Genomic DNA, 61,110 nt, shown 5'->3' with positions numbered 1-61,110 from the left:
CTATGAAATCCTCAGACTGTCTACAAATCCTCAAACTGAATGCCATCTCTACAAAACCTCAGACTGAATCCTCAGCGTCTGTCTCCTCCCACCTTATATTCCTTTCTCTGTCCAGCCATATCACTCCTGTCTCCACCTTCATAATGCTTGGATTAAAGCAGTGAGCCACCACCACTTAACTCTATTTCTCTTTTACACTGATTCAATCTCGTGTAGCCCAGGGTGGCCTTGAACTCACAGAGATCTATCTGCCTCTGTCTCCCAAATACTGGGATTAAAGATGGATGCCTGCACTGCCTGGCATCTATGGCTGACTAGTGTGGCTAGCTCTGCACTCTGATCTCCAGGCAAGCTTTATTTGTTAAAGTACAAGCAAAATATCCCCACAGTCACTCCCAATTTCTCCTGGTTCAAATATCAAGAAAACAAGAAGTAATTAGAAGAGGTTGGAAGGTTAGTTACTACCAAATAAGCTTGATCCAATTAAAGTTACAGCTAACCCTAAGCTCAACTCAACTCCAAGAAGATTCTAGACCAGCCAGCCTTTTACTCTAAGAGGGTTCCACATTAGCCTTTTACTCTAAAAGCCAAATAAAGAAAAATGCCTGTGCATTCCAAAACTAAAGACAATTAAATCTCGGCTGCTTTCCACAATGAATGTTATATAATGTTCAACAGTAAAACAATACAGAACAACCCAAGGCAGAAAAATGAGACTTCATAATCCAAGGGAAATGGTGCCAGCATAAATCAAGTACTTAGGAAGACACCTACTGTAATAAGCAGACAAGGACTTAAAAACTACTATCAAGACATTAAAGATTTTATAATCTAGATTGAATAATAGTGCATGAAGAAGACAATGGGACCGCCCTGCAATCCCAGCTACTCAGCAAGCTGACACACGAGGATTCCAAGTCTGAGGGCTTCTTAGGTCATTTAGCAATATCCTGACTCAAAACAGAAAGAGGGCAGTCTCTGCTCAGGACTATGGATTTAACCTCTATTTCTTAGATTAGGCTCTTTCATACATACATATGGATTAAATAAGAGAGATTTGAACTCTTTTGAATAATTTGGGCCTACTCTTGGGTAAATGACACAGAGTTAGTCTTTCTTTTATGCAGGATGGCCACACTAATTCCTACCATCCTGAATAAGATTTTCCTCATACAGATTTCATGTAACTGTCGTAAACAAAATAAGCAGCCCCAGGCTTCTGAACTTCACAGACAGCCGTGCAATCTACCCATGCTGTCTCATCTGATGGAAGTCCATGGTTCTCATGTAATTCTGCGTAATAGAATCAAAGTTTGTTTGGGGAACCTGAGTCACTTCCTGCGTGTGTTACTCCTTATTAACACGAACATTCTTTTTGTGTTTGTTTATTTACCTTTATTAGATTCCTAACCCAGTCCCTCTCCCCACTTCCCTTCTCCTCGTCTGCCCCAATCCACTCCTCCTTCTGTTTCTCTTCAGAAAACAGCAGACCTCCCACGGATATCAGCCAGTCATGGTGTATCAAGTTGCAGTGAGACAAGGCACCTCCTCTCCTATTAAAGGTGGATGAGGCAACACAGTAGGAGAGAAGGGTTCCAAAAGCAGGCAATAGAGACAGTCAGACAGACACAGTCCCTATCCCACTGATAGGAGTATTCCCTGGGTTCCATAGGGTTCCCTGAGCTCTGCCTAATGTTTGGCTGTGGGGCTCTGCATCTTTCCATTAGTTGCTGGGAGAAGCCTCTCTGATGACAATTAGGTGGGGCAATAGAATACAGCAGAATATCATTAGGAATCCTTTCATTGACTTTTTTTTTTTTTTAAACCAGTCATGTTTGGTTCTCTCCTACATCTCTGAGCTAACCCGATGCTGGGTTCTGGCACTCCAGGCATTGCCAGGGTTGAGTTTCCTCTCATGGTCAGATCTCAAGCTGGGCCAGTCACTAGTTGGCCATTCCCACAATTTCTGTGCCACCTTTATTCCATCACATCTTGTAGGCAGGACAAATTGCAGGTTCAAGGTTTTGTGGCTGGGTTAGTGTCCCCGTCCCTACACTGGAAGTCTGGCTTGGTTACAGGGGATTCAGTCCAGGCTCTGTATTTATTATTATTGCTCTGTAGCACAGCTTGAAATCGGGGATGGTGATTTCCAGGAGTTCTTTTACTGTACAGCTTTGTTGTTGTTGCTGCTGTTTTTAAGATATCCTGGGCTTTTTGTTTTTCCATTAAAGTTGAGTACTGTTCTTTTAAGGTCCATAAAGAATTGTGTTCAAATTATGATGAGAATTGCATCGAATCTGTAGATAGCTTTTTGGCAAGATGGCCATTTTTATTGTTAATCCTATTGATCCATGAACATGGGAGATCTTTCTATCTTCTGATATCATCTCTGATTTTTTCTTCAAAGACTTTAAGTTCTTGTCATACAGGTCTTTCACTTGCTTGGGTAGAGTTACCCCAAGATATTTCATATTATTTGTGGCTATTGTGAAGGGTATTGTTTCCTTGATTTCCTTCTTAGCCCATTTATCATTTGTGTAGAGAAGAGCTACTGCTCTGTTTTTGTTTTTGTCTAATTTTGTATACAGTCACTTTACTAAAGTTGTTTATCAGCTGTTGGAGTTCTTTGGTAGAATTTTTTGGGTCCTTATATATGCTATATATCATCTGCAAATAATGATACTTTGGCTTTTTCCTTTCCAATTTTCCTTTGATCTCCTTTAGTTATTTGTATTTTGCTAAAACTTCAAGTACTATATTGAATAGATATGGAGAGAATGGAAAGCCCTATCTTGTTCCTGATTTTAGTGGAATTCTTTTAAGTTTTCTTCCATTAAATTTGACGTTGTCTTTATTATGTTTAGGTATGCTCCCTGTATCCCTGAACTTGTATCCAAGTCCTGTATCCAAGACTTTTATCAAGGGCTGTTGGATTTTGTCAAAGGCTTTTTCAGAATCTAATGGGATAATCATGTGTTTTTTTTCCTTTTAGATTATTTATATGGTGAATCACATTGACATATTTTTCATATGTTAATCATCCCTGCATCTTTAGGATAAAGCCTACATCATGGTGGATGATATTCTTGATGTATTTTTTATTCGATTTGCAAGTATTTTATTGAGTATTTTTGCATCTATGTTCATGAGGGAAATTGGTCTGAAATTCTCTTTTTGTTGAGTCTTTGTGTGGTTTGGGTATCAGAACGACTGGCCTTATACAATGAAGTTGGCAGTTTCCCTTCTGTTTCTGTTTTGTGTAATAATTTGAGGGGTACTGGCATTAGTTCTTCTTTATCTGGTAGAATTCTCTGCTAAAACCATCTGGCCCTGGGCTGTGTTTTTTGTGTTTTTTTTTTTTTTTTTGGTTGGGAGACTTTTAATAATTGTCCCTATTTCCTTAGGGGGTTATATATCTATTTAAATGGTTTATCTTATTTTGATTTAACTTTGGTAAGTGATATCTATTGAGAAAAAATTGTTCACTTCTTTTAGATTTTTGAATGGAGTACAGGTTTTTTGAAATATTACCTAAGGGTTCTTTGGATTTCCTTGGTGTATGTTGAACTGCTCCCTCTCTAGAACATTCCTGTTAATGTCTTTTGGCAGCGTACCATCTGTAACTAGCAGTGGATGGAGAGGTCAGCTGAGGTGAGTACTGCCAAAGAGACTTCGAAAACGATTGTATACTGATTTTCATTTTCAATAAGAGTGTATTAAAGCTTCACTAAGTATATCCTTACTAAGAATCTAACGTTTAAAAACATTTCTATAGATTCAGTAATGCCCCTTTGAGACAGGGATTTACTATGTTGTCCAAATTGGCCTCCACCTCATGATCCTCCTGCCTCAGCCTCCCGAGTAGCTGGGATTACAGATATGTGCAAACACATGGGAGAGCCAAGCATCAATTATAAGTCACTTAATCATTTGGCCACATTGGGTAAAATGCACCAGTAAGTGATTTGTCATGCCAACAGTGGCATGTGTGCACACAAAGCTAGACAGTGTAGCACACTACACACTTAGCATGCAGTTGAATGTTATTGAATGAGCTGCACCTGTGCGTGGGGGGCAGCACAGTAAGTTTATTTATACCATCATTACTATGACCGGGTGTAACACTTGGGCTATGGTGTGGCACAAAATCACAAGTACATAGCCTTTTCAGATTGGCTTCTTTCAGCTAATAATGTACACTAAGGTTTTCTCATGCCTTGATAGCTCATTTTTAAGTATAATATTTTGATTGCATTTTAGGAATTTTATACAATGTATTTTGATTATATTCACCTCCTCTCCCAACTCCTCCCATATCCACCCTCTCTATCCTCAACCTCCTACAGACCCAACTTTGAGTTTTCATCACAAAACAAACAAACAAACAACAACAAAACCCCTCCACCCAAACTATACTGCATAATTACTCCTGGGAATGAGGCCGACCCTGGAGTATGGTTTTGAGTCACTATACTTCCTATATTGTCAGATAATTGTTCCAATTCCTAGGAGGTACCTAAAGGATTGAAAATAAGAAACCTGTGACCCTGAGCCTAATATTTCTTCTAAAGAGGGACAACTTTTGTCAGCAAGGTTTGTTGTATTAAGCCTTTGATATTCTGTGGTTTTCTGGGATAGCAGCGAGCACTATGTTAGTTTATTTTAAAGGCTGCAAACTCTTTGATAACACTTTGGGATGTAGTAACTATGTCCCCTTTCCTATGATCTGGACAGGCCTAATATCTGACTTTGCAAGCAAAGGAGAGAAGTGACACTTTTCTTGTTCTATCTATCTATCTATCTATCTATCTATCTATCTATCTATCTATCATCTATTTTGTTTTTTTGGTAGGTCAAAAAGACATGTCATTTCAGCCTTCTAGGCAGCATCCCATTTGGAGTGTGTCCTGGTTAGGTTTTGTGAACCTAACATAAACTAGAGTCATTTGGGAAGAGGAAACCTCAACTGAGAAAACACCATCAAATTGTCTGTAGACAAGTCTGTGTCTTCTTGATTAATGATTGATGTGGGTGGACCAATCCCATCGGGGAGGAAGAAGGTGGCACTGCCACCCCTAGGCAGTGTATAAAAAGCAGGCTGAGTAAGCAATGGGGAGCAGTCTAGAGAGCAGGAGTCCTCCATGGCTTCTGTCTTAGTTCCTGCTTTGAGTTCCTGCCTTGGCTTCCCTCAATGGACTATGACCTGGAATGTAAGCCAAATAAACTCTTTCCTCCCTAAGTTGCTTCTGGTCATGGTTTTAGCACAGCAATAGAAACTCCCAGTCAAAGCTCCTAAGTCTGCTATGCTCCTGCTCACTGAGATGTCCATTACCAAAAGGAGTTCTGATAGTATGCTCAGTTTTTCCAGTCGAGTTACAAGAGAAAAATCCATCTTACTGTGCGCTAGACCACATGGTTGTTTTGAACTACTCTACTTTGGAGTAATTTATTACACAGATGACCTAGAACACTGGTAAATAGTAACACTTGCCTTTTCATCCATACAACTGAATTGCTGTGATAAAACAGCACACATTTTCTTTTTTACATTAAAAAGGAATATGCTTGTAAACTATTTATCCCTGGCTTAGAAACTTTGTTATTGCTTTCTCCACCCAGGTTTCCCCTTTCCCCAGCTAAATCAGCGCTATCATGCTTTTCATAGTAGTTTATAATAAAAAAATTTTTTTTACAAACAGAATGAAGGGAACTCTTCAGACTACAGAGGGTGGACAATATGGAGCTTTGTGTGTCTCTGTTCCCTATCTGCTGATACTAATGTCATTGGCACCTCATCCCAAAGAGCAGTCTAAAGGAGGGTAAATAGCTTTATAAGGCTCCTCTCCAGCCTCTTTTAAATTCTATTTTTTAATAGAATTTCCTCTCATGGCAAAGATCCCTACTCCCACTTCGGGTGTGATTCTGAGAATTCATATATTGACCAATGTCTATTGTTCTATTTGTAATGGTCTGTCCTGTCCCTTTAAGAGACAAGCCCCTCCCACTCCCTCCCTCCACCCCTGTCCATTGCCAAGGCAGGCAGATCTTCCTCCCTGCTGGCAACCCAAGCCCTTTCCTTTCTGTCTCTCTCCCAAAAGAGGTAGCTGCTGCTGCTGCTGCTGCTGCTGCGGCTCCTCTCCTCTCTCCCCTTCCCCCACTTCTCTCTTTCTCTCTCTCCTCTTCTCCCTTCTCCCCTTCCTCCTTTTCCCCTCCATAATCCACTAAATAAATATCCAACCTCACTCTGCATGGTGTGCCTATCCATCTCAGTATCTCACCCACCATGTGGCTCCCTGCCTAGGACCCACTGGCCCTCATGGCTTGAAGGCCACTCAGGGGATCCCTGCCAGGTGGCCCGCTGTGGTCTCATGCCCGCTGCCCACTGCAACTACTTGGGGAACAGCACTGTTTTGTTTTATTTTTACCATAACATTGGTGTTTGTGTCTTGGCCAGGCTCTCCATGTTCCCTCCTGCCTGCGAGTGGGCTGGCTGAGGACACATGGAACCCTGGGCTCCAGAACCAGGCTTCTTTATAACAGCTCTGCATTCTGTCTGCCTGAATGCCAACCTCTACACACACCAGCAGCTTCAGTGGTGAGTTTTCCCCTTCCAGCTCGCAATCACTGCTTTCACAGCTACAGCTGAGCCCTTTGCTAACATTCATCTCTGGTTGCTTTCCATAGCTAAAAATGTGAGCGGATGACCCAGGGTCACTGTGCAGTGCATTCAATTTGGGGGCCCAGGGTCCCCTGGATTTTTCTTTCACCTTTCTTTTTTCAATTCCAGCCTTTTTCCTCACCATGGTTTGTGGCATGACAGCTTGGGAACAGGGTGGATCACACCTCCAGGCAGAACTCCCACAGCTCAAAAAAATTTGGCTTCTCCATACATGTGACTGCTGCCATCTTAACTGAGGTCAGGTGTCCTTACCGCCATCTTAACTGAGAGCCAGGTCAGGTGACCAAGTTCTGTCATCTTTACTGAGGTATTCCCTGCCTGGTTCCCCTGTGCTGACTCTGTTACATCTGTGTTTTGCACAGTGGAGTGCCTTTGTAGGGCCTACCAAGAACATCCACTTTGCCCAATTCCCAGTCACTGTATGTGTATGTACATACATATAACTTAAATACACCTATGTTTACCGTTAAATGTTATAATTGTCTGTTCCTTCTATCTCATTACACACTACAAAGCAATAGGTCTCATGTTTTAAATTGGTATGTACTTTTAAGTCTCTTAATCCAACCCTGCTTTACCTGTTGAGAGCCAGTATAATCAAGCTTGGACCCAGCTCTCCAGGCAGATTCTACAATTTATCTATGCCCAGTACGCAGCCCTCAACTGTTCAGAGATCTGGGGAATATGGCATCTAAATATTTAATTATTAAAAAACTTTTCATAACAAAAAGAGACGGGTTGGCTCTTGGCAGCAGCACTCTATTTCCTCCAAAGAAGACAGAAGACAAATGGGCACAGAATAATGTCCTTCCGCAATTCACTTCAACTGCCAAGTGCTGACCACTGGACAAAACTGCCTTTCATCTAAACTGAAGATCTCCAGATGTGGACAGAATCGTTGGAATCGACAGCCTAGCTGCTCAGGTCAAGGTAGGCTTGTCTTCCTATAAATTTCTTAGCCCACAAGGTCTTCTGGAGCCTAGAAGGTCCTGTGCTAAATAGCAAAAGGCAAATACGACCTTCAGCGGCCATGGAGGACCCTGAGGAGTAGCTCTAGGTGCCAACTAAGTGAGTTCTCTGTCGTTTTTTAATCAGTAACTCAAGTAAAATTTTATCATTCTCAAAGATCTCTGATGCAGTTTGACAGCTGAGAGGTTTTATTGTTTAAAAGGACAACCTCACCAAACAAATTTCAGTAAGTTACAAATACAAGTTATTAAGGTGTGTACCTGCAAGTTATAAAGGTGTGAGGACAAATACAAATAATCAAATTTCTCTCTCATGCTGCCTTCCATATCTTAAAAATACTTTTCATTATGCAAAAACATCTGTCACAGTCATTCTGATGTCTAAAACTTATGTTTTAACAAACCCAAAAAATTCTTGTAAGTTCCAGGGAGCTGAATTAAAGGATCCACCTTAAACAAATCTGATACCTCCCTCTCAATTCCCTGGTCCTAATTTTTCCCCCCTAAACTTAACTTTGTCCTCTGTTCTGCCAATACCTTAAACAGGTGTAAGAGACACCAAATATCTCCATACCACAAACACCAGACAGGGACAAAGAGACCAGCTACCCAGTATGTGACCAGCACCCAGCTTTCTCAGGTCCCCCCCCCCAAGACAACACCCACAAATAAGCAGGAAGCAATCTTGAGAATTCACTGCCTCAGTTCCTTTAACCTGTTGTGCTAACCTCCCACCTTTTTATTATAAAAAAGAGATGGGAATATATTGGTCTGTCCTGTCCCTTTAAGAGACAAGCCCAGCCCTACCCACTCCCTCAACCCTGCCAAGGCAGGCAGATCTCCCTTCCTCTTTGCAGCCCAAGCCCTCTCCTTTCCGTCTCTCCCAAAGAGGTTGCTGCTGCAATGGCTCCTCTCCTCTTCCCCTCTCTCCCTCCCTCCCTCCCTTCCTCCTTTTTCTTCCCTCTCCCCTTCCCTTCAATAAATATCCAACCACACACTGCATGGCGTGTCTGCCTCTGTCTCTCATCCATCACATGGCTCCCTGCCTGGGACCTGCTGCCCCTCATGGTCTGTAGGCCACTCGCCTTTGTGGCCCTCTGTGGTTTGGGGACCTGCTGCCCACTGCTGCTACTTGGGGACCTGCAGTGTTTTATTTTTACCATAGCACTATTAAAACTTTTTATATCAATTCTAGTCTGGTAAGTATCAGTACCCTGGCCTTGTTATTCGTGAGTACACAGAGGTTCTATTCTTTTTCTCCCATTTGCTAGTTTCTCATAATTCACCACACACTAAATAAATTGTTTGATATATGATAGTTTTGGTTCTAACTTAACAATAATTTTTTTAGGTTTCATTGAGGTGGGGCATTGAAAGATGATTTAATAAGTTATCCACATATATTAAAAGGTACAGTAGGTGCCAACTCTGCGTGTTTTATGACATCTACCGAGCATTAACTACCTGACACAGCCACATAAAGCTACAAGTCTGAGTTCTCTTGAATATAATATTAGGGTGGGGTAAAGCGGAGTGTTCTGAGGAGTTAGCATTTTCTCACCAACTCAGGGCAACTACCTCGAAAGTGCTTTTCTGGAACTCGTTTCCCGTTCCCCAGCGTGGCCACTGCGAGCAGCACTGGCCTCTGCGAACAGCACAGCCGGAAGCCCACGGTTCCTAAGGGGCAGTTTATGGAGAAAACAAAGGCGGGACTTCCCTTCCGGAAGGAGGTCGACCGGCTTGTCCGCAGGACTCTCCCTCCGAGCATGCGCAGCGATTAGCGTCACCGTGGCCCTGGCAACCGCAGCTCCCGCCCAGCGGTGTCCTGCAGAAAGCGCTCCGGGTAGAGCGCGCGGAGCGGAGGCGGTGTGGACCGCGAGTTCGGCGTGGAGCAGGTCGGCCTTCCCTCGGGTCGGGTGGCTGGGGCCGGGGGCCCCGCGGAGCTCCTACTGCGGGCAAGCGCCGCGACTCGTGCCTGTGGGGACAGATTCAATGGTTTGAGGCCTAAATGACGTTTTACCAGGCTTCCCAACTCGGGGAGCTCAATCTTGGCAGGGCCAGCTCCCGGTGAGCGCCATTATGTAATTCAGGTTTTGGAGTGGTTTGAGGTTGGCCACGGAAGGAGGAAGACAGGGGTGTGTATGCTGTTACCATCCGCCAATAAGCAGACGCGTTTCTTGTGTCTGTTTCTTGGGAATGTAAGACAAGACTTTGCATTGATAGTTCCACTTGGTTGGGTGGGAGTAGCGATGCCTGCCTAACCTTGCAGCATTTCAGGACTGCTTATGTTTGGACTCCAAATTAAAACTTGTAAGACACACTGCCTGTCATATTCTGTGGAGGAGGCTTCTAGTTATGTGTTAAAAAAAATGGAGGTATCTCGGATGTTTTAAAAAGTGGTTATTGTGCCTGTACAAATTATATGACCAATTCTTAGTACTTCACAAACAGATATTGAAAACGGTTTTGTGTGATCCTGACTTAGTTCACAATTCAAGATAGGTGAAATTTAAAGACTGTTCCCTTAGGAGGCAAATCAGCTTACTGTAATGGAAAAGCTAGCCTTTTACTTCACTTTGAGGAAAATAAAGTTAAGTATCAGCCTGCCATCTGTACCAGGCTGTGCAGAGCCCGAAAGTTGAGTAGTGAGATTCATCCTGGATGCCTTTTACAGAATGGTTTTAATTTTGTTGACAAGTATTCGAATCTATCTAAAAGTATAAAAAAAAATCATAAATAGGTAAATCGGAAAGAATTCTACTTTTGCCAGAAGGAAAGTTTTTCTGAAAGGAGCCTCTAAATGAACACATTTCTCCATATCAAATATGTGGACCCCGTAATAAGTACCCAGAAGTGTAAGACTGGTCTTTGTCTGTGTGGATTAATAAGGAACTGAATTAGAATCTGACTTTGCGCCTAAATATCAATGTTATGTGCAAGAGGAGACAAGATGAAACTGCATGAATGTGATTAATTTTGGAGACATTGGGTAGAAGGAAGAATTATAAATTAATTTTTTCAGCCTAAGTCACATAATGAATAGATCATTAAGATGCTCGTTATTTGTTGGTTTCTTGGGAATAGCTATTGTTTCCCAAGCCTTTCCAGTCCCCCACGACTCCAGCTGTGTCTCTCTTCACATATTTAGGTATGCACTCATATCCCCCATGTCCTCTTTTTCATTAATTGTCATCACACACATGCATATACATAACCTGCACAGAAAATATTAAGTGGGGAAGTTCTTACATTGTTGTATCTTTACTAGAGAGTCTGAGGGTATGTACTTTTGAAAAGTTCAGGAGGCTTAAGATCATATGTTTCACCTTATGGTATATATATATTTATATTTACAAATACAGTTGTCAGTAGCTGACTCAGCGTTAGCAGATGTATTATGGTTGACTAATTATAGTTGGAGCTGAATATATCTTGTAGAGCATGTGTATGTTAGAAGAACAGAATGGCGTGTTTTCTTCTCTCACTCCATAATCATCATGGATACTTGTGATCTCAAAAGGTGTGGGGATTTCCCCCCAGCAGTAATTCTATGGTGAATGCTAGCGGATGTCCTCAAATTCAGCCCTGACATTACTGAAGACAGTGTCAGAATCTACAGGATGACAGTTCAGTTCCCAAGACTGCTGCATCCTTATAACCACGCACAAGCTGGGCCTTCAGAATTTCCTCCCAACTAACTACAGGCTGAGATTCCTTCAACCCCTGTTTAGATGCATTTGATTTGCTCATGTGGCCCACAGATCTTAGGAAACATTAATGCTTGCATTTACTGGTTATTATAAAGGATATTTTAACAGATTGAAACATGCAGGCAGGTAGAAGTAGGGAAGGGCCCCACGCTCAGGCACTTCCTCCCAGTGCAGTTGAGGTGTTACTGCCCTATGGTGTGTGGATGAGTTCCCCTTGTGTGAGCCCCTGCATAGTCAACTGCCCAGAAGCTCCCAGAAGCCCCTGCCTTGGGTTCTTACAGAGAGTGTTTTGTAGGCTGACTTGGTAGCAGAGTGAAAGGGAACCATCAGGGTCTGTCGGTTCTTCAGCTGTCCTCCCTCCAAGGTGTAGGGCAGAACCCATTTTGAAACGGGCATTTGTTCGTCTACTATGAAAGTGGAACAGTCTAAAGTTAGACTTTCTATGACCTGCCCTGGGAAGGAGCTTTAAGCAGAACAGTGGTCAGAACCAGGGGAAGAAAAAAAGCGTGTGTGTTCATAATAGCTCATAATAATAGCCAACTGATTTTTCGCTCACACCACTGCAGCTTGTTATTTTCATTGGGGTTCACCGTGAGAGTTCTGTCACGGGTGTCAATTCAAAGCTAGAGTCTACATGTTGGAATGTTTTTCTGTATTATACAAACAGAAATTCATTATATTCTTAATATTTTTAAATCAAAATTACCATATTTGAGACAAATTGGTACTATCAAAATGGACCACCAGTGTCTAAATTTTATGTTTGAAGTGGTTTTTAATATAGCACATTTCCATTTTCTGTTGGAAGAATAGTTCGTAAGAGAAACTGAAATTGTTCTTTTTGAGTTGATTGTTTTTCAATTTTGAATTTTCAAGGATATCAATTCGGTGGGTTTTTGACTTAGTAATATCCTGTTGGTAAATGCTAACCCTAACAGCATAAATTATATCGGACAGTTTTATTTGTAACAACAGTACAATATTGACACTTTTCATGCCTTCTCCTTTTAGTTTTTACAGTGCACCTATGACACATGTTTTAGAAACAGAAGATTTTGGTTCAAAGAAAGAATGGCTCTCCATCCATCTGTATTTCCTCAAGAAAGTGAAAAAAATAATGGAAATTGTATGGAAACAAAACAATCCCAAACTGCTTCTGTAGCTTCAGAAGACCCGCTTCAAAACTTACGCTTAGCATCTCAGGAAGTGCTCCATAAGGCCCAGCGGAGTGGGAGGTCACGGTGCCTCCAGTGTGGTGGCTCTAGGATGTTCTACTGCTACACCTGCTGTGTCCCGGTGGAAAATGTGCCCACTGAGCAGATTCCACTTGTACAAGTAAGAGGCTTGTTTTAAAGTAGAAACATGCAAGTTTGAAAGATAGCTTATGTCTACTCTGATACATTGGATGAGCTTGGGAAACGTTATAGGTAGAATCAAGGTGGGAGTTTGCCTGAGGTTTTGTGACTTTCCCCATTGGATATGTAGAATGGAGCAGATGGCCACGGCCAGTTCTAAACTAAGCTAAAATGTAAAGGGCTGGGCCCTTCACGTTGGACTGTGTTGTAATTACGGTGATTTCAAACCACTTGGAAAGCTGACTTAAATCCATTGCTTTTCATGGTTTGTGGTATTTATCAAGACTTTTTGTAAGTAAAGTGTTATTAGATTATTTATATGTAATTAAAGAATTTATTATTTATGTGTTAACTTGTCTAGCATTGACCCAAATGTGAGAAGTAAGTATATAAGCATGATCAGCATGTATTACGACTTTAGAGAATTCACTTCTACACCAGCACAAATGCGACTTGTCACTAAAATTGAAGTTGAGTTCAGAAATATGTATTGTGATGTTTAATGTTTAGTTAGACTTGAACTATGAAAGACATTTTAATGCTTATTTTGTTATATGAATCATCTTGCAAGTCCATGGTGTCCTGGGGGGGTCTAAAATCACACATAAAAATGAAGGCAAAGTTTATTGGCCAAGAATGCAGTAATACATTTCCAGTTTGCTCATTTCAGAAAATAATAAAAATTTGAGATTAAGGATTTATGTTAATGTCCTCATAATAACAACGGTACACGTCAGAGTCCTGTCTTCTGTTTATGCCACAGCCACATAAAGAAAATGTTTCTTTAAAAACCTTACCTTGCCAAGTGTACTTGCAGAACTCGGGAGGCTGAGGCAGATTGGTTAGGAGACTGATGCCAGTATGGGCTATGAAGTTTGAGGCAGGCGTGGGTTACTTAGTAAGTCACTGTCTCAAAAACATTAAAGAAAAACCCTTTTTATTTTAAAGTATGTTCAAGAAAGGGTTGTGGATCAGAAAGCTAAAAGCTGTATACTCTTTTGATAGAAATTTAACAAGTTTATTTTCCAAACCAGTGGCAGTGCTCACCATTTACTAGAAGTACTTAAAAACCACGCCAATTATTTGATCAACTGTATAGTTTTCTAAAGTGTATATTTTAGTGCCCATAAAATTTGATATGTTGATATATATTAAAAGAAATAGTCCAAACAATGCTGTTTGTAAATTACACCTCAGTTTTAAAGAAACCTTCAGCATTTGCTGCCAGAGAGCCTGCTTGGGAAGCTGAACACAGGAGTAAGTCCCTCTTACCCCTCACGTTTTAGTCTGGGCAGTTGTGATTTGCAGGGAAGTGGCTCATCAGCTCATGTATTTGAATACTTGGTCCCCAACTTTTGTGAGAGTTAGGAGATAAGGTCTCATTAGAGGAGATGTGTCGCTGGGGGCCGGATCTGAGATTCAGGAGACTCGTGCAGTTCCCGGTACTCTTGGTCTCTGCATCGGGGTTGTGGGTTAAGATGTGAACCCTCAGCTACAGCTCCTGCTCTAGCACCATGTCCGCCTGCCCTCTGCTATGCTTCCTGCTAAGATGGTCATGGACTAATGCTCTGAAACTGTTATCCCCAAATAAACTATTTCTTTTATAAGTATTTTGGTCATTATGTTTTGCCATAGCAACAGAAAAGTAAGACAAGAATAAATCAAACATATCTTTATTTGGTGCAGAATTTGAAAACTATAAGAAATGAATAAAGATAAAAAAGAAGGGAGAAACCCAAAACATCCAGCTTCAGCAGCCCTGTTTGAAAAGGCTGGCTTTGGGGAAGCACTTGTCCCTTCCTGCTGGTGGCATCTTGATATATCTGAGCAGAAGGGTGTGTGCTAAGTCTCTTGTTAAGAGCATAGCCACTGGAAGACAAATGGGCATCCTGTTGCATGATCAAAGTAGACCAGCTCTTCCAGACCGCCCTCTGGTCTGGTCAATTCTGTAGTGTTTACTCTGCCATGTCAGTATTTATGTGATTCTCCTGTCAAATGGGTGAACCAGAACACGAGTATAAATTCCCATCACTTGATGCACTGATGATGGCCTAGATTGGGTCCTGAGTTTGTGAATTGTGTGAAATTGTCTTGTAATTGGAGATTTTAGTCCATAAAACTTCCTTTTCATTATACAATTAAATTAGTGTACATCATTTGCAAAACTCATTAATAACATTGGACTCTGTGTTCTTGTTTGGTTTTTATTCATTTTTAAAATCCATTCTGTGTTCTTGATGTAAAGTCGATCAGAGCTATTAATGTGAGCCTTTGGAGTTTTAAGCTTTGCTCATCAACTTGTCTGTGAGCTGCCTACTTAGATGATGCATTTCCTACAGTTAGAAATTGTTATGTTGATTTCATGCAATTGACCCCATGTCATAAATGATGCCTGGGCTGAGTGGGATGAAAGAGAATGATGATGTTGAAATCCTAGTTGGAAACTGTGTGAGGTATGTATTTGTGCCTGCATCCCTTTGAGGTATACTGTTTATAGCATCCTGTCTTCACATAATTGTTCAGAAAGAAAAAGAAAGGAAATGTGGTTTAGTTTGTAGTGTATAGCAACCACTCCTTTAAAAAATAGCCTTAGAGGCACCCGAAGGGTCCGTCTCCCCCTTTCGGACATCTGTCCTTCTCCACAAGGCAGATTCTGTCTCCTAATGCAGCTCCTCTCTGGGTTCCGAAGGTAAGGCTCTCTCCACAAGACTCCATCTTGCTGCCTTATGTGATTTCCGTCTCTGCTAATGCTGTCCCACTTCAGTCATGGCCTGTGACCTTGAGGCTGCCTCTCCACTTAAGGCTCGTCTTTAATGGGGTGGGGTGAGCCGTAGAACAAATGATGAGCGGTATCTAGGCGTTTCAAAGTCGTTATTTTGAGTTAAAGACACCAGATGTAAAGACCACATTTTATTATTCTGTCTATATAAGATCCCAGAAAAAGTGAACCGAAGTGACAGCTGGCCAGTGGGAAAGGAAGAAGAGAGGATACTAGGAAATATTTTGATGGTGGCAGATCATTTTCTTGATTGTGGCAGCTGGTTCATAGATATAATATATATTAAGATCTATTAGAATGTAGATGTAGCATTTTTGATTTTATGCTGGAACAGTTTTCTGTTTCAGAGTAAAATGACTGCTTTTCTGGGCCTGTTTGTAGAGCTCTTACCTTCTTTGAATGAAATGATGGTCTTGGAGATGGTAAATATATTTACTAAACAACAGAGTCTGAAATGAAGAAACTTAAATAATAAAAAAGAAACAAATTAGCTCAAGAAACCCAAGAGAATTATTATTTTTGAACAGAAGAATTAATATGTACTTAACTAAGGGAAACACTTGGACAAGTATTGCTGTGCAGCTTGTATTAAGTCTAACTTGAGAAGAGTTAGTCAAAACTCTCAAGGCTTATTTTGTTGCTGCTTTTCCTGTGGGCAGCTTGATTTGTGCTATGAATATGCATTGCCAAAGATCATAAAATCCTACGGTAAATATGTGATGAACAGGATTTCTATTTGAATTTTAAAATGTCCTTGGCACTGATGCTGAGACGTGAGGAACTGGACTTAATGCATTCGTGACTTAAGTAAAACAGTCCTGGATCATTGTTCTAAGAGCAGCGTACATGTGGCCTGTGCTGAAGTAGTTGCTAAGGCACATGGTCAGCCTCAAGGGAGCGATTGGGGTTGTGTTGACTTACCATCCTTAGCACTCTGGCCTAAACAGTATGGCCTCAAGCTGGAAGTGTGCTCATAGGAACTTGGTGTGAACTTGATGTGTAGCTTCAGAGGTTTATATTGACATAAAAATCAGAATTTTAATCTCATTTTGTTTGTCTTTTTACTTTAGCTTCCACTGAAGATCGATATCATTAAGCATCCAAACGAAACAGACGGCAAAAGCACCGCTGTGCACGCAAAGCTCTTAGCACCCAACTCCGTGAGCATCTACACATACCCGTGCATCCCAGAATATGAAGGAAAGGATCATGAGGTGGGCGGCTTGGCACTCGGGACCTCCTGGGAGCTCGGAGCTCCATCTCCTTTCTGAACTTACTTGAACTTATTCTTAGCAATCTAGTGTTGTGCTCATTTATTGCTAAATATGCATTTTACTTCAATGATGTTTTCACAGTATATGTCTCTATATAATTTGAATTTATTTAGAAAGTTATATCTACAAATCACATCTGAGTTTGATCTGGGAATATGTTTGTGTATTGTTCTCTGGTCAGTTAAATACCATTTATTTGATCAATTGAACACACCATTATATTCTCTCTATATTTCTAAGACAGTTTCACTGTGTAGTCCATGCTAGCCTTGAGACTCAAGATCCTGTTGTCTTAATCTTGTAGATATCAAGCCTACAAGTGTGTCTCACAGTCTCCACTATATTATACTATTGTATAGTACCATCAGTAATAGCTGTAAAAACCACACCATGTCCTCACCTGCCTTATTTATTTTCTCTTTCCTTATTATACAAGTGAAGATAGTATCTAGTCATTGAATAGTTTCCAGTGGTTGTCTTTAGAAAGTATCATGTATATTGCCTTTTTTTCTCTTTGGCTGGCCTGTAACTCTTAGGAAGCCCAGGCTGGCCCTGATTTCATGTCCCTGCATCTCTAGTGCTGGGATTATAGGAGTATAACACCATACCACAGAAATGTGTGTGTGTTTTAATTCAAGGTACTGTTAACTTGGCTTTGTCAATTAGTGAATAAATTATTTTGAATTAGCATCTCCAGGTAGTATAATATGATTATATGCTATTAGGAATAAACTAAAACTTTACCATATATGGAAGGAAACAAATAATGGAGTCAATGTAATGCTTATGTTTTTAGACATTCAGCCTCTCTTTTTCTTAAAGTTTTAAGTCAGAATTTATGTTGAAGATCACAGCAGCATGGCGCTAACTTGAGTTTCTTTGTTTTAGGTTGTACTTGTTTTTCCTGGGCCTCAGTCCATCTCAATAAAAGATGTCTCTTTTCATCTGCAACAAAGGATTGAAAGTAAAAGTAGAAGCAAAACTGATGATCTTGACGTGCCACCTTTTAAACTCAAGAGAACTGAGGTGGAGGGAGGCTCTGGTTTGAATGAGAGTCTGCACAAAGGTCCAGCATTGAAAAGAGTGGTCTTTATCGACAGCACCTGGAGCCAGACAAACCAGATAACCTCTGATGAGCGCCTTCGGGGTAAGGCAATGTGTCTGGGGACGTTCCTTGATAGGTTTCCTTTAGAAAAACTTCTCATTTGTAGCTCCCTGAAAAGAAAAGGTACACTCGATGTTCACATATGCTCCATTCCTCTTCCCCCTTTCTGTATTATGTGTGTTTATGAGTCTATGTACAAGATGGGTAGAGTCATCTTAAAGTAAGCAGTAGGCTTTGCACAACTGCACTCTAAGTACTATTGCTCTTTTTAACAATAAGGACACGCCTATGTAATAAATACAACACTGTTACCACTCCTAAGAAAATAACAGAACTGTACAATATCTAACATACAGTCTGTCTACACATCTCTCTGAAGATTACAATAATGGCTTTTGTAACACTCCCTGTAGCACCTGCGAGCCACGTGTGCGCAGAGAGAGAGGTGGGGACAGGGATCATCCTTGAAACAAGAATGCCAAGAATGCCCCCTTTATTGTGTTCCAGGGCAGCCTGTAGGCACCTTAACTGATAGCCACTCCCCAACCAAACCCACCAGAAACCACTCCCCTGCCATCAGGAACTCCTGAGAGCAGCTGCAAGTGTTGGAAAAACAAGTTGTTTATAGGAAATTCAGGGTCTGGGGGTCCACAGCCCCCAACATTTCCCCCGACACAGGACTTTAACTCGGCTTTTAAATGCTTGTATAGCTTTAGTTTCTTAATCTAGAACAGTTTCCTAGTTTAATTTTCCTTGATTTAGATTTTAGTAAAATGGTCGGATTGGTTGTTTAATATCTCATGATTATACTCAGCCTAGGTATTTTGGTTAACATACTTTTTAGATTAAAATTTATGTGTGTATATGTGTGCATGTACATATAGGAACCCATGGAGGTCAGAAGAGGGCATCAGATCCCTTGGAGCTGGAGTTGTAGACAGTTGCAAGCTTCCTAATGTAGGTACTGGGAACCGAACTTGGGTCCTGCACATGAACGGGAAGTGCTGTTAATCACTGTTCCTTTTCCCCAGACCCATAGTTAGGGTACTTTAAAGAAAGACTAAATCCAGGCTTGTCTACAGCTGGTCCAGTTCGTGTCTGTCGTTTGTTGTTGTTATTGATAGTGTGTCCTGTCCCTGTCATTCCATCCATGTCTGCTTGAACAGTTCATGCACGTTGAATTGAGGTTATATACTTACTGTTGCATTAAGTCGGGAAGCATACCAAACAAGTTGTTTCCATATTTATAATCGACTACTAACGATGGTGCTGATTGCCAGGTCTCTGCACCGGAAAATTTGTTTTCCTTTAGTACACTGGCATAAAGCTTTCAGGCTGTAGACTTTCTCCGCAGTGTTTAGTATTCATGGATCAAGCAGTCATTATGTTGAGACGTGAAAAATGGAGAAAGTTTAGTCATGTTCCTTCTTCTGTAAGACTTGTGGTTTGTTTGCTAGGATCTGAGACTGGAAGCTGAGTTCTGTCAGTCAATCACTACAGGCTGTTTCTTCAGTGGGCAGAGCTGAGGAAACATTAGGTGGGCATACTGTAGGTTCACAGTGGTGGTCCGGCTATGAAAACCAATGTGTATAAGTGTTTATGTGTGCATGTGTGTGTCCTTGTGTTTATGTGTTATGTAGGCACATGCATGCCACTGAGTGTACATGGCAGTGAGAGGATGTTGTCCGGTGTCATCATGTTTCAGACAGAGCCTCTTGTTCATTGCCCCAGACTAGCTGACCTAAAGCCTCTGACTGTCCCCCTTCTCTGCTTCTACTTCCATCTCACAAAGCTGTTGGGATTGTAGCTGTGTGCTGCTACATCTGCCTTCACCCCGATTCTGGGATCTACTCAAGCCCATGGTGTTATACAGAAAATGCGTTACCCACTAAGCTGTCTCCCGGCCTCGGGTGTATGTGCTACAGTATTACTCGCTGAGCTGTCTCCAGCCTTGGGTCCATGTGTTGTCGGCAAGTGTGTTAGCCATTGAGCCATCTCCCGGCCTCAGGTCCGCTTGCTGTGCGGCAAGTGCATTCATTACCCACTGAATGATCTCCTGGCCCTGTATGCCTTTTCACTTGAGTGAAATGCTGAACTCCTAATAACAGTTTAAATGTAACACAGCCAGTAATCTGAAGTTCAGGCGCACATACTGTTTCTTTTGTTTCTTTATACCCTTCTCAGTTCTTTTTTTCACATTCTCGATGGTTTCTCTGAAAGCTTTAGGATTTTTCCAGTTATCGAACAGTTTATGATTAGAAGACAAGAGAGCTTCTTGGTTGGTATTGTATGGTTGCCAATAGGTCCTTCAAGAAAAGATGTACGACAACCTTAATCATTTCCAAACTAAAGGAAGTGTGAAGTACATTTCACTGGCTTAATTAATTTGTTAGATAACTAATTAGTTTGTACCTGTGGGTCACAAGACTTTGAAGAATTTATTGTTATTTAGTAGATGAATCCATACTGCTCTGTGCTTTGAAGAAGTGAGAGATCACTGCCTGCCACAGCCTCTTGGTCCTGTGACTGCAGCAAGTTACTCCTCAGTCTAAAGATTTTTCTGGGACATTTTTCTTATTATTACCTTATATGGTGATTTCTAGGTTCAAATGAATGAATACAAGTGAAAGTCCCTGAAATACCTATAAATGGAATTATTCTGTTACTATTTTGCTAAGTATAAATATTCTGGTACTATTTTGCTAAATATAAATATTCTGGTACTATCATTGCCTAAAATGAGATTTTACTAAAGATTGTTTACTCCTTCCTGATTCTCATAGAAAGCATGCCTTTTACTTCCTGCTAGTTCAAAACCATGAAATGTGTCTCTAAAAGCAACTCTCTGCATGTCCTGATTCAGCCCCTGCCTTCTCTGCCTCCTCAGGAATAATGGGGGTGGGGCATAATTACATATTTCTGAATAAACCAAATTGCCTCTATAAGAAACAGTCCATGTTTGTGAACAGTTGTGGCCTTTAGATCTTAAAACACTTTCATTTGATTGAGCTGAGTAAGCCACACTTTACCTCCCAGATGTCTGTACTCGGAGTTCTGCCTCCATTGCGGTGTTGTGAATGCTGAATTAAGAATCACCGTAACAGGCTGTAGACTTGGCTCAGTGGTCAAGCCATGGATTCAGTTCCCAGCACCTACATGTTAGCTCACATGTAACTCCAGTTCTAGGGGATCCAATGCCCTCTTTGGAGGCACGCACATGGTATACACTCATACATATGTACAGGCAGACACTCATAGGCATAAAATAAAGCAAATATACTTTAAAAGTTACCTTACTAGTGGATTGCACTGTGCATACAGTCATTTATCAGCTTGCATTAGGTTGATGCAGTACCGAGCCTGCCACACGTTGAACTTGTTTCATGCAGTGGTGCCCTAGCTGCTTGTGCTCCTGATCTCATGGTGACTGGCAGCTGTTCCTCCCTGCTACCCACAGCGTCTCAGCATATTGTTACAGGGTGCATTGCCACACTGAGAAAAGATGTGGATGACATAGAGCCCACTTTCGTTTACGAGCTCATCAGTCATTTACTCTCAGTACTCTGACCAGATTCATCTCTGCATTGACGCTAACCCTCTGTGAACAGGAGCTTTGCCAGGCTGAGAGCAGCACTGGTCTCTTTGTCTAAACAGAAAGATTCAGAAAGCTGTCTGGCAACATGTTCCTTTAGGGAAAGCACAGTAATGTGTTCTTCCTTTGGTCACACTTTCCCCAGACATACGCTTTTGACCAAGTTTCAAGTATCAAGTGTGTGTTCTCTCCCATGGAGTGGGCCGTAGACTTGGTCACAGAGAGGTTGGTGAGCCTCCAGATAGTCCTGTCACTATCGCAGTGACAGGCATGTCTTGCTTGGCAGCTTGTTATTGCAGTACACACGGTCTAAAGTGAGTGAGCAGCCTGAGTAGCTATTCCAGCACTGTCCATGCTAGCCAGCAGGGAAGACGAGTTCACTCTGTACCTCTGCCTGGCCTGGTCCTCACTCTGCAGCCCACAATGCCCTTCAGGGCCCTAAAGTCATAGAGCTGCACTACCACACATGAGTTTTTCTGTATTTTTCTTTTTCCCTAAAATAAGGTTTAAATTTTTTATATTTTTATTTATTTTGTTTTAAAATAATCCTATCTGAATTCTTTCTGAGGATTGGGCTCATGGCATGTCAAAAAGTTCAAAGCTGGGTAGGCAAGGTGGCTTGGGCCTGAATTCAGTTCCCAGGACCAACATGGTATAAAACAAGAACTGACTGTTATGGATTTGTCCTCTGACTACCACCACATACATGCTATAGCACACACACACGCACACACACACCTACACACACACACTATAGCAATAATATAGCGCGTGCATACAGAGACAGACAAGAATATTAAATGAATTAAAAGATTTTTTTTTAAGTTCAAAGTCAACATTTTAAGCTCTCCCTTCAAATGCTCTAAGGACTTCCTCCATCTGCACATGGTTCAGTCTTCTCCTGCTCACATTGCTACTGCATGTGTTCATTATTTCTGTCTGTCTTTTACTGTTAGTCCACAAACTAGAACCTCTCCTGATTACCGTTTTATACAGAGGTGTATGTTTGGAATTGTATAACTTTTGACCGCTTTGCTGCTCAGCATTCTTTTTTCCCTACTTCCTTTGCTGAAACATAGTACATCTTTTTAGAATTCCTTCAAGAGTCCTGTTGGCAGCAGTGGTGTATGTTTGTCTGTGAAATCATTCCTGTCTTTGTGATGCATCATTTTCTAGGTTTCCATTTTAGATTGCTTATTACTCTGCTGTCTGAAGTGTTCCGTTGTTGCTAAAGATGTTTCCTGTCATTTTACTTCGCAGTTCTTGACATGAAGTATGTCCCTCTTAGCTAGTTTCCTTTAAACAGATGACTAAGTTGACAGGTGTAAGGCAGTTTCTTTTATTAGTGTTTTGGGAGACCTCCACAGTGTTGTCTATAGTGGCCACACAGTTTAAATTCCCACCAACAATGAACAAGTATTCCTTTTTTCCCAGCTCCCCACCTTGTAAGGATCTTTCACTTCCTTGATTAGGTTATTGCCAGGTGGGTGGGTTGGTTTTGCTTTGTTTCATTTTTCAAACAATTATAGTGGACTGTTTTTTCCTGATTTCTTTCTCTGCAAGTCTGTTATTGCTATATAAAAAAGCTACGGGGTTCTGTATCCTCTGACTTTGCTGAATGTGTTTATCAGACCCAAAAGTTCTCTAGTGGAGCCCATGGGATGTTTTAAGTGTAGAATCACATTGTCTGTAAGAAGCAATAGATTAATTTCTTCTTTTCCAATTTTGATCTTCCCTATGTCTTTCTCATATCTTACTGCTCTGGCTGAAACTTCAAGAATTATATGGAATAGGAATCAGGAAAATAGCACCCTTGTCTATTCAAGATTTTAGAGGATATATTCTGTTTTCTTTTGTTAAACATCTTCTGTTTCCTTTGTTTAGTATAATTTGGTTATTGTTTGTCATATATAGCTTTTATCATATTGTGGTATGTTCTGTCCTTACTTTCTTTAGGACTTTTATTATGAATGCATGTTGAAAATAGTTAAGGGTTTATACTGGTTTAGTATAAAGAGATTCTCCTCCGAGATCCATGAGTTCACTAACCCTGGGTAAGTGCCATGAGTTTATAACCCTGGGTAAGTGACCAGGTTTTAGTATCAAGCATGATTTCTCTGTTTAGTGGGTTTGTTAAGCTGATTAGAGAGCAGTTGGTTACCACCAGATGATGGGTGCCACTATTGTACCCGTAGGATATCGTGCTAAGCTGGTTGTTGTTATAGTTCGTAGATATTGTAGCTGGGTAGGACTGTTGGTTGCTTTCTTTTGGAAGTTTGCATGGTTGCCTTCTGGTACCATGAAAGCTAGTACTTAGGGAAGAGGCTCTTGGGTCGACGCAGGGACCTCTGGACCCTAAGTCTGAAGTGCATAGTGTCTTCAGCATAAGGACTTTTACCCTCCACCTCTGGGAGGCAACCAAGGGCAGTAACAATAGCCTGTAATGTTTTGGAGTCTCTTGGACAACTCAAAAGAGGGCTTCTTGTGCCTGGTTCTTTTTAAAATTAGATCTTTGGTTCTTGGAGGGAGCATTGTCAGCCAAGATGAGAAATTTTTATTTAAACTGTGTATGCATATTTATACACCCACTTACATGTATTATAGGTATTTTTTGGTAGATAGTTAACAGTGTGATTCCTTATAACTTATTCAGACCTCCTTGCTGCTATGTTACCTTCCTCCATCAGTAAACAGAGATTTCTGTCCTGTCTGATCCTGTGGCCATTCAGTTCCAAAGAATCACACAAAAGCTTTTGGCTGGTGGCTCAGGCATATTTCTAGCTAGCTCTTACATCTTAACCCATTTCTATTAATTTGTGTATCGCCACAAGTCCGTGGCTTACTGGTAAGGTTCTGGCATCTTCTTCAGCAGCTATATGGTGTCTTCCGGACTCCACCTTCTTTCTTCTTCTATCTTTGCTTGGATTTCCCACCTTGCTATATTCTGCCCTGCCAAAGACCAAAGTAGCTTCTTTATTAACCACTTGTAATAAAACATATTCACAGCATACAGAGGGGACTCCTGCATCATCTCTCCCTTTCTACCTAAATAAAAAAAGAAAGGTTTTAACTTTAACATAGTAAAATTGCATATAAAAAACATATCAAGCAAGAATTGGAGTTAAAATATTTCATTGTGAGTCTAAAGTTTCCTATCTAATTTATCTCTTATCCTAACTAAGGAAAACTATCTGTCTTCAACAATCAAAGACCCCAGAAGAAAATAATATTACCTAAGTAAACAGGAAGTGTGTTGTAAGCAACTTCCAAAGTTCTAGAATTGACAGAGACATCTCCCTGCCTGGACAGTCACCCAAAATTCTACTGTAATGTTGAGGTACCCATCTTCAATCTACAGGCCCATAGTATCTCGCAGACTTTTCCATAAAGCAGGAAATTTGAAAGACTGTTTTGCCTATATTGGCAGTTTGTCAGTCACTTTTTTCTGTGTCCTGAAGAATGTCTGGCAGTATTTTTCCTGTGAAGCAGGAACTCTGAAGGGCCATCCCATCTTTTGGAATGTTCAGCAGTCACTTTTATGTGGGTCAGGCATGTCTAGTTCATACAACATACCATTAAGAAGTCCAGGCAAGAGCAGTTTCTTGCCCAAATAGCTAGCCTTGTCACATTGAAGGCAAATTCCTTAACATGTTTCTTCAGTGCCCATCAACCTCTCTGAAGTAATTGGTGTTGTCAGAAGCAGACATGTCTCATGGTTGAGAAAAATCTAAGTTCTTAAAATATTTTAAATGCTATATTCTATAGATCTTTGAAAGGTTTGAAGAATATCTATCCATCTGAAATATATCTCTGCACATCTAGAAAACTTAACTACAAGTTTGATTATTATAGATGACTATTAATCCATAATTTTTAGTTATACATTACATTTTAAATGAGATGTATAAACACAATTCCCTAAACAAGACTAGAAATATACATATAACAAAATTGACCTTAAATTTGTATCAATAAACTAAAGTCTATACTAATATAAATTATTCATTTTTAAGATTTTATTTATTATGTATACAGTATTCTGTTCACATGTATGCCTGCAGGCCAGAAGAGGGCATCAGACCTCATTATAGATGGTTGTGAGCCACCATGTGGCTGCTGGGAATTTTACTCAGGACCTCTGGACGAATAGCCAGTGCTCTTAATCACTGAGTCATCTCTCCAGGCCCAAGTATTCATTTCTTTATCATATACCCCCCCTTTTTTTTTTCTTTAATAAGACCTCAATTGTGACTTTTAGCCATTTCTAATCAGCCCCCTTTAAATGAAAACAAACATTTGTAAACGATCATTTTGGGAATTTGGTCATTGTTTTCTCCAAACTGCTCCCTACTGTTTGTTGGGCAAAGTGTTTTTAGGGTATGTGGAGACCTTTCAAGGGCTCTTTGTTCCATCAAGCCACGTTAGCCTGGAAGGAATCCACAGCTTTCTGTCCTCTGTAGAAACAAAAGCAGAACCTCTTTCCTAAAGTGACATGTCCTTAGACTTAAAGTTTGAAGTCAAGATGCCTTTAAGAAATATATATATAAATATATAAGTACATATATATATGTACTTATATATTATATATTTATATAAATGTACTTATATATTTATATATATATATATTGGTTTGGCTTAGCAGCCCCCAGAATCAAATGTCTCTGCAGTCAAAAAATTCAAAGAAAACACAATAATATGCATAATCCAGATTCTTTGTGTATTTTCATTTTTATGTAGCTTTTTTGTTATATTTTATTTTTACTGTCCCTTTAAAGAATTTATTTTTTAAAACTATTTTTCTGTAACTACTTATACCTATTTTCTTTTTTTCTTAAGCCTACGTGTTTTTTAAAACACATTATGTCTTCTTTCGAGGTCTTTAATGTCTGAGTCTGTCCTATTGCATATCTGAAATCCTTTTCTGACAAGGAGCATTTAAAAAAAAATAATAAACTGGTAAGCAGTGCAGTTACTGCAGCCCTGGCTGCTGGCTCCACCTCTCTCAGCCTTTCAGTATAGTGGAGGTGCGTTTACTGCCCACCAGTTCTGCCAGCCATGTTCATTGCCCCAGCTCAGGGACACAGCAGATCTATTAGGCAACTTGCCACATGCTGCTCACCAACCCCATTTAAGTGCTCCGTAGCAGAACCTCCAGAAAGAGCCAGAGCCAGTCATGCTGCCAGTACGAACCAGGAAGCCATCTCTTAAAGGAGCAGCGCCTCTGCTAGCCGCCAGCGACAGAGCCTATCTGAAAAAATGCGACTACCAAGAAGCTGCAATTGACTCCTGGATTTTGTGGGTCTAGAAACCCTTTGTTAAGCTTTCTTGGCTTTATGTGCATGTATGTTGCCGAACGTTGGGCACCATTTCTGAAATTGGAGACTGCACTTTGTTTCCCAGCCACCCAGACCTGAATAATCACACAAAAACTGTATTAATTACAGCACTGTTTGGCCGATGGCTCAGGTATATTCCTAGCTAACTCTTACATCTTAAATTAACTTGTTTCTGTTAATCTGTGTGTCGCCACAAGGCTGTGGCTTACAGTAAGGTTCTGATATTTCCTTCGGTAGCTACATGGTGTCTCCCTAACCCTGCCTTCTTTTTCCCTGCATTTAGTTTAGTTTTTCTGCCTACCTATATTCTGCCATGCCATAGGTCAAAGCAGCTTTTTTATTAGCCAATGATAATAGAACATATTCACAGCATACAGAGGAGAATCCCACATCGTCCCTCCTTCAGTATTTCTCTCCCTCCTCTTCCCCAGGTAGAACCTATACCAAAATATAAAGGAAAAAAAAGAGAGTGAATAAAAATAGGAACTGTTTTAGAAAAAAATCGCATTATCAGATAAATTAAATCTTTTTTGCAAATGGATAATGAGGTTCTGTCAACGAGTCAAAATTAGAAAAGGAACTTTGGGTAGAAGCTAGCAGGATAGAAACCCTTAGATAAGACTCTCTTGGTTGTTGACTTTTCAGTGTGTTTACCAGGTCTGAGAACCAGGGACAGTGGGGATGTACACGGTTCCGTTCTGTGTAACGTTGTTTCTCTGTACATTTATAATAATACCCTATTTAGAATTGGAATAGAAGGAACTTATCTGTGCTTTAAAAACCCTTGAAGTAATGAAATCACCACTGTGTATCAATGCATATTATTGCACCAGTTATTATTATTGTTCTCAATAGTAATGCGATTGAGAAGTATTCACATGTTCTCTTCTTTGTTTGTTTGGCAGAGTTATTACAAGTTGAACTGAAAACAAGAAAAACTTGCTTTTGGCGCCATCAAAAAGGGAAGCCGGATACTTTCCTTTCCACGATTGAAGCCATTTATTACTTCCTGGTAGACTACCATAGTGACATGCTGAAAGAGAAGTACAAAGGACAATATGACAATCTTTTATTCTTCTACTCTTTTATGTACCGCTTGATAAAGAATGCCAAGGACTCTGGAGAGAAGACAAAACCAAAGCTCATCCATTAGTTCTGCACACCCCGCTTGTCATGTGGCTGTCTCATGTTCACAAGCTTGCAGTTGAGCCCATTTTCTCTGGGGAGTTCATCATGCTCAGTGCCTGTGAGCGGACTCGGGGAAATTTCAGTTTTGTTTCTTTTACCATATTTTTTTAAAGGAAAATTTGAATTTTGGTAATTTTAAAGAGATGGTCCTGATTGAAAGATAGAGTTCAGAAGCTATTTGTTCAGTTTGGGCCTATATCAGTTGTATTGTATATTTTAATATGTTTTGTTACATTTATGTGATTGACATTATACATGATTAGAGATTGTCTTCTCTTTTCACTTATATTCGCCCTCGCCTCTGGATTTAAACAAAGTCAGAATCTTTTGACAAAACAAAAAAAGTGAAACATAATTTGCTAGAGTTTATGACAGATTGGCAGAGGTGGTGTGTTGTGCTGTCTCTGTAAGCCCACACTTTCTCCCTCTGCCTGGCCTCTGCTCTAGGCATCGTGTGGTCTTTCAGGAGGGATGTGCATATGACCTGCTTGGAGAGTCAGGTGACCCAGGGCTAAGAGCACATGGCCCAACAGAAACAGGTCTGTTTTGGTGTGCTAGGGAAGCCATACGAGATGGAATTTATTTTTCAAGAGTGAGCAATATGGGGTTAAAGTAAATTTCTTCATGTTTGAAACATGCCTTTAGAAATAAAGGTAAGCTTGAATTGACTTAAGTAGGGCAAAGTCTAGATTGGGGCAGGGCAGAGCCGGGTGTATGCTAAGTGTATTGTCATTTACTCAGTTATGCAAGCCATCAGAACAGTTACCAGGTTGAAGAAAACAGAGGAGAGAATGATCCTACCACTCATTTGCCATCTCACAGCAGGAGTAACGCGCACATGCTTCAGATGAGAGTATTGCTTAGCCCGACAGCAGAGGATACCTGTAGGAATAATGAGCTGGCTGTACTTGCCTTGTTTCTCTTTGGTGTGATAAACTCTAAGAATGGCCTTAAGCTGTTCTCCCTGTTTAAGGACCCTTCAGCCCTGCTCTTGTTGCTTTGAGTACCTCTCGCTCTGAATCTGAGCCATAAACATCTCCAAGCTGGCTGTATTGCTATTTTTGTGGTTTGGCTGTTGACATATAAATGTATGAGACTCTGCTAACCTGCTGGAGGGTGCAAGGTTGCCCTTTTCCTGTCCCTGAACCCCTGTGTAGGTCATGTGACATGCAGCCACCTATCTGACATGTGCGCAGGGAGTTCCTTACTGCACAGGTATTTAACTGTTCTACAGCATTTTTTGTGCCAGTAGATAGCCCATCTTTGGATACAGTAACACATACGTCTTGAACATCCAGGAAGAGTTTTAGCCCATTATTTCTTAAGTTCCTGACGAATGACTTTGTTTTAGTTCCCATCTTACACACTGACAATACCAGTAGGCTTGCGGGATTCCCTGTGACTGCCGAAAGGGCTTTGGGATGTATTCTGCAGTGTTAGTGGTACTAACTAGATTAGTGTCTAGAAGTGTCTGGTACACTCCGCTCCCTTCAGCGGATTGTATTGTATCCAGACTGTCAGCCTGCTCATCCTGACATGATGACAGGATTGGTTGGACAGGAAGACTTGCCAAGAGACTGATACTGTCTCTTCGCGGACTCCATACCACAATGGCGATGCTAGCCAGCGATTTGTCAGTTTGCCTTGGGTTCCCCTCCTTGCTAGTCTCTTTTCTTTCTTTCAGTTTTACCACCTAGGATCCTGAAGTCAATAGAGTTGCAAATTCAAACTCATCTCAGACTCTTCCGGGGAGCCAGCTATTTTAGGTGGGATTTGGTCAGAAAAGCAGACCGCACTTAAAGCATTAGTCTAATTTGTTGTTGTTGTTGTTTTGTTTGGTTTTTCGAGACAGGGTTTCTCTGTGGTTTTGGAGCCTGTCCTGGAACTAGCTCTTGTAGACCAGGCTGGTCTTGAACTCACAGAGATCTGCCTGCCTCTGCCTCCCGAGTGCTGGGATTAAAGGTGTGCGCCACCACCGCCCGGCTATGTTAGTCTAATTTTTAAACATGTGTAATAAAGGAATTGGAGGCTTCTCTAAAGGTGAAGTTATGGGGGAGTAAGTCCAGAAGACTTCAGCAGGGAAGGAATAGAGAAAGAGACTGCTGAGTACCCAGGCCTGACTGTACAGACCTGCAAGGCTTCAGCTTGGGAAGCCTCTTACTCACTCTTCCCACACAGCCAGGCTTAGTGACAGGGCCTTCTCAGCCCATTGGGAAGCCTTAAAGACGTATAAAAGGACTTCACTTGGTCTTTTCCTAGAGACCATGTTAATTTGGTCTCTGTCCCAGGTCTGTCTTTAATAATCATATTTTACTTCATGAAAAAATTTCATTTTCCATCCAGAATCCTAGGTTCTTGCTTCTTCTCAGTTCCATTCATATGCCACCACGTCTCTGATTCTCTCCTTCCAGTGCCGAGCAGCTGGCTTCCTCAGAAGCTCTCAAATTGTCACACGTACATTAGGAAAGCCGATGTCTTCCGTGTTATGGAAGGATGATGTATCAGTGTTTGGTCACCACATATGAGTAGTTAAGTGGCTCCAATGACAAGTATTGCTAGTTATTTCATTGAAGACTACCAGCCAAAAAAAAAAAAACAAAAAAAAAAAACAAAAAACCTTGCCCATAAGAATCATTTCTCACCAGACTGTTGAGTATTTTCAGGAAGAATGTGTTTATTTAAAAATACAGTTGAATAGTATGTAATAAAAGAGGGCCTAGAAACTGAGGAACTACTGAAATAATTCAATACAAGAGTTGGAAGATAAAATATCAGAGCAGAAAATTCTAATTTCTGAATACTTGTTGGCCTTGTTAAGTGTTATAACTGAGATCACAGACTACCTGTACATTACTAAATCAAGCAAACCCAGCAGTCTAAAGTGTGAATGGCGGTGCTTTGATTAGCCACACACTTCATTGTAAAGGGGAAGGTCGGAGGCACAACAATGGTAAATTCACAAAAAATAACAGCAGGAGATAGGCCAGTCTGTATACTCTGTTAATTGGCATATATCCAGGTTATGGTGATGCTGAGTTTCTTGAAGGATTGCTAAGAGAAGCCAAAACCTTTAAACTGTTTTTAATTTAAAAAGTTGCAATTATTGTGTATATGTGTATGATTTGTAAAGGCAAGGGTGTGTGCAGCAGCATTCGTACATGGGCGTGGAGTCTGTTCTCTCCCTCCTTTGTGTGGATCCTGGGGATCAAAAACAGGTCATTATATTTGTGCTCCCAGCATCTCCCCCCACTGAGCCATCTCCACTCCACAGCCTTTCAGATTGCTTTCAACCATAGCATTTTCATATTCTTTTGAGGCTCTGTAAAACAATTTTATTTTACATATTGGTTGTAGTAAGTACTATGCACTCATTATGTATTTATGGTGGAGTATTGTGTCATGAAGAAATTTGATTCACGGGTGGCTGTAGTGTTCATACCCTCAGTGGATAGAGTAATGTCTATCAGGAAGTATCTTAGTAATTCTGTCACTATTACTAGAGTTAATTAACTTAGCCAGTTAGCAAGACAGTGGTGACCTTCATTGCTAAAGCTGTTTTGTTTTTGAGATGGGGGTCTCACTCTGTAGCCCAGGCTGGCCTGGAACTCGTTGCTCACTATATAGTCTTGAGCTATCAGCGGTCTTCTTGTATTAGCCTTATTAGTATTGGGGTTATAAGTGTGAGACCACACCCTCAATTCTAAAGGTCATTTCTAAACCTGGTATGAGGTTGGTTTTTTCCTACTTAAAGAGATCTCTCAGAACAAACAAACAAACAAAAAAAAAAACGATTTGAGATTAATCCACGAGGTTCCTTAGAAGGTTGTTTGGGAGAATGGGGATTTTAAGGAGCAATTTTTAAATTCCTAAAGCACTACACAGTCCTTAGAAGGCAGAATGGGGTGGGGGTAGGAGGAGGAAGAGAAAGAAGAAGGGGGAGGAAGAAAAAAGGAGGAGGAAGAAGGAGGAGGGGAAGCAGCAGCTACTGCTGCTAAGGCAAGAATTTCGGCCTTGGATGGAGAACAGTTAATTTCCCCCAAACAGGCAGCAGGTCACATGTAGAACAAGGTCAACATGCAGCAGACCTCGCGACACAAGGCTCCAGTGATGGCATCAGAACTCAAGTGTACAAAGTTGTACTTGGATTGTGTGTGCAGTCATGTAGTCAGTTGGGTTGGACATACAAGGCCTCAAAGTTCTACTTTCTATATAATCCTTGAGATGAAGATTCTTAGGAAAATCTAGAAGACATTTTAGAAAGATGGAAGAAGAGTCCAATAAGGGCAGTGGAGGGAAATATCAAGATTCATTCATTCCATAAAACTTTTGGAGTGCCTGCCGTGTGCTAAAGTTTTGTGTAGGTGTTCAGTGTAGGATACTGAAATCTGAGCACTAAAATGAAACCATAAAGGACACACGGACCAGTAAACTCATACACGAGAACAGTGCTAGTTAAACAGGAAAAGCCCTATGGTAAATAACGTCGACCAGAGATCTGAATGAGAGTTGGGCAAACCATGGCCATGAAGAATAGCCTCAAAAAGGGAAACCTTGTGTGCGAAGCGCTGGGGCTGTCTGTGTAGGTAGCATGTTTGAGAATAGGCTTTGAAGTATATGTCGTGAAAAAGTAATAGAAGATGAGATCATAGGCATCATGGTAGACCAAAGCTCTCTTGGTGGCCAAGTGACTTCTATTTGTGTTACTAACAGGAGAATGGGTGTGTGGTGTTACCTACAGGAGCAGAGATGACTCTAAAACAACTGTATAACCAAGAAGCTCATTCCGACACAGTTGGCAGCTAAAGGAAGCCACACCCTGGAGAGCTCTACAGCTTGTGGGTGGCTGGGCAGGCACACAGTATGTCTTCATCATATGTTCTCCTTCAACTGCCCCAGGCCCTCCCTACCCTCCTAATTCTCAACCATAATCAATCCAACCTCCTTCTCTAAAATCAAAAAAAAAAAAAAAGAAAGAAAGAAAGAAAAAAGGAAAAAATCAGACCAATAAGGGGGAAAAAACTAAACAAAGACCAACAAAATCAAGTCAACATGGAGCCTGTCTTGTGTTGGGCAGTTATGCCTGTGCATGAGGCCTGTTAAAGGAAGTCAAGCCACCTGGGCTGACAATGCTCCCCACAAGAATTATAGACTAACAAAAGCCCCAGTACCAAGCATGAGAAACCTTTCAAATGGTTAGAGTAGTCCAAGTGGCTCCGCAAACAATATAGATAATAGATCTAGCCCTGGATGCCTCTCAGAAGCTAAGGATGGGTCCCATTTCTGATGGTATCAGACATGTAGGACACAGGACTTGGATGATCATTGCTGGATCTGACCTAAAAACCTCTTTCCTACTGTCTAGCTTTCATGGTTCCAACAGCTAAGGGAAGGAAGCAGTTACACAGCTGTAATATATGAACCACAGCAATTAACAGCATGACAAGATGCGTAAGTGGCACTCACATGGGTGTAAGGCCCATTCAACAGGAGGAAGTTCATGTCTGGTACTGGAAATCTAGCCAGCGTCCTGGAGCTAGTGAGATCATGGACCTTAGTGAAGAATCTATTACCTCTATCTCACTAGCCCAGCATAACTCCTAACTACATTCTAAATCTCATGCCTATAGTTAAGTGTATCTACCACCCCTCATCAACGAAGCCACTCTATAAGTAGATACCATCATTGAAAACCACAATTGGACACAATGCGGAGATCAACAGCTCTTGGGGAGCCTAGCCCCAAAAGATACATTGACATCACAGCTCCTGCATCAGCAGCTCAGAGAACATGGCAGAAGAGGACGGGGAAAGATTGTAAGAACCAGAATACCAGGAATTGTGCTGTGAAACAGCACCCTAGAAATGACCGCATAAACAAGACCAGAACAATGACAATATTAATGGGCGTGTTAACATATAAGGAGATGAATTTAATGGGTTCCCACCCCCTAAGCAAACTACAAGGAACTACAGGCAACTAATGACTGCTTGGAGAAGGAAAACTGGCTTCTAGGGATGAACCCTCTTATTGGTTTTCCAATGCAGGGTGGTCAGCCTTAAAACCATATATACATACACAGCCTACAAAAATGGATTCAGAAGTGTGTATGTGTGTGTGTGTTCATAAACATGTATATGTGTAACAATAAGGAACCAATCAACTTGGGGGTGAGGATCTTTGGAGGGGTTTGAGGGAAGGTATCTGGGAAGGAGGCAATGTAATTTTATTTAAATTAGAACATTTTAAAAAAGAAAACAGGTATTTGTGGTAGACAAGGTAATGTGCTGCCCAGATCTCTTTTCCAAAAAGGACTGGATAGCTGCTTGGTTATAGGGAAAACAAATCTTCCAGCTAGCAGCACTTCGACCTGGATGTCCAGAAGAAATACTTCACCTGAGGTCATATGCTTCCTTTGCCTGAGGACAGCATAGTGGCAGCGTAAAGTCCTTAGCAGGGACTTTGATCATACAGTGTTCAGCAATACTCAATGAAGGACTCCTCCACTGAGATTTGACTTCTTCTGTCTGCTGTCTGTCCAAGCATATGTCTTTTTCTTTCCTTGATAAGTGTGTTCCCTAGTAAACATTTTGGATGGCCAACTTCATCTCGGCCTCTCTCTCCAGACCATCCAGCCATGATTGTTGGGATGACTGGAGCTGCTGAGGATCCCAGAACACGAAACAAAAACCACTCCCGGCAGAAGTCGGCAGCCTTCACTGGTGGTAAGGTGCGGGTTTCCTGCGGGAAAGAGTTCACTCTGGGGTGCCTTCTGTAAGGATCAAAAGACTCATAAAGGAAGCAGGTGTGAGGCTAACAGGGCTGAGTGGCTAAGTCCTGACATTCTGGAGAAAGAATCCTTTGATTACATACAGAGCTCATTCAGAATTCCATAATCGAAATGACAGGTTGCTAATCATTGTAGATGAAGAAACATCACAGAGCTAGTGTAAGAACTCCAGAATAGAGGCATTCTCCACTTCCAGCTGCCCAGTTGGCATCCTCTGGCACAATGAAAACCAGCCAGTAGGGCAGAGTGTGCTAGTTCAGATTGAGCTTTCATTCTTGATGCCTTGAAACCCAAGTGTGTAGGGTCTTCAGCCATCAGGTTCTTATGACCACACCCTGGTGGGCAACCAAGAGCACTGACAATACTTAGGATGTTTGGAGCCTCTTGGGCCTCCCTGACCAACAACCAACACCTGGCTCTGGGATTTTCAGTTAATAACGCCTCCTTTGGGAGGAGGAACATTCTGGGAGGAGGCACCTGTGCAGAGTTCCTCCACTGGAAACTTTAAAAGCTGGTGGGTAGAGGATCTTGATGTCATTTCTTGCTACTGGATCCTTTCTCAAAAATGGATCTGGAAGTCCAGCTTTGCTTACCACAATCCCCTCTTATTCCATATAGGTTTATTTCTTCTTATGCTTGGGAAGTATTTTCTAAAGAATTCAAAGGGCTTTTTTCTTTTTCTTAAAGGGAACTTAAAAGGCAGTTCCAGGGATCAATTCCTGTGTCAGGGTTATGACCACAATAGACAGTATGAAGGGGTGGCATGACTATTGTTGGAGGCTGTTCATTCCCGGTTGCTCAGACCCAAAATAATCACACAGACACTGCATTATTTGCAATACTACTTGACCAATAGCTTAAGCATATTTCTAGCTAGCTCTTATATTCTAAACTAACCCATCTCCTTTAATCTGTGCATCACCACGAGGTCGTGGTCTACCCACAAAGTTTTGGTGGACTCCAGTGGAGGCATCTGTCTCCTGTGGCAGCTACGTGGTTTCTCCCTGACTCCGCCTACTCTCTATATACATATCTCTTCCAGCCTGGTTATATTCTGTTAAGCCATTGGCCAGAAAACAGTTTCTTTAGTAACCAATAAAAGCAACACATATACAGGAGGACCTCCCACACCAGCAGGACAGTGTCCAGTGCTGCGCAGTCAGTCCCCCTCCACTCCACTCTCAGTTGTTTGTTTCCCTTCATGTTAGTTCATTTTCTTCAGCTTCTATCGGTGACCACCAGGTAACTCAGACCCAGCTTCCCTAAAAGGCCTGAGTTTCAGGCTACCCTGCCCTTTTCAGGACGGCATGACCATGCTTATATATTACAACCCTGACCTGGTAAATGCAACCTTTCTTTCTTACTGTCCCCATTATGAACAAGATTCTAAGCCCCTTGTAAGCGTCAACCATTCCTGCTGTATTAGTCAGTGTTAGCTAGAGTGTCAGAACTTACAGGATGAATCTCTCTGTATATGCAGAAATGAAATTTATTATAATGACTTCCAGGCTTCAGTTCAGCTAATCCAAGAATGGCTGGCCGTGAACAGAAATTTTAAGAATCCAGTAGTTGCTCAGTCCACAAGGCTGGATATCACATCTGGTCTTCAATATATACTGGAATCCTGAAGAAGTAGGCTCTAATACCAGTGAAGGTGTGAATTTGCTAGCCATAAAAGAGCAAACATGCAAAGAGCAAAACTTCCTTCTTCCAGGTCTTTAAATATAGGATTCTAGTAGAAGGTGTGGCCCGGGATTAGAGGAAGGTTAATCAAATGAACTGGACTGAAGGCACGTCTTTCCACCTCTAGTTCCAGATTACAGTGAGTCCTTTCCCAGCTCAAAAAAATCTGCATTAAAGATGTGTCTTCCTACCTCAAAGATTCACATTAAGACCAGACCTTCCTACTTCAAATTAGGCAAAAATCCCTCACAGGTGTGCCCTCCATGTTTGGGTTTGAGTTCTTTCCAGATGTAGTCAAGCTGACAACCAAGAATAGCCATCACACTTGAGAACACAGTGTCTTTTCTTGCTTGCCACTCTCTGGAAACAAGGAACAAAAAGTATTCAGGCAGCTGATGTAGCTTGCAGCTTTTGTTTTTTATGGGAGTTTTGCCACATTTCCTAGCAAAAGTGTAGCTATTTTTGAGATCAAGACCTTGCATCATGCATAGTCCAGAGGTACGAAGACAAGAAGTACAAAGGGTGCACTAGTGAGCTACAGCACTACAGTGGTATGGCTATTGTGGGGTTAACCATCTGTTCCAGAGAAACAAACCCAAGCATGGTATTATGAACCTTGTCTAGACACTGTGGCTGGGAAAGTCAACGGCCCTATGGGAGATGCAAATGTGACCCCCAAAGAGTAGCCCTAACTATTATTTTGCTAGATGAATATAAGGTCAAGATATCGTCTAAATATTTACATGTGTAGCCATAGATTACTGCTGCTTTCAATTTTCATCAAAGAAACTTCTTTTTGCAATGGATGGTGGTTAATACAAAGACTGACAATTAATTGGTGAAAGTGGTGAATAATTAGCTGTGGATTTCTTGGCCTTAAGTGGGAAATTTATAACCCTCCACACCCCCACTAAAACTCAGGAATCATGGAAGGAGTGGGTACAAAGAATGTTAACACCCAGAGTCTGGGCAGAAGGGTTGCAGAACTAATCTTCTCACCCAGTTATCAGGGATTTTCCACACAGTGGTGTATTGTATCAAACGTTTACTGTTGAAGCATTTTCCCTCTTTCCTTTCTTTTTATTAAGATTTATTGATTTCTAGGTACATACCAGTGTTGACAGTACACCTGTGCCATGGTGTGCATATGCGGGTCAGAGCATAACTTTTTGGGAATGAGTTCTCTTTTTCCACCATGCGGAGAGCTGAGGATTGGACGCAGGCTCTTAGGCTTGGTAGCAGACAGTTTAGCCACTGCACCATCTCACAGGCCTGTCCTTCGGTTTCTAAAGCAAATCCTTCACAGATATTTTTAGACAGTTTAAGTGTAGAGAATTGTTTAGTTTGCTATTTAAACTGCTTTGTCTAGAGAAAATGAAGGAAGAAAGGAAGATGTGAGGAAGGGGGAAGAAGAGATGGGAAGACAGGAAGAAAGGAAGGCGGGAAGAACAGAGAGAGGGAGAGATTAGTAGGAAACACGCTCACGGAACCGTGCAGACTGCTGCTTTATAATCTCTGATGGAAAAGGCTCTTTGTTTGTTTGTTTATTGGTCTTCAAAACACATTTCCCTGAAAACATGTTGTTTGGATTTTAAAAACAGAAGTCTTTGTTACTTCTGTTAAATTATTTTCTAAAGTTTAAAATGTTTTCCAGATTTAAGCACGGGCACCTTCATTTATTTTAACAATAGCGGCTAAGAAACTATTGCAAAAGTTGGTTCAGTCCAGTTCTGGGATAAAATCAAGGTACAGAGGTTTGTCAGTGGGGGCACAGGGTCTTCAGAAGGCTCAGATGTGGCGATAAGAAAAGTATGCCTGTGCCAGAATAGCTCGAGGTCCTCGGTCTTAGTCCCCAGGCCCAGGCAAGCAGACGCCTTCTTCGACTTTAGTTTAGCATAAGCATGAGGTAGATGTGACCCCCAAAGAGTAGCCCTAACTATTATCATTTGAAGCAACTCTTGAATTGACCCTCTTATGACATAAACTATATCAAGTATCCAGGTAGGTGACAGAGTTTTTTCTTTACTTAGTAAATAATTTTGTGTTATATGGACGCAGCCAAACATGAGATCTTTTCCTATCTTCAAGAATGTTGAGAAATTTCCAGTTCTTTTAAACTATTTTTTTTAACCCTGATGGATAGTACTGGTGCTTGGCCTTTAAACTTAACAAATACATTAACAAATAAGGACTAGCATATATGGCTCATTAAAACAGATTCAAAAGTTGCTTCAAGCCATCACGTATTAGCAGTAAGAAGGGAGAGCCTAAAAACCTTAACGTGGTGAGTATATCATTCTCTGTGGAAGGCTTCAATTATAAGCTGGTAAGCAACTGACTGTAGTTCAATCACCAATCACAGTCTTATGGGCAGGTGAGTGGATAAAAAGTTAGTTCTTAGTCTTCATTTCAAACATTAAAATCTTTCTTTTTGAAATATCAGTCCATGTATCTATCAGACTCTCGAGTTTTAATTTCTACCATGTTTTTGGTACAAATAACAATCCCTGTGTTTATACAAATTCTCTGTTGTTCTATCTCAAGCCTCTATATGACTTAATGCATAGATCGTCTCATGGACTCCTTTCCAGCCAATGGGGTAGCAGCTCCTTTTTGTTATTAGTCTTGTTTTATTTTAAATTGTGTGCTAATATGTGAATGTGTATAAATATGAGTATTTATTTCTAATAAAAGACAAAAAGTTAGTATTTCTTTTGGATTGATAGCCTTTGGTCACCTGTCTTTCTAAGCTTTTGTTTCTGAGCTGATGAATGAATTCGTATATGTTTCTGGTATATGGCAGCTCTTTTGAGTTTTATGTGCACTGTAGACTGGATGGATCAAAACAATTGGCAACAATTACTTCATTCCTAAATCTACTCAAGGTTGCAATACACTGTCACCATGTTATACAATAAATTTAGTATGTGTCTCTTATCTAACTAAAACTTTGAAAGCTCTAAACAATGTCTCCCTGGACCAGTTCCACAGGCTATGGATCAACTGTTTAAAAACAAATAACCCTATGATTATCTTTTGTGCCCATACCCCAACAGCTAGTACACCCCATTTTCAAATGAATGTCCTTCAGACTATTTTAAAAGATAAAGGATTTGAAGTCAAAAGGTTCATTTTTTTTAACAATAGGGGGAACATTTGAGGCATATAGTGAAGGAAAGGAATCTTTAAAAATGTTTTTTATTTGGGCACAAGGTCTCAATATGTAGCCCAGGCTGACTCAGAGCTTGCCATACTCCTTCTCAGCCTCCTGAATCCTGGATTACAGGCATCTGCCACCATATCTGACAGAAACAAGTCTGTGAAACTATTTATCAGATTTGAACTGTCTTCTCTTGACTGCCCGCTCCTCCTTCCTTCCTTCTATTCAAAAGAAATTAGCAGGTTAGAAGTTAGAACAGTGTTTCTCAGTCTTAAGGAGACACTCTAAAGCCCGCCTACCCTCCTGTTTCATACACACACACACACACACACACACACACCTACTTTTCTTCTTCTATATTTATCTGGGATTTAAATCTTTAGATCATTTTATATTTCTTTCCAAATATTTCATGTTTGTCCCCTCTTCTGAATATCCTCCAAATATCCTCAGATCAATGCTAGATGTTTGAAGAGCGAATCCCTTCTTCCCACAGGAGTCACCTGCCTGTTGGGGGTTCACTGGTAAGTCAGTCTTCTTATGTTTTTCTCTTCACTGACATTACTCTAGAGTCTTCACTGTGTCGACTCATGAGGAGAACACTATGCTATGCTATGCTATGCTATAGCTATTGCAATATATGATTTAACAACCCCAAGGAAAAGAATATGTAGATACCTGAGTCAAAGAGTCATACTCTCTTTTTCCATGAGAATAGAAAAGTATAATGAATGGAAGCCTATTAATCTATCTTTTGTATTTGGAGAAAGGACTTTACAAACCTTTTACAAGTTACTTAGGAAAATTAAGGATCCCAAGCAATGTGATATGTTGGGAAACAATGCCCAGAGGGACAGTGGTTCTGGAGAATCCTGGATCCAAGCATGGCTGGAGTCCATCTTCTTTTCGGCGCAACCACAGTTGTGGTAGCCCATCAGTCGATGGAATGCAGCTGAGGATTTGACCTGAGGGAAAGGAGAGGAAACTAGATTTCCTGCCCTGAAGTGGTTGGTGCACAGAACTAGGTCCCTCCCCTTGCCACACTTCCTCTTTTCAACCTATCATCATCATCATCATCATCATCATCATCATCATCAAATAGATAGGTGATGAGAACAAGATCTTCCATCTGTTTTTTGTTTCTTCACTTGGAAACATCTGGGTAAAGGGTCTTTAAAAACCAAAAAAGACAGAATTATTTTGTATCTCTCTAATGCTTGTCAAGTATGGGCAAGTACCAAGCTAAACCACAGAGAAACACTTTCCTTTTAAAATGTTTTGTAAATGGTATTTTGCAATAGAGCAGAGACAAAGGATACACAATAGTTCTAACTTCGTTAGGTTTTCCTTTCACAAAGCTATTATAAAATTCCATGGCCACTGGAAACGGCACACTGGGCTCCACTGACAGATGTTTGTGTGGAGGATTTCCAGGCCTGTATTCTGTGGCTGTCCTGGCTCCCCCACCTCTCCTGCAGCTTTTATTAAATCATCAAAACACACATTTAGTGAAAGCGGACATTTGATCTTTAGCAATTTAAGAGCTATTAGCCACCGGATAGATGTGGTAGACCCTGCTAAGGACAAGACAGTAAAATAAACTAATCTATGATTTGGAAAGTCATAACAGAGACCACCTTTGGTAGAGAGGGTGAGCAGGAATATGACTTCTAGGGTGTTATTCTTTTTTCCTTATCAAACTCAGGTTTGCTATTTACAGAAAATTATTATATCCTCATAATTTATGTATCTTTCTCTATGTAAGTTTTTATTAAGTAAAGCACCTTCATCACGGTGATTATGAAAATCAAGGTATCGGTATAAACTAACACAAAACACCAGTTAAATTCTCACCTAGCTCAAAAATATATAAATATTAATAAATTGCTATCCATGCTATTAAATCAGCACCTGCTCAGAAGAATCAAGTGGAATATACATTTAGTAAGTGGTCACTTGCTTGCTTTGGAAATAGGAGGTCCAGAGATCAGTGGAAGAAGCCTGCTCCCAGTGAGTGCAGGCAGGAGGTTTGGTCCAGCATTATTGCCACACTCGGTGCCCTACTTTAATCATGAGCACATTGTTGCCGGACAATCCTTTGGGAAGAAAGTAATTAGGAAGAAGAGAGTGGGAACACATATAAATTAAACAATCTTCTCAAGACAATGAAGAGCCAATGGCGGTGTGAAGATCGAAACCCAGTTCTGGTTCTGAGTATGCAATTTCCCTATCAGTATGAGGCAGCGAGGCCACAAACACTGTCTTGTTTTGAGTTTTGGACATCAAAACAAGAACACAATGGATATTGAAACAGCCTTATTTAGACTCTACTGGCCTTGGTAAGAGCCTTCCTGGTTTACTTCTTAACTGATCCTGCGTAGCCCAGCCTTCTCATGCAGGCCTCTTTGCAGTAAGGAATGCATGCTATTCTCAGTCTTTCTCAAACAGCATAGAACACTGACAGGTATGTGAGAAGGATGTTTTATTAGAGATAATGGCAGTTTTCTTTGATGCGGTCATTGTGGGGTTTTGACATATGTACATGAGATCCCAGCAGTGGTTTCCCGAAGGGGTAGAGGCAATAGAGGCTGTGGGAGTAAGCTCTCCAGGTTCAGACAGAAGTTCTCTAAAGAACTTTCTGAAAAAGAATAGAGCCGCGTTGGTGGTCTGCTTTGCATCATTGCCATGTGCCATATGATCCCCAGGAGCCCCTGAAGACAGTCACCAGTCAGAACAGGAACGCAACTGCCCTGTTCCTCACCTCCACGTCTCCAGCATTTTTTTGACACCAAAACTTCAGTGAAACATGCCATAAGTGATAACGCCTTAAGGGCCATGGTCTGGCCCTCTCCGGGCCTGAAGGGTTAAGGCCAGTCTTTCTGAAGGCACACTGCCCCAGGGTGGAGACAGGGACCTTACACACACAGCGGCATACCATCCCAGGGTAGAGACAGGGACTTTACACACACAGGAGCACACAGCCCCAGGGTGGAGACAGGGACCTTACACACACAGGGGCACACAGCCCCAGGGTAGAGACAGGGACCTTACACATACAGGGGCACACAGCCCCAGGGTAGAGACAGGGACCTTACACACACAGGGGCACACAGCCCCAGGGTAGAGACAGGGACTTTACACACACAGAAGCACACTGCCCCAGGGTGGAGACAGGGACCTTACACACACAGGGGCACACTGTCCCAGGGTGGAGACAGGGACTTTACACACACAGGGGCACACTGTCCCAGGGTGGAGACAGGGACCTTACACACACAGAGGCACACTATCACAGTTAGGAACCTGGCACACAAGAGCTGCCACAGAGTGTGGGGAGCTGGCACATGAACTGCTTCCGTTTTTCATTTAAAAACTTTCTGCCTTTGACTTCAGAATAATTTGTTCCCTTAGTCACAAAGCTGTGAAGTTGCTTCCTCTGGAAACTCTGGCTTTTCACTCCCAGGCTTGCTTGAACAGCCGGGAGAGCACGCTGAGGGTATCAAACAGTCTATATTTGCATACAAGTCCTTTGCATTACGACTTCGTTAACTCCCACTTTACCGCTGACAGACAGGCATGGGAGGTTTAGTAAGAAAATGTTGACATTTGTACTTCACTATTAACAGAAATTATGACAGGGCAGACACTAGTGCTGTACATACAAGGACAAAACGAAACAAGGCTTGTCCTTATGCGAGTTCTATTTTAAGAGGTGAGGAAGATGATGAGCACGATAAAATAATAAAATATTAATTATATTAGACTGGGCCAGACAGGGAAACACAAGTGAACCGAACGCCTTTGAGTGTGTGTGCATGTGTTCTCTGTAGAGTGTGCGACAGTATTCAGTAAGGAGGTTGGGTCAAGCCTTGAGATGACAACATCTGAGCCAAACACTAAAGCCTGTGAGCAAGTGCCCGAGCATACAGATTCTAAGACTAAGAACATGGTTTTGTAAAATGCTAAAATCTATCGAACTTGTTGCTGCTTTACTTATATTTCCTTTTCTAGCACACTTCGCAGGAATGGCAATAGCCTGTATTATGTGTGTGTGTATTATCATGTTGGCTCCATGACACCTCTGACCCACAATTCAGGGGGAGGTAGCTCATACCAGACACTCGGCTTTCATTTGTCAACCTGTGAATTCTAGGAGGCAAATTTCCACATCCAAGGCAACTCCATTTAAGTTCACATTGAAATGAAGCTCATAAGATAATGGGTTTCTATATCACTTTTCCCAGAATCCTTATCATTAGTAACGTCCTCTGCCACGCCCTCCCGCCCCTCTGACTGCAGCCTCCCTTCCCATTACTCCCCATTTCCCTTTCATATCACTGTGCCCTCCCTCCCTTAAGATGTCCAGGTCCTGACCCTATCAACTCTGATGACAGTTTCATAACATTATCCTTCTCTTTCCGAGTCCCACTCCACTTCATTCTAAAACTGGTCTGCCACCCACAGGGCCCAGGATCCTCGATGCTCTTTCACCGCATGGAGAAGAGTTAAAACTGTCCGTGACCCCAGAGAAGCTAAGTAACAAGGAGAACCCTAACAGAAACACTTATAGATCCCCCTAGGAAGAGGAAATAGACAGTATCTCCTGAGAAAATTGGGAGCATGGGGGTGGGAGAAGAAGGGAGGGCAAAAGGGGAGAGGGGAGGAGAACTTGAGGGAATGGGATGGTCAAGATGGGGGAAGGACAGAGATGGAGAACAAAGAAAGAGATGTCTTCACTGAAGGAGCCATTATAGGGCTAGCAAGAAACCTGGCACTAGAGAAATTTCCAGGAATCTACAAGGATGACCCCAGCTAAGACTCTAAGCAATAGAGGAGAGGGTGCCTGAACTGGCCTTGCCCTGTAGTCAGATTGATGACTATCTTAAATGTCACCATAGAACCTTCATCCAGCAACTGATGGCAGCAGAGGCAGAGAGTCACAGCAGAGCACTGGGCTGAGCTCCCAAAGTCCAGCTGGAGAGTGGGAGGAGTGAGAATATGAGCAAAGAGGTCGAGACCATGATGGGGACACCCACTGAAACAGTCTACCTGAGCTAATGGGAGCTCACCAACTCCGGCCTGACTGCAAAAGAATCAGCATAGGACCAAACAAGACCCTTCTGAATGTGGGTGACTGTTGCATGGCTGGGACAGACTGTGGGGCCACTGGCAGTGAGACCAGGATTTATCCCTAGTGCTTGTACTGGCTTTTTGGAACCCATTCTCTTTGGATGATACCCTGCTCAGCCTGGATATAATGGGGAGGGCCTTGGTCCTGACCCAAAGCACTATGCTAGACTTCATTGACTCTCCCTCTAAGGGAAGCCTTATCCTCTCTGAGGAGGGGATGGGTGTGGAATGTGAGGGAAGGTGGAGGGAACAGGAGGAGGGGAGAAAGTGGGAACTGGGATTGGTATATAAAAGGAGAAAAGATGGTTCTTTAAAAAATAAATAAAATGGCTTCATTATTATGCAAATTATATTAATACAAAAGAATTATAAATCCCTTTATGATTATCAGGAAATGTATGACTTGTACACTTATTTAATGCATCAACATACTTGGCACAAAGTTTCCCCATATGAAAAAGGGCCGTGAGTAGAAAGGTCTAAGCGGCTCCAATCAGCCCACCACCTCCCACAGAAACTCCGCACACAGGAACAATGCCCACGAGTTCTTCTGAACATAACACAAATGGCCTGTAATCCACTCAACAGCCGAGGTGAGGGGCCTCGGTTGTTGAGTGTGCTGTAGAAGATGGCTGGGTACACAGTCAATGTCTTCATTTCCACCTGGAATGGCACCAACAGCCTTGACTTCCTGCATCTGACATAATAGGGGTCTCTATCCTTTGACAACAGTTTTTAATATCAATGGTAGTGGAGAACAGTGCGTAGCACAGCTACAGGCCACTTGGCCTTCCTTTGCCTTTGCCTGCCCCCACCTCTTTCTCTCTTTTCCTACCTTTTTCCTAGTCTACAAATGGTCCCAAGAAAGACCCCAAGTAGAGGTAAGCATAAAAAGCATTTTAATTAGTTTTTGATATATGAAGACTTAGACTTAATTTTAGGCTGATGTAGAGTGCAAGCCACTGACCTTTTTAATACTGATGATCTCTCAAGCAACACTCACCCTGTGACTCCAGTGGTTGCAGATAAAGCCATGGTGTATACTACGGTGAAAACTCTGGGTTCCATCTACTTAGCCACAAATATTTATTAAACAAGAACTTCTCCGTAAAGGAGATTTACTGACGAGATGAAAGCGCAGGAGCTCACTGAGAGAATGCATGACCCAGAAGGAAAGGAAAGAGCGAATATTGTGTAGAAAACACACGGTCATGAGAGAAAACACCTGCTTTCCTGTAAACATTTGATTTGATGCAGTTCTCAGAAGCTCTCCAGTGAAACGACTGTTAGCAAAAATCCGGATAAAATGAATACGACATTGGGATTTCAAAGGTCAGGGGGAGAAACCCGCCTTTCTTCTCTCTTGACTGCTTCTGAGCAGCCTTCTGCTCTAGATTTCCCCGGTAAGGAAGCCAACCAAGTGAGTTATTTGTTTTTAGGCTTAAGGAAAGAAAGGTCACAAATATCTTTCGACAGATTAAAACTGGTTTGACACATGGTTTCTGGTGCTAGGAAAATTCCATGGATGCAAGCATAAAGAACTGAGCAGATTTTCTAATTGTGTACCAAAATTAACATTGCCAAAGCGGGTTCTGTTTTAATTCTGTGGATGCAAAACGCAGCATAAGCCGCTAGGTCGGTTGTTGCTGCTGTGGTGGGCAACACAGACTTCTGATCTGAGTGTGATGTTACTGTACATAACAACATCCCGTTTTACCTTCACCCAGACTTCCACCTTCACACTCAGATCCAGACACGGTGTCATGTGAAGGTTTACAAAAGCTTCCATCCTTTCCAACACTGTTTTCATCAAACTCAACCGAAGCGATCTTCTAGTCTATGATGTCTCCATACACTTGAAACAGTTTTCATTGCTGTGGATGAAATGTCTTTCTTGCTTAGAGGAGGTCACTTCGCTATCCCCTATGCATGGCTGGCCTTGGGACCAAGGTTTTATTTGTATCTGTTATTTTCTGTTGCTTAAAGGCAAACATTAAGATTTCTTTGAGCTAGGAATCAATGGAAACTATTTTTCATTTTAATTTTTCTTATCTTTTCAAAGGCCTATGAGGCCACTATACATTTTAAGCTCTAATGTTCCTTAGTAAAGGTGAGTTCTGGTAATAAATAATTAAGGCATTTATTCAAGATCATTATTAATATGGGGTTAGGAGGTGTTGCATTAGAACAGATACAACTGTGCTTATGATCTTTCTCATCTCCGCTCATGTCTAGGATGCAAGGTGTTGGCTCCCACTACCCCTCCCTGTGACTGCTCTATCCAGGTCTTATGCTTATGCTAAGATGCCACAGACACAGAAATGGTCCTTGCTTATGATGTGGACAAATCTAGTGGAGAAGGACAAGGAAACAGAGGAACAGTGTTCAATTTTCTTCTTGTACGCTAGGATAAAATTCTAGAAATATCTCAAAAGTTCTAGAATAATACACAAATGAATTTACAAGTAAGTCTAAGGTTGAAAAAGCCTGTGTGTGTGTGTGTTCGTTTTTCAATTTGGGATACAATATTAATGCAAAAAAATCTACCATGTAACTCCACTGTCTATAAATGGCAAAATTTTAAAAAGAGATTTATTTTTATTATTTTAAACTATGTGGGTTGTAGTATATGCATATGCACATTAGAGGTGGTACATTTGGAGGCCAGGGTCGTCAGATCCCCTCCTGCCAACCCACCCTGGAGCTAAAGTCACAGGCAGTTGTGAGCTATCCAACATGAGTGCAGAGAACTGAACTCAGATTCTTCTTAAAAGGGAAAAGAAAAATTTCTTTTATTTTTATTTGTATGTTTGCTTATGTGTCTGTATAGGAGTATGTGTTCATGAGAGTGGGTGCCCTTGGGGGCCCTAAGAGGGCAGCAGATCTCCTCTGGAGCTGAAGTTGCATACAATTGTGAGCCTTCAGATGTGGGTGCTGGGAACTGAACTCAGGTCCTCTAGAAGAGGGACAGTTTCTTTTACTGTTGAGCCATCCCTCCAGCTCCTTTATCAAGAATTTTAAATGCCATTTCTCTTATCGCCACCATACAAACACATTCATTTCTTAATCTTTTGAAACATGGGGTTCTAACCTAAATGGCAAAGACAATCGACTTTTTCTATTTTCAAGAATTAATTTTATTTATTTTTAGTTTTAAAATATGATTACACCATTGCTCCCATTCTCTTTCCTTCCTCCAAGTCCTCCCCTGCCCCCCACCCCTCTCAAATTCCTAGTCTCTTTTTTTCTTATTGTTATTGTTACAAGTGTATAACTACAACCTGTTGAGTTTGTTTGGTGTTGCTTGTATGTGTATTGTTGGTGGAGGCTGTTAGTTTGTTCCTGGCTGCCCAGACCCGAAATAACCACATAGAAACTGTTTTAATTAAATTGCTGCTTGACCAATAGCTTGAGTGTATTGCTAGCTAGCTCTAACATATAGAATTAACCCATTTCCATTATTTTATATTTTACTACGAGGCTTGTGGCCTACTGGCAAGGTTCTAGCTGGCAGCTCGCATCTTTCCTCTCTGGCAGCTACATGGCGTCTCATTGACTCCACCTTCTTTCTGCCAGCATTCAGTTTAGTTTTGTGCCCGCTGCCCTCCACCCCACCTAGCTCTACTCTGCCCTGTCACAGGCCAATGCAGATTCTTTATTCATTAATCACTAGAAGCAATACATACACAGAAGGACTTCCCACAGGGTATGATTGCAAAGCTGACCACTTGGTACTAGATAACCAATTATGTACTCATCCCTGGAGGAAGATTATCTCTACCCTCCACACCTCATCTTTGCCTATAGCTCTTTTTTGAGGAGTGAGGTGCCATGAGATTTCTGTTTTCACATGAGTATGTCCATCGTTGTCCTTGTTCAGGTCATGGTAGGCAGCCATCCCGGTGGTACTTCATGAACATAGCTTCTCTGACATTTCTAGGAGACACAATCTCAAGAAACTTCTTGTTCCTCTGTCTCTTAAAGCCCCCCCTACCCTGTCCTTGGCAATGTCCCCTGAACCCTGGGTGCAGTAGTTTATGTTGTAGATGTAGCCGTCCTTTGCCTTTCTTCTTTGGCCTGTGCAGAAGGCATGCAGATCTTGGGGGAATGACAATTGATTATTGCAAACCCCATCAAGCAGTGACTCCAAATGTAGCCGTTGTACCAGGTACAGCGTCCTTACTTGTGTAGATTAACAAATCTTCTGAATCCTGCTATGCAGCTATTGATCTTGCAAAGGCTTTTACATGCATGTCCATAAAGTCCATCAGAACACTTCGCTTCCACTTGATAAGACCAGCAGTACACCTTTATGATTCTACACTCTTAAGACAAAAATAACTTTAAAAATATTAAACAGAAAGTCTAAGTCAATAATGGTTTAGTTCATTGTTGTCTTAACTTTCATTTTACAAGTAGCCTAAAAGTCCCTGTTGCTTAAAACAAGCAATCAAAGTGGTCTCAGGACATGAAGGCTTCTGCCCCGGGATAGAGTTGCCCACAACACGTTCCCTGCCATTTTGCATCGCCTCACCATAGCCCAGAAACAACACAGCCAAATGGCCTTGGATTGAACCCTCTAGCATTGTGTTCAAAATTAATCCTTCCTCCTTTGTCACGATGTTCTCAGTGTTCTGGCACAGTGTTGGGAAGCTAGCACGACAGTCTCAGGAACTGTCCCCAAGTTTGAGTTTTTCAGGTTTTAATGAGGTCATTATCCTCAATTTTTCTTGCCAGCCTCATTGAAGATGTTATTTATAACAAGATAGAAACAACAGTTTATACAGTGAAGTTAAAAGATAAGAGAAGTAAGCAGGAGGCTGAAATCTAAGACCCTCAGCCCTGGAGGCTTCCATTCACATGTATGCACTGTGCCCTGATAGCACTGTGGTTTCTGGACTGAGTGGGTCTGTGGAACACTAACATTGTGTTAGGGATCTTGGTGACATGTTCTATTTCCCTCTCAGCATACTGAATTGAAGGGATAGTTGAAATGTTTAACAAATCTCGATTGGTCCTGGATGTGGTTTGCTGGATATTAACTGCTATTTAATTGGAAAAAGCATATTTCCACATCTTGCTCTTTTCAGACATGACATTTCTTTTTTAATCAGAAAACCAAAGCCACCTAAGAAGCAAAGGGTTTCAAATGCTTGAAGCAGAATAATCCGTGAAATAATCAAAACGAATGACTATTCCGAAGTGTTCAAAATAACCCGTGACGCCAAGTCTTTGTGACCAAACAGGTAATGAAGGAAGAGAGGGTTTCTCACGCCACACTTGAGGTATGAGTGGATGTTGCTTCTTGTTTTGATAAGAAGCAGAGGCATAATTAAGCAGAGAGAATACGTAGCATAAGTTATCCGTGTCTTCAGAGTGGGCACTGACCTCCTGCATTTGGAAGTTGTCCAGGCTGGCCTCACACATGCTCTATCCTCCTGTGTCAGCCTTCAAGCACAGACATTGCAGCCATGGGCCACCATGCCCAGATCTGAGTTCTTCTGCAGCGTTTGCTCCAAATGGCCCACATTAATATTTCTTAGGAAAAAAAAATACATATAGGTGCCATTTAGATGAAAGTAGGAAAATTCCCAATCTGGAATGTTCTTCTATACTAAAAATAAAGTTTCAATTCTTAATTGCCGTGTGTGTGTGTGTGTGTGTGTGTGTGTGTGTGTGTGTGAGAGAGAGAGAGAGAGAGAGAGAGAGAGAGAGAGAGAGAGAGAGAGAGAGAGAGAAACAGGCCCAAAGTCCACTGTAGGCAGAGGAGAAAACCACCATAATGTACGTGACTTCTTCTTACAATAACCAGATACAGATACTTATGGTTGAACACATCGCTTAGCCAAAGCTTTATGAAAATTTACACAGGAAAATCATAGTAAAAATTCTCTGACCTGTGAAATATTTGTTTTATGAGAAATTCAAAGGACGCCGCGACCAAATGAAAGAAGGTGGCAAGGAAGAAACACTTGAAAACATTCTTAAGTTCTGAACGTTAGACTTATTCCCAGTGGCTTCTCACTTCTTTCACTGCTGTGTTTTTAAAATTTAAATGAAACAGGAAAACAGTCACACATCTGAAAATTATTGAGGCAGAAAGACCACACAGACATCTAAAGGAGCCACACATGGGATTGTCTCCTTCAGGTTATCACTCTTAGGCATGGTATTGATCCATTGGTTTTCATTGTTAGGAGAAAATTATAAGACCAAACAATTTTCCAGAAAAGAAAATTGGTATTTTTCTATATCAGTCTTGTAAGCACCCCTTGTACTTACCCTGGCATCTTTGCCTAGCATGTATAATAATCTCACAAAAAAAACCTCAAAACTTCCTCACTGGATTAAAGACAGAAGGTGCAGTGGTTTGAATGAGAATGGCACCTATAGACTCATATATTTGAATAATTGGTCCTGAGTTGGTGGAACTATTTGGGAAGGATTAGGAGGCATGGCCTTGCAGGAGGAAATGTGTCACTGGGGGCAGGCTTTGAGGTTTCAAAAGACTTGCTCCCTTTCCAGCCTCTGTCCTCTCCTTATCTGTCTCTCCAAATTGTGAATCAATATGTCAGCTCTCTTAACCGTTGTTCCTCCTGTCAGCCCTTGGCTCTGCCATCACGCACTCTCTAAGCACCGAGACCACAAAAAGCTCAAAGTTAAAAGTGTTCGTTTGTAAGTTTCCTTTGTCATGGTGTTTTATCGCAGCAATAGGAAATTACTAAAGCAGAAGCTCTGGGGATCCTGAACATTGCCGGCTTCTTTTGTCTGTATTCTATAAGCTCTGTCTTCCATGGTTCCAAAAAGTAGTTTGATGGTTTTTGTGTGTTGGGTCCAGGAATACTTTGCAGTTGAGTAAACACAATTTAATCATCTCATGAATAGGCTTAACCAACAAGATGAAAAGATTTAGCTAATGTGGAATTTTATTTCCACATACTATTACTATGGTTCGAAGGATCAGTGGGAGAGCTGAATATTCACCTTGACTAGCAGGGACAGAAATCAATTGTCTTTTCTTCCAGTAGTTCTGTACGGTACTGTAAAAGGCCATTGAGAGGGTGATGCTGTTTAAATGGGAACAGACCTAAGGGAAATTGTCATCTAAAGTTTCTGTAAAATGTACTTCTTAAGACCCCTGAGTTATAAAATTTGAATATTACTTGGAATTTGTTAAAAATCTTAGAACCCAAAAGCCCATTCCTTTGGATAACTGAGAATTCACAATTTATATTGAAAGTTGCATTAACAAAGCAAACAAAACAAAATTTAAATGTAACATACTGTTTGTAAATACACGAGAACAAAATCTTCCTATTGGTTTCTAACTTTCCATTTTCACATTAAAAGAGGGAAAACGTGGCTATTTTCTTAAAATGTATTTTAATAATTACTTATCAGGTTGATTGCTCTTCTGGACACTCCTGGCACAGTTGGTGATAGAAAAGTTTGAATGTGGAGTAAAGTTCTATACAAATGTAACTCATCTCTGTGTGAGTTAAATTGACTAGAAAAAACACATTGTTAAGATGGTTCCTTAATGTATGTTCACTAATTAAAAATCTGTGTGAACTGAAATATGGAGCAAAATGAGGCAGAATCCACTTTTAGAAGAATGTAATTATTGACTTTGGCTACAGTTAAAATTAATTTGTATATCCTTGTGAAAATAAACCAGCAGAAGAAATTTTAAACTGGGTCTTGGTATACATTGAAGGACTAGAAATGCTAACTGGCAGTCATCAACTCATCCAAAGGAAATGAAGAACATGTGTCTCTATAGATGCCTCTATGCCATAGATGTCTCCATGCAGTAGTAGCTACCAAATGTTGCAGGATATCTGTACACTGTGTGAAGATATTTTTCTGTGACTGGTGCAATAAAAAGGTGAACAGCCAGTAGCTAGGCAGGGTAGTACTTCCAGGTGGGACTTCCAGGCAGAGAAATAACTCTGGGAAGAAGAGAGGTGAGGTGAGACTCTGAAGAAGCAGGACACACGGTACAGAGCAGAGGTAATGGAGCCATGTGGCAGAATGTAGATGAATAGAAACACTGTAATTTAGGTTGTAAGAGGTAGTTGGGGAAAAGCCTAAACTAAGGTCGAGCTTTCTTCATTAAGGCTCTGTGTTATTATTTGTGGCAGTCCTAACGAGAAGGCTCACCACAACCGAAGAAGCCTACTAATATATTTTGGATGTTTCCAAATAGTAACCATTGAATGAACTGAACTGGACAAATAAAGTAAGATAGGAACATGGTTTGGTAAAGAACCATATATTCAGGATAGTCCAGTGACCTCCTTCCGCCCCAAACAATGTAGACTATTGCTTTTGCCCTTGTTCTACCTCTCAGAGGTTGAAGGTACGTCTCTATTGATGAAGACACTGCACACTTAAGAAACAAAACTTGGATTATTCTGTCTACATCTAACTTGAAAATCTCCTTCCTGTAGTTTAGTTTCCACGTTATCAGAAAACATTACGTGAGCTGCCAAGGGAGGGAAGCAATTAGCAGTTCTACCCAGCCGCAGCACTTATGAGCCACAACAATGGCCAGCAGGACAAGATATCTGTAAAGGTGCAGTAAATGACACTCATACATTGGCGACAACCAACAACTGTCAGTCCATTCAACAGGAGGGAAATCATGTCTGGTACTGGAAACCTAGCCAGCTTCCCTGGTCGTAGACCTTCGAAAAGATTCTATTACCTCCACCTTGCTAGACCAGCATAGTTCCTAACTACGTTCTAAATCTTATCCTTATACCCACAGTTAAGCATGGCCGCCATTCTTTACCAAAGAAACTTCTTGAAGCAAATGGAGACTACCACAGAAAACCACAGCTGGAGGGAATGCCGAGATAATGGGTTATGGCGAGCCCAGCCCTGGGCCTGGGGATACATCTACACCACAGATCCTGTATCTATTGCTCAGGAAGTACAGTGGGAGGGGATGGGTGCAGAAAGATTGTAAGAGCCAGAATGCCAGGAAGTTCGCTGTGAAACAGTCTCTCTTAAAACTGACTTCCCAAACAAGTTCTGAACAATAACAGTAGCCATGCTAACTGTGAACGAGGAAAAATATCTCACAGGGTGTCACCCCTACGCAAAGAACTTCTGGCAACTAAGCTTTATGAGAAAGGGAAAATTAGTCTCTCACACAATGAGTCCCTTAATGGCTACCCAATTAAGTGGTCATCCCTGGAACCGTATGAATATAAACAACAAAAACAGATGGATTGAGGAGGTTGTATTCATGTGTGCTTACACACACACACACACACACACCATGCAATAATCGAAGAAAAAAAGTCTATCAGTTTGAGGGGGATTGCTATCAAAGAGTTTAGTAGGAGGGGCTTTGGGAGGGATTGGAGGAAGGAAAGGCGAGGGGAAAGTGATGCGATTACACTTTAATTAAAATGTATTTTTAAAAAAGAATCCAGTGAACTCTAATGGCACATCACAGAAACAGAAAACTGTATTATGCTTCTTGAAGAGCTAGGAGCCAGATGATAAATTCAAAGACTTCCAAAGAACTCACCATGAACAAAACAACCCCATTCACGCACAAAACAGCTTGCCATTTCCTGCCCTGTCCCCCAGTTGCATGACAGTATGAAATGGCGAAACTTACCTATTTGTTAAAAACTGAAATCGAGAAGAATTTCTCTCCTCTTCTGGGCCAAGAATATTAAAGAATGGAATTCAATAACCATCAAAGATTTGAAAACCCTTCCAAAAATTTATCTGTACTCCGTTGTAAAGTTTAGCAAGTGGAGTAAAATCTAACGACTAGCAGCACACAGAAGGTGCGTCACAAACCCGAGGACCTTTTTCAATATTTTTGCTAATTCCAACCGACAGCAATGGAAGTGGAATATGAAGATTTTGACAGAATTTTGGCTGAGTTTAATTTTCATAAACAGATATTACTTTCATTGCCTTGTCTTAACTAAATGTCTTCTAGAGTTTAATCGTTTGATGTTTTGTCACAATAACTCTAAACCATAACTTTTGGATTGTAACTATTGCTTCAGACAAGCTCAATCAAAATGCAAAAATGTGTATCTATCATTATGTAGCCCAAGCTTTTCATAGTCTCCTTGTGTAGCCAAGGCCAACCTTGAACTCCCAATCTTTCTGCCTCCCTCCAAGATGGTTTCTATTCCTGCTGTGAAATCAGAAAGAAGAGGAGAGACATGTGTATTCTTGGGCTTCCCACAAAACACACAGTTTAAGTCCTGGTGACTTTTTTCATGTTGGAGTCTGATCTGGAGGAGCTGAGTAGCAGGGAATGAGACAATGAGCACACACATCGCGCCAGTCCCCACGAGGCAATACTGCTTTACCCTGAAGATACCCAGTTCCCAGGAAGCTTTAGTCCAGCACTGGCATCAACACAGCCCTGCCTTTCATAGGTGTTTTATAAAATATGTGAACTTTGGCTTGCTAAGACTTATTCTTACAGTGAAGTTGGCACTAATTGTGTAGTTTACATGATTCTACATGCAGACTAAGGAAGATCTTCCTGTCAAGTGTAATAATCAGAACACTGTTAGTTATAAAGAGTGTATTCAAGACTAATGTTACTTTAAAAAATTAGTCTCACTGTTGATGGAACAACAAGGATATAAATAGAAAAGGGAAGATTGAAAAGTATTCTTTCTAATTTTTTTTTTACTTTCTGAAATGAAAATATAATTATATCATTACCCCCATTCTCTTTCTCCCTCCAGCCTCTCCAATGGACCCCCTTGCTCTCTCTCAAATTTATGTCCTCTCTCTCTCTCTCTGTGTGTATTCTTAAACATAAATATAAACATTCTGTTCAATCCATATATTACTTGTATGTATGTGATTCGGTGCTAAGTTTTACATATATATATATATATAAATTTATAAGATATAACACACACACACATATTTGTTTTTTCAAGATAGAATTTCCCTTTGTAACAGCCCTAACTGTCCTGGAACTCACTCTGTAGACCAGGCTGACCTTGAACTCACAGAGATCTACCTGCCTCTGCCTCCTGAGTGCTGGGATTAAAAGCAAGTATTACTATGGTCAGGCTTTTTTTTTTGCCACCTCAGCCCCCACAATTCCTTTAAATAAGTAATAACTGCAGCGGAATGTCCAGTGCATGCTAGGAGGCATGACCATGGGACCTGGGTCTTACATGTCATTGTCTCACCTCTCGCTACTCTCTGTGGGACCTGGTTTTCTAGCAAGCATGGGAGACTCTAGCTGACCCCACTCACATCTCAGCTGTACCTGTGGACAGCCTTAGCAATGCCATTTAACTCTTGAACAGCTGCCCAGTGCTCAAAGTTGAGCACGGCATATGATAACCCTCCCTCCTGTTGGGGCTCTGAAGCACAGCTAGTAAGGCAAGGTTCATTCAGGCTAGCCCACAGAAACTAGGTTCTACTTAAGTCAACAGAGACACACAGGAGAGCTGCAGCCCAGTTTTGAAAACCATTTTAAGGGTTGGAGAGATGGCTGAGTGGTTAAGAGTGCTTGCTGCTCTCACAGAGCCCTGGAGTTTGGCTCCCAGCTCCCAGGTCATGTAGCTCACAGCCATCCCTTAACTCTAGTTCCGGGGGGGGGGGGGGTTCTAAAGTCTCCTGGCCTCCGTGAGCTCCTGAGCTGAAGTGTGCACACCCATGCATAGGCACACAGAAAAGAAATCAAGTTTTCTTAAAACGAAGTGGTGTCATCCAACTGAAGGCATTCTTTCCAGGGACTCGGAAAAGCTTGGCATCTTACCTCGGGGGTGAGGGTTTCTATTTGTATGGGCTTCTCCAGGCTGTGTTCAGAGGGTCTTCTTTGTGCTGTGGACAGTAGTAAATGGGACGCTCATAATGGGTCAAAAGTATAGAAACAAGGTATTGAGTGCTCATCCCTAAGTGGGACATCTATATTACTCCTGCCACCACCACAGCTCAGGGAACATCGTGAAAAAGGAGGCTCAGAAAAACCTAGGAGTTAGAGGGAGGTGTGTGGGAGGGGATGTTCTGTGAAATGCTACCTTTTCGACATGACATGGCCACCCCACTCATAAGCTCAGAGCAGCTGTGGTTACCTTCACAAAGCCAACACCAGATGAGGGAGGGGATTTCCAAGACAATCTCTTACCTGCACTGAGGAGCTGTTGGCAGTAGACAATTGCTGAGGAACTGAGAGTCCTTCTTGGTTGAGAATGCAGCCACTGCTGAGCTTCCCATACTCCGGGAGATGGCCAAACACTCACGCACATATGGTTACTGCTACCTGGACTTACTGGGTCATCACACAAAACAGCCATGAAGTTAAGAGGGGTGATGGGGGATATGGGGAGTAGGAGGGAGAACATGGGGTTAGATATGACTGTAATTAACTGTATACGTGTATAAAATTCTCAAAGAAGTATTGTAAGTGGAGAGAATCAAGAGTCAATAACTCACAAACAACCCATTAAACCTGACTTTTTATGGCATCGCTAAGAGAAATGCTGCACCTGGACCACTAAGTAGCATATTATGTAACTTACATAACATGTAAGTATTGAATGTTGATGAATTTCTACAAATTCACATCTGTACTCTAAGATGAACTTTTAATGTTTTGTTGAAATTGCACTTCTTTCCCTGCTGCACCAACCATCTGTATATGCTCAGTAATCAGCTGCCACTAACCCTGTCTCCCTTTGAACATTCTCCTTGCCAAGAAAGGTGCTCCAAAGGGGTTAGTGATCTGCCTGTGGCATTCTTTCGAAGGTGGAAAGATCGATCTCTACCTCGTGGGCTTCCTTGGTGTCCACTGGTCCATCATCTACCGGCTTCTGGATCTACTTTTGTTTCCAGCCATCCTGGGTAGTTACAAAACTCTTTAACCAAAAATCTTCTTTCTGAATATTAGTAGAGCGTATTCATGTGTCATCCAGTCCAGCTGCTGTGTTTTTATTTCTTTGGAACACATTTCAACCCCACTCTTTGTCCATTCTCTGCAATGAATAAACTTTCTAAACAGGCAATCCACCACAGCCGCTTTCATCCGCAGCTTCTCTGTCACAGTGCTGCTTTCCATAGCTGCTGATAGTTTCATAAATCATTTCAAGGTATAAATAATCGTTCCCAAATGGAATGTTTCTTACTTTTGTGCCTATCACAAGTTGGAAATCCGATGTAGGCGCTCCCATCTTAAAAAGAAATCTTGAGGGCTAGTGGACAGCTCCATGGGTAAAGGCGCTTGCTGCCAAGTCTGACAACCTGAGTTCAATCCCCGGGACCCATGCGGTGGAAGGAGAGAAGCAACTCCCATAAGTGGTTCTCTAAGCTCCACACAGGTACTGTAGCACACATGGATGTTAGTGGACACACACACACACACACAGTCACAAATAAATAAATGTACTAAAAAAGAAATATTTTAATTGTTTCATGTTTTAATTCCTCTATATTATATTGTTTTAATAAGACTCAAGCTACTATCAACACTTAGATTTATATATAGAATGTATCTATTATGAGTGCACACATACATAAATAGCACATATGTAGAAATGCAGAATTATGCAAAGTCAAACACTCATAAACCAGGATGATATGCTTAATTATAGTAAAAATTACTAATTTTCTAATTATTAGGCATAAAACACTGTGATATAGCCATGTGCTAATTAGTTTCTTGAATATTCATAAGTTTGTAGAGCAAATTCAACTTATTTAGGACATTCTCTTGACCTGGTAATCTTTTCCCTTTTGTTGAAAATAGAGTCTTATCTCATACAGTATATTCTGATTTCAGTTTCTTCTCCCTCTGCTCCTCCCAGGTCTACCCCACTGCCCCCACCATCTGGATCTTCTCCCTTTCTGAATTTCATTAGAAAAGTTACGTGTTGCTGTTATCTCTTAGAAATATTTTAATTTTTAACATCAATTTGATTATCTAGAAGTTGTCTTTTTGGTCTATAACCTGAATATTCCTTTTGCAAATGACAATCACAACAATCACTTTGTTCTCACTTTTCATGCCATTATTTCTCTGATGATTTAATCACATCCCTTAAACTCACCCTCTGGCCCACTGTTGCAAAGAGAAATCGTTTTAATCAATTCAAGATGCATCTAGAATGAAGACTACTGGCCTGAGCAGGCATTGTCCTTGGCAGAGTCCTCTAAGCAATAAACAATGAATACCACCCTCATGAGAAAGGAGAGGGTGTAAGGATGGTTGCAACCTGAATGTCATATTGCTAAATGATTTTCTGGTCTATTTACATGCAGTGGGAACTGATGTATAAGTCTTGGGTGAACACATCTCAGGAGTTAGAAATTTCTGGAGGTGAATAATGCAAATGCTTACTTTAATAAGCTCTGTACTGTGCATGGAACTGTTGCTCACTGCAGAATGTGCTGAAAAAAAGCACACTTTATCAATATGCCAGTAACAGAAACAGTTGGAAGCTATTCAATAAATGAGCTTTAGATCCATATGGTATTTATTTGCAGAGAAAGCAGTAAATTATATGTAAGCTCAGAAACATCCATGGGTTTTTTCAATACCTCTCACATACAGTTGTGAGTGCCTCCCAGGTAGTGTTTCATTCTATCACTGAGCGACTCCAGCAAGCAATGCTTTTTATAATAGAACATCATATTCCCTGTAATGCAAAAAATTAGTGTTTGTGCTTCAATGACCACAACTGATACAAAATATATACTAATAGGGAGTTTGTTAAACTGGTTTATAAGGTGGGGGTAGTCCAAAAACAGCTGCCTCAGCAGAAAGGCAAAAGGATCCAATTCAGTACATGAGGCTGGCTGGCTAGTACTGGAATCCTAAGGTATTCTTGGAGAGTTGATGGTTTCCGTCTTCCTTGGGCTCTTGAAGGTGGACTTAATTGCAGCCGCCGCTGCAGCATAGACGAACATGCCTGTGAGAGTGAAGGCGTGCAGGTAAAATGAAGGTTTCCTCCCTCCACGTCCTTTCTTTCACCTGTGCTTCCACCAGAGGGTGTGGTCCAGATTTAGGGAGGGTCATCCAGCTTCAAACAATCTTATTAAGAAAACCCCTCACGAGGGTGCCCAGCAGCTTGGGTCCATGTTCATTCCAGAGACAGTCAAGTTAACAGTCAAGATCAGCCATCACCAGTGGATCTGAATTTTGGAACCTACGTGCTATATTCAGAATTCAATTTGTTTGTTATCTTCAGCTCCATGCTTGGGGTCCTTTGAGAGTCATCTGCAAACACGAGTCAAGCACTGGAAAATTTCCTACCGCCAACATGAATAATCCTAGTTAGTATACGATAAAGCCACACTAGGGTTTGCTTCAGCTCCCAGACCACGAATGAGTGTCCTCAGTATTCAGAATCAAATTTTCACACTTTTTTTGTTTGCATGTTGGTAATTTTGTTCTTTACCATGGTCTCCACTCACAACGCTAAGTTTCTGGGTAACAGTCTCAAAGTGGAAGATGATTTTGTTGTGGTATATGGAGAAAATGCCCATGGCAGGTATTTCTAATGCAGGATGGCATACAATGCTGTTGGTCTTGAGTTGGATAATCATAAATTAATAATATATTTTAAATTAGGAGCCTGTAAACAAAACATAAGGAAGACAGAGAGAACTCTACATTAACTGATTGACAAATGTGTTTTGATGAGATATAGTTGAACCCTACATTCATGTAACAAGCAATAACCACTATTTCAATGTTTTCACTGATCTAGCAGATTTATTAGTAATTATCAAGAGCCATGAGAATGAATGTTGAATATATATATACACATATATTACTCTGATTATTTTAACACATTATTGTCACGTGTATCTTATTATTCATATATATTCATATATATATTATTCATATATATTCTTTGTATTATATAAAATCAATATATATATATATTAAAATCAATGTCATCTTTCTGCAGGATGAAAGCCTGTGCAGGCCAAAGCTTCCTGCTTACTCTGCACACAGAAGGCTGCGCAGCTTAGCACCTCGACAATTTCACAGCCTTTCTCTTTGCCTAAGGTGCTCTTTATAGGGGGTGGCAACTTCTTTCGGACTCAGCTTAACCATCATGGTCTAAGAGAGAGCTCCCCTCACTACCTAGTCCAAACCCTTGTCACAGTGGTCTTGATCTTACCATCTGCTTTGGTAATTTCCTTTCCAAGTGTTAATTAGATTTTTAAAAATCTGATGTATTATTAGTAGATGCTGCTGCATCAGAATCTAAGTTCCACCAGGGCAGAAACTTGAAATGGTTCGCTTCTGAGTTTTGGTTTAATTCATTCTTGCCTGACGCAGTGCATGATCAGGCCCGGCTCTATTCCTCCACCCGCGGTACCTGACTGCCTGCGCCTATCA

The 61,110-nt window shown here is 41.2% G+C and overlaps 1 protein-coding gene across 3 annotated transcripts; it reads left to right on the top strand.

The window, feature by feature from the left end:
- The first annotated feature begins 9,416 nt into the window (after nucleotides 1-9,416).
- On the top strand, nucleotides 9,417-28,469 carry Dtwd1 (DTW domain containing 1). 3 transcript variants are annotated; one of them, XM_057781407.1, is made up of 5 exons: nucleotides 9,417-9,542; nucleotides 12,369-12,692; nucleotides 16,562-16,705; nucleotides 17,654-17,912; nucleotides 27,704-28,469. In XM_057781407.1, the coding sequence occupies exons 2-5, from the start codon at nucleotides 12,429-12,431 to the stop codon at nucleotides 27,949-27,951; spliced, it is 915 nt and encodes a 304-aa protein (XP_057637390.1). In that variant the 5' UTR covers nucleotides 9,417-9,542; nucleotides 12,369-12,428; the 3' UTR covers nucleotides 27,952-28,469. The 3 variants fall into 3 exon arrangements, with proteins under 3 accessions (XP_057637390.1, XP_057637392.1, XP_057637389.1); XM_057781409.1 differs by lacking the exon at nucleotides 9,417-9,542 and adding an exon at nucleotides 9,549-9,714; XM_057781406.1 differs by lacking the exon at nucleotides 9,417-9,542 and adding an exon at nucleotides 9,826-9,845.
- Nucleotides 28,470-61,110: the final 32,641 nt, after the last annotated feature.

Source organism: Chionomys nivalis, chromosome 9 (genome assembly GCF_950005125.1).
Source record: "Chionomys nivalis chromosome 9, mChiNiv1.1, whole genome shotgun sequence".
NCBI classification, from domain to species: domain Eukaryota; kingdom Metazoa; phylum Chordata; class Mammalia; order Rodentia; family Cricetidae; genus Chionomys; species Chionomys nivalis.
Note: the sequence above shows the minus strand (reverse complement) of the source record. Positions and strands in the feature narration are given on the sequence as shown.

Coding starts and splice junctions, on each gene's coding strand:
- Dtwd1 (XM_057781407.1), top strand. CDS start 12,429: ATGGCTCTCCATCCATCTGTATTTCCTCAAGAAAGTGAAAAAAATAAT. Junction 12,693..16,561: donor AGCAGATTCCACTTGTACAA/GTAAGAGGCTTG, acceptor TTTTTACTTTAG/CTTCCACTGAAGATCGATAT. Junction 17,913..27,703: donor CTCTGATGAGCGCCTTCGGG/GTAAGGCAATGT, acceptor TTTGTTTGGCAG/AGTTATTACAAGTTGAACTG.